General features: G+C 37.0%; 4 protein-coding genes across 5 annotated transcripts; 3 read left to right on the forward strand and 1 right to left on the reverse strand.

The window, feature by feature from the left end:
- The first annotated feature begins 15056 nt into the window (after positions 1–15056).
- On the forward strand, positions 15057–23002 carry TAF2 (TBP-associated factor 2). 2 transcript variants are annotated; one of them, XM_079000332.1, is made up of 24 exons: positions 15057–15286; positions 15702–16226; positions 16309–16375; positions 16873–17072; positions 17170–17323; positions 17407–17491; positions 17571–17662; positions 17755–17880; positions 18296–18349; positions 18448–18516; positions 18582–18679; positions 18773–19114; positions 19253–19343; positions 19441–19563; positions 19780–19836; positions 19949–20028; positions 20133–20175; positions 20396–20482; positions 20560–20649; positions 20734–20792; positions 20884–20974; positions 21058–21223; positions 21315–21504; positions 21584–23002. In XM_079000332.1, exons 1-24 carry the CDS (start codon positions 15171–15173, stop codon positions 22740–22742), a joined length of 4164 nt encoding a protein of 1387 aa, XP_078856458.1. In that variant the 5' UTR covers positions 15057–15170; the 3' UTR covers positions 22743–23002. The 2 variants fall into 2 exon arrangements, with proteins under 2 accessions (XP_078856458.1, XP_078856459.1); XM_079000333.1 differs by having other exon boundaries at positions 19256–19343.
- Positions 23003–25383: 2381 nt separating this feature from the next.
- Positions 25384–30291, forward strand: MSH2 (MUTS homolog 2). Its single transcript, XM_079000334.1, has 13 exons — positions 25384–25620; positions 25764–25813; positions 25907–25939; positions 26406–27479; positions 27567–28121; positions 28193–28303; positions 28394–28483; positions 28577–28648; positions 28734–28844; positions 29117–29243; positions 29342–29526; positions 29610–29762; positions 29842–30291. The coding sequence occupies exons 1-13, from the start codon at positions 25572–25574 to the stop codon at positions 30040–30042; spliced, it is 2811 nt and encodes a 936-aa protein (XP_078856460.1). The 5' UTR covers positions 25384–25571; the 3' UTR covers positions 30043–30291.
- A 1811-nt stretch (positions 30292–32102) lies between these two features.
- LOC145052509 (uncharacterized) lies at positions 32103–35804 on the forward strand. Its single transcript, XM_079000335.1, has 14 exons — positions 32103–32532; positions 32822–32912; positions 33074–33158; positions 33253–33337; positions 33444–33513; positions 33641–33710; positions 33814–33859; positions 33940–34186; positions 34248–34453; positions 34536–34610; positions 34703–34772; positions 35074–35154; positions 35228–35307; positions 35413–35804. The coding sequence occupies exons 1-14, from the start codon at positions 32399–32401 to the stop codon at positions 35489–35491; spliced, it is 1419 nt and encodes a 472-aa protein (XP_078856461.1). The 5' UTR covers positions 32103–32398; the 3' UTR covers positions 35492–35804.
- A 3569-nt stretch (positions 35805–39373) lies between these two features.
- LOC145052510 (Zinc-finger domain of monoamine-oxidase A repressor R1 protein) lies at positions 39374–43519 on the reverse strand. The gene is made up of 13 exons (XM_079000336.1): positions 43133–43519; positions 42926–43026; positions 42713–42799; positions 42168–42324; positions 42011–42070; positions 41750–41908; positions 41386–41525; positions 41121–41285; positions 40926–41007; positions 40688–40841; positions 40457–40570; positions 40287–40383; positions 39374–39651 (listed from the first exon to the last, which is right to left on the reverse strand). The coding sequence occupies exons 1-13, from the start codon at positions 43415–43417 to the stop codon at positions 39636–39638; spliced, it is 1617 nt and encodes a 538-aa protein (XP_078856462.1). The 5' UTR covers positions 43418–43519; the 3' UTR covers positions 39374–39635.
- Positions 43520–72089: the final 28570 nt, after the last annotated feature.

Below are 72089 nucleotides of genomic sequence, written 5' to 3' on the forward strand. Positions count from 1 at the left end.
ATAATAAGAAATACTTCATATTTATACATATAGGTCACACCTAAGGTGTGTTACATTGCATAACTTGTTCGGGAAAATTTGATCCTCCTAGAGATCTCCGATTACGGATACAACAGGGAAAACAAGGGAAATAAGGGAAAGACTTTTATCCGAAATCCTAATCTATAGCAAAATTGTTGGGCATCGAACAAGCTCTACTTGCGACGTTTGGAGCTAGATTCGGCATCCGACCGTTTGACTCCCATCAATCGCCTCTCAAGATCTGCTTATTGTTCCTTCATCTCTCTTATATCTGCCAGAGCCGTTATCATTTGGTTCTGAAGTGTCCCCGTGTAGATTTGGGTATTCTCATGTAGTCCTTCCAAACGGCGGATGTCAGCGGCGTTACCTTGGGTAGTAGCATTGACCTCGCGAACTCTGGTTGCTTGCCTGTCCGTCTCGTAGTTCTGGGTAGCTATAGCGTTCACAAGAACAGGAAGTGCTCGATCAGCTGAGCTTCCCCCACTGACATTGTAAAAATCTCGGCACATGCCGAAAGGAGGGCGTACACCTTGTTGGCGACTCCAGTAGTAGAGGTGACTTCCCCACATGGGAATGGGTCCTGGTTGATATGGTCTGATTTCGGGAGGATGAGGGATGGGAGGGTCGTACACTTCTGGCTCGGAGTCTGTCCCGCTAGAAATCTCCTCGATCTCTTTGTCGACTTCGAATTCCTCTCCGACTTCGACTTTGAATTCTCCCTCGATAACCCCTTCGGGTTCTTCCTCGACCTCTTCTTCGATTTCCTCTGGGTCTTCCTCCGTGTCTTCTTCTACCCAACCGCCGTTGCCTTGGTTTGGGTAGTAGGGATCTCCTGGTAAATGGAATCCGGCCATTTGTCTGTACTAGGATAGATGTATGAGGACTTTATAAGGAAAGAAATTTCTATCTAACGATTTATTATTTTTAACTATAATTTTTATTGTACAACTATTTCTAATAATACTCCTATAATATTTCAACTTGGCGAAACTAAAATAATTTGTATTTGGTAAGTTCTTGGCTTGTTGTCCACTATGACCATTCCTCGACGTACGTTGGTCAAATCCAGGATAAATATAGTTAATCAGGCTATATTCATTCTCGACCTGATTACATACCCCGAGGCTCAATCGTAGTGTCGTAACTTGCCTTAATACTTTTTAGTAAAACTTGTTATGATACGAGATTAATGCATGCTTTTAAAAATGTATATCTTTAAAAGAAAGTATTTTGTTCATGAAAATGCTTCTTCAGAGGGTTTTTGGTCCCCTTTGTATTTATAGTTTGTATATCGTATGTGGTTCGATATACTTAGTTCACTATAAACAATGCTCTGATACCAATCTGTCACACCCCCAAATCAGAATGGCGGAAACATTCGGGGGTGGATGACTTCACGTAGTATCACAACCATTGAATATTGTAAAGAAAGTAACACAACCATCACATATATAATGAAAACGTTTGTTGTTGCGTTATACATATTAGCAAAAGAATATTACAATGAGATGATAAATGTTCAATAATAAAACATCCTTAGTGTTCCCTTCGCCAAAAGCTGGTGGTTACCTGTATTACTGATTCCCTGAGAAATACAAGTGGTTTCGAAAAAGTGTCAACAATTAAGTTGGTGAGTTCATAAGCGTTTTGTATTGAAAAAGTATGTCCTTTTTGATAGTAAACCGATGAACGAGGTTTTCTGAAAATCCAATATTTTCTGTAAATGATTTGAAAAGTTTCCCGTGTTGGAGTGCGTTTGTGTTTTCCATACTTGAATAATAGTGATAAAATTTGTGTTAACGATAAAATGGAAAACTGAAATGTATATATGAATCTCGTAAATCAAACTTGTTTTTACACTTTTATGTGAGTTTTATAACCATGCTATTGACATTGATGGCCTGTAACAACGTTCTTCAGGTGTTGGAACTGTTATGACATTTGTCACCCCAGGCCTGCCGGCCTAGCTGTAGCTAACAGCTTAGGTGTGGGATTGTCAATCCCGTATAGATCTATACACAACTATCACGCTCCCCCTACAAGGGATTATGGTATATAATACAGGACTTAATAATGCATACATCGAACGTACGTGAAGCTGTCTCACATTACTTGGTATAAACAGATTTACGATAATAAAGGCTGTACTTCTTTTGAAAGCGTTTCATTTGTTGAGATGTATAAGTAAAATGTATGAATCACTTGAATACTATACTCATTATAGTTTGTCAAAAGTATGTTCCCATTTGGTGATAACAACTTGGTAATATAATATCCCTTTAAACATAAAGTTATTTTTGTATCAAAACTCTATAAGAACGATATTATAAAAATGATACTTTGATTTGTAATGTACTTGTATTCCCCCCATAAAACGTGAAAAGAATTGAAAAGTAGGGGTATGAACTCACTCGTTTCGAAGAGAGAGGCTAGGGTTGAGCAGAACTTCGTCCGCGGATGGTTGCGTCGTCGGGCTCTTCGGGGATCTCTGCAGCGTAAATCTTTCGTCGGGGCTCGAGTGCGGAAACCGAGGTGAGGGAATGGTCTCTGGTGCTTGGAAGGGTGTGAGAGTGACTGAAGAATTGAGAAAGGTGTGCAAAGACTCGAGCTCATGCCTTCTATTTATAGGGATGGAAACCCTCGTACGCGGCGCGTACTTCCGAAGTACGTTGGGCGTACTCGGTACGCGGGGCGTTCTTGGTTACGCGGGGCGTAGAATGGCGTCATGGCTTACGACTCGGGTCTAGCTAAACGTAGCTTGGGCGGGCCGATGGGACTCGACTCTGGGTCTAGTACGCGGGGCGTACTCCCAGAGTACGCGGGGCGTAATCCCTGCTTCCGACTTCTAAATTCCGTAACTTTCGCGTACGAGCTCCGTTTTTCGCGTTCTTTTTATCCACGCGTAGGTGAGATTATGCTCTACAACTTTCATTTAGACTTCGTCGGCTAGTTTTGACTTTATTTTTAATGATATATTTTTAATAGGCCGGGCCTCCTAAAGTTCGTTAAAAATTCATAGGTTCTTTATTCGACGTCGGTTTTCGTTTGTCTTTTTATTGTTTTATTACTACTGAGGAGATCTTCAACTTTCGTTTAGGTTGCGTTAGCTAAATAACACTCGATCTTCAATCCGAGTTTTTAGCCCTCTACTACCGTTACGAAACTTTGAAAATTCGTAACTTCTTCATACGAGGTCCAATTTGGGCGATCTTTTTATGCACGTTCACCTTTCAACGAGATCTACGACTTTTGTTTAGATACTTAAGGCTTAAAAATGCATTTTATTGAGATTCTACTTTTTACGTCAAATAATGTTTTAACGTCGCGTCGTAAATATACAAGTGGTTATAATTTCTTCAATATAACCCGGTTTTGAGCGTTCTTTATGTTTTTGGAAACCTTGGCATGATATCTAATATTCGATGCATCCCAACTTAGATACTTGAACACTTTATTTTCGAGGTTAATTTCGTTGTACTTAGCTTTCGAGCGTTACAATGCTTTTGGAAAATATAGGGTTGTCACAGATATTCGGGACGAGGTCCAATGATAGAGGGCGGGTGCCCAAGGAATGGTTTATGTGATAGTTAATATTTGTTGTCTGTGTGATACTTGTATGTGCCTGGTAGGGAGATGAGTATGGGCGAGGTCCCGTATCTCACCAATAGCAGAGTGTGGATGGTGTTCCACATCTCAGTAGCAGCAGATCAGGGGCGAGGCCCAAGTTAAGGAAGGAGTGAGGGTGGGCTGGACCCGTACCTCACCATCAGTAGGAGTATGGACGGGGTTCCATGACTCATCAGTAGCAGGACAAGGGCGGGGCCCAGAGATAGGCGAGGCCTTAGGACAAGATACGTTAGTATGTGTTTAACTTATGTGATGTGATGTGATATGTTTATGTGCTATTATATGTTAGTGGGCGAGGCCCTATGACAGGCGAGGCCTAAGTAAACAGATTTGTATCCGAGCGGGGCTCGAAGCCAGGCGGGGCCTGGAGCGGCGGTTCCGTTGTAACGGGCGAGGCCCGAGGTAGGCGAGCGAGGCCCAGGATAGCGGGCGTGGCCCAGTATGTGCAGTATGTGGTTATGCATGGTATGTGGTAGGGTGGGGAACTCACTAAGCTTCGTGCTTACGGTTTTCAGTTTTGGTTTCAGGTACTTCCGGTAGCGGAGGGAAGAGCTCGGGGTGATCGCATGTCACACACCATAGTTTAGACAGCCTGGGAATGTTTACTCTGATAACAAACATGTATTTTGGAAACTAATGCTCTGTTTATGTTTTGAAATGATGAATTTGCTTAAAGTAATGTTTTATTAAAAGAAATTTTTAGTCTTGAATTTTGGGATGTTACAAGTTGGTATCAGAGCCTTGGTTTGAGGGATTCGGACATGCTCTCGAGCGTGTCTGAACTCAAACTGAGGGATTTGTATAGAAGTTTTCAAAATGAAAAGACAGTTTTGTAAAAGAGAGTTTTGGGAAAGAAAACAGTTTTAGAAAAAGCAAAAATAATTCAGAAAGGAAAGAACTTTGAAAAGAGAAAAAGGGTGTGGTGCATGCAATCAACCGAGCTCAAGTAAGTACCCCAAAATACCCATACAAGTTTATGTTATGATTATCAGTTGATAGAACAACATGCTAGATTAGGACTGAGGATCTATGAATGATGCCTTATGTGCCTATTATATGTGTTTTGAGCTGCATGATAGTGCTAATTAGACAATAGTAGGATAACCTGTTTAGGTTATGCCTGAGTTTATGAGTTTGTGTTACATGCTAGTTCAAATTCTTGCTATTTGGATATGATTGCTTGAGTATGTTGTGGTTAGATTTTCCCCTTGTCCGAATGTTGATTGCTTTGTGCATTGTGGGATTTTGAGTGATGGGAGTTAGCCATTAGGTGGATACGTCACGTCACATGTGATCAGGGTTGAATAATCTCAGAGTGTTGGATTTGGCCCTATTGCGCAGCTCTTGTTTGAGTCCAACCGTTGTAGGGACGAGTCTTTTACTTTAAGGATTATCCGAGCCTCGTCACATGTGATGGTATCCAGGTGATGGCTAACTGGCATCACAAGGAGACCTTCAGCAGCTGAGGACTGGTTGAGTTGAGTCAGAGGTTTCCCTAGGGTAAGCCTAGGATGAGATAGTGCTGGGAGCAGTAGTAGTGGATAAGGGACATGGTGGAGTCAAAGCAATTCCTGAGGAAAGTACGGATAGATGTGGAAGGTAATATGGGCCCGTACTACTGAAAGCAGAGGATCCGTACTCGATTCGGGAAAGGCCAAGACAAGACCGGGAACCTAGTAGGGAGTGTGTTTGGTCTCGCAGCAGTGATGAGTTTTCTGATAGTGGATGTATTATATTTTCAGTATGGTGACATTGCGAGAGAGACCAGTGGGCGGATCAGGCGCCGGAGAGGGATCAGGCTCGGGTTTAGGGGCCGAGCAGCTCGAGGAGCGAATGAGGGAGTTGATATCCGTCGAGGTTACGCGTAGTATTTTGAATCAGACTCCTGTGATCTTTGGCACGGTCAAGGAGGGTATATTGGAGATTTTGGATGAGTGGCTGGGAGCCTTCCGTACTGAGATGATGGCTTTGATGGGAGTGCGTACCTTGACATTTCGGGAGTTCAGGGCTTGCGGGGCACCAGATTATCATGGGGCTAGGGACCCCATCGCTAGCAGCAGATGGTTGGCTGATGTTGCCAACGCATTCCGTACTAGTCGGTGTCCTGAGGGGGACAAGGTCAGACTCGCTTCCTGTCTTCTGAAGGACAGAGTGAGGGATTGGTGGGAGGAGATTGGTTATGCTTTGGGGGATGATGTTGCGTTGGACGCGATGACTTGGAACGATTTCTCGGCCAGGTTCAGGGCGGAGTTTTCGCCGATTATTGAGGTGCAGCAGTTGGCACGGGAGTTTCAGGATTTGACACAGATCACTGAGACTGTGGCGGAGATCACCGCCAAGTTCAGGGAGAGGGCTCTTCTTGTACCACAGTATGTCGCAGATGAGGAGATGAAGAAGGCCCGATACCATGAGATGTTGAGGGATGACATCAGGGAGTTCGTGAGCAGATCCAGCTGTAAGACGCTGGAAGATATGATTTCTCGGGCCAGGGAGAGGGAAATTGATTTGGAGCAGATCCGGAAGAGGAAGCCGAATGAGGTTCAGTTGGCCGCGAGTTCAGGCAAAAGGCCCAAAGGATCGGATTCGAGATCGAGGGATTATCAGGACCGCAGCCGATGCGGGAAGTGTGGCAGGGCGCACGGGGGTGCGTGCAGGAGTGGTAGCGGCGGTGAGTCTGGCTGTTTCAAGTGTGGTTGGACTGGTCATTTCAGCAGGGATTGTACTGTTACCACCCCACAGGGATCAGACCTGTTATGCTTTCACTGCAACCAGCGGGGCCACAAGAAGGCCCAGTGCCCCAGTTTGTTTTCAGCAGGACGGGTGATGGCACTTGCCCCTACAACTTTGAGGATCACAGATGGCCGTCAGGGCCGTGCAGAGGCGCCTGCGGTAGGAGGCAGAGCTCTTCAGATGACTACCTTAGAGGCGCGATCAGCACCGGACGTTGCAGGTATGCGATTTCTGTTTTCAGTTCTTTTATTTGTGCATGATTATACTGTTATGGTTCTGCATCATTATCGGTATGAGTATTGTATTTTTGAGCGGTTGATTGTGATCGAGTTATATGCCATCTACATACCTTGGATATCCGAATGGTAGTGAGGGGATGTGCCCTATTGGAGAGGGTTGCATAGGATGCAGTAACTGTAGCATGCTTGGGAGGGACTTGGTAGGTCTCGCTAGATCGGAGTTTTGTAGTGTTAGAGATGGATTGGTTAGATCCCTAACTATGGTAAGATTGGGTTCCTCAGCATATTGATTATGGAATGGTAGCAAGGATTGGGATTTCTTTTTGAGTATTGAGCAACAAGGGGTAAGCAGGATCAAAGTGGGGGAGAATCCTCCGAGTGTGCAAAGGTAGGAGCGCACAAATCCAGAATGAGTGTGCGACCTCCGAGAAGGAAAAGAAGTAGTTCAACATTTGATGGATTGAGGATTTCAGGGTTGGGAGTTTGAGAAACTCCCCATCAGCTAGTGCGTGTGATGGTAATGGCTAGTACGTGGTTAGGAATTCAGGTTGTGGATCGCCTGTAGGACTCGAGGGAGTTGGAATGAGGATCTTGAGAGCTAATGGCACGTGGGTTCCTTCGTATTAGCAGTCAGTGGTGGAAGTGTTGTAAGACTACGGGGCAGCCGTAGCATTCACTAGCAGTCAGCAAATGATGGTGATGTAAGATTACGGGTAAGCCGTATCATTCCTTAGTAGCTTCGTTAGCGGAGTTGGGGCGAGGCCCTTATCTCCTAGTGATCTGATAGGGATCAGGAATGGGTAGTGGATGAGAATGATAGGGAGTTTGCCTGTATAGCCCTAGAAAGGTGAGACCTTGGGAGAGGCCACTCCAGGATATAGTTGGGTGAGACCCATGGGCGAGGCCCGTATGAGATTAGCAGTGTAGATGAGACCTGAGAGCAGGGTTGCTCAGTAGTATGGTTGGGTGAGACCCGTGGGCGAGGCCCGAGCGAGAGTGATTAGACTAGTGGGACTAGAAGGGTAGAGGCGGGTGGGACCCGTGGGCGAGGCCCGTGAGTTTTAGCAGCGCAGGTGGGACATGGTAGGGACCTTAGTGTCAAGTTAGGGGATCGGGGATCCCAGGATTGTAGTGCCTGAGTGGCAGAATAGATTGAGCAGTTATAGGTGGTCGAAGTTTCTTCGGAAGTCGCTGGGAGCGACTAGTGGTGGTGTTGGGACTAGCTACCGGTGGGAGCCGGTAATCCAGACATTGATAGGTTGGTAGGGACCAGGGTGGTCTCAGTTCACCCGGAAGGCAGACAAGGGATAGCAAAATTTTCAGTCAGTAGTACTGCGGGTAAGCAGTGTATGGTGGAATTCAGTTAGTTGAATCGAGGGGTGCTTGGCACCAAGTTTTGGCAGAGAGGAGTGTCAGTGGTTACTGACGGTAATGACCCGTACTGGATTTAGCGGGTATAATGGATTGTTGAAGATAGGATCTTCACAGTGGCAGGGGAGATAGTTGTTTTGGGGCATCGCCTTGGGAAGGCAAGGGAATCGCGTGATGAAAGAAGGGGTGAATCCCTATGGGTTCAGTTGCAGTACTCGGAGAGTACAATAAGGTTTTCGGCTGAGTAAGTTATGTTTCCAGAATGATCAGGGTCAGAGTTGACCCGAAATGATTATCCGCAAGGAGTGATGCTAGTCAGAATGACCGGGTGGAAGACCAGCGAAGGTAGGCAGCTGGTGTTGAAATAATTGGTGGGGTATTGGAGGCAGACCGCAGGCAGTGGGCCATGGCAAACTTCGAGGACGAAGTTTAGTTTAAGTGGGGGAGAGCTGTAACACCCAAAGTTTTGAAGGCCAAGAAAGGAAAGAAAACCCTAAGTTTAGGAGGGACTCGGAAAGTCCGAGCGGGATCCGGGTCGAGGTGTAAGTGACCAACTCGACGAGTCGGCCAAGTGGACTCGGCGAGTCTGGTCTGTGCAAGGAAAACCCTAAATTCGGGACTTGGATCCTATTTAAGCGCCTCATTCTCTCCCATAGGGTTCCTTTACTGCCTCTTTCACCCAGAACATTAAACCCTAGCCGCCATATCCTCTTTTTGAGCCATTTGTTGCCTTGGAAGGTGCATTAAAGCTTGGAGAAGGAATAAGGAACTTGGAGGAGCAAGAAGGGACTATAGATCTGGGATTGTGAGTTCATTATGAGCATTTGGAGGTAATAAACTAGTTCCTGGACCCTTTTTCACCTAGATTTATGTGTGGTTGTTGGGGCTTTTTAGCCATAATGTTATTATTTTGAGTTAGCAGCCAGATCTGAAGTTGCTACTTCATATCTAAGCATATTATGGTCTTGAGAAGCATAAAGTAGCAGCCCTTGAGTTGATTATGGAGCCTCCTTGCCTTAAACCCTGGTTTATGGTGTATTTTGCCTAGATCTCCTTCTCTACACGTAAAGTTTGCAACTTTACGTGAGGAATAGGCTTGGGAAGGGTAGATCTACAGATTTGAGTCCCTGCATGACTCAAAAGTCCTCTGCATGTATGAAGGACCGGATGGACTCGGCGAGTCCTTTGAGTGGACTCGGTGAGTAGCTTGAAGATGAGGAGGAACTCGATGAGTGGGATGAACAGCTCGTCGAGTCGGATGAAGTTGGGCATGAACTCGGCGAGTTGGAAGAACAACTCGGCGAGTTGGATGAAGATTGCATTGTACTCGGCGAGTTTGTTCTTGGACTCGGTGAGTCAGGTCGCAGAACCCCAAACCCTTCGAGTTGAGACTCGAATCAGTGAGTCGAATGGAGACTCGGAGAGTTGGACAGGTCAGGACTCGGAAATCGGTAGACTCGGCGAGTCATGGACTGACTCGGCGAGTAGAGTCGCGAATGGAAGGACTCTGAACTTATGAACTCGGCGAGTCAGTAGGGTGACTCGACGAGTAGTGTTGACCTGGAAGGTTGACTTTGACCAGGAATTTGACTTTGACGAGAGTTGACTTGGTTGTCTTTCGGGGGTCAGTTAGACTCAGTGGTGCATTGTTATTGGTAGCTCGGGGAGCGGGTGGAGCCAGAGTTCAGAGAGTTGCCAGGCAGCGGCTAGTGGGATCATCAGCAAGTTCAGCCAGTGCAGGTGAGTTTCCCTTTATGTGAATGGGTCTAAGGCCACAATGCCGACCCATGTAGTTATGAGTAGAAGATCCGGGGGTTAGCCCTATGGATGGCAAAAAACCCCATACCCAACGGGGAACCCAAAACCCGCACCCGTTTTGACTGGGGAATCCCCAAGTTGACCGGGGATGGGGACGGGGACGAGGAATCCCCAAATAAAATAAGTGGGGATGTGGATGGGGATGCGGATACCCTTAATCCCCGACCCTGGACGGCTGGACCCGCCCTCGACATATATTCATATATAAAAATAATACAGAACATATATTTATAGTACAGTTTATAATACATAAAATTTGATCTAAGTAACCTAACTCATTAGTAATTACTTGGTTGAAATTATATTTTTACTTTTTCTTTTATCTACTTTAAACTCGTGTATATTTCTTTTTCCTCTTTGGTTGATCTATTTTACCTAAAATATCAATTTGATAATTTTTTTCTACTTGATTTTTTATGTATGTATTTAAATTTGGTAGAAAATTTATTTATATTTTTTATGCAATTTATGAGTACTTATATATTTTATAAAATCTTTAAACTTATGATGGTAAAATTGAAATTTAGAGTTTTTTCTTACGTAAAAGTTTGCATGTTAAAAGAGAAATAGAAATACCCGTTTCCCCGTTGGGGATCCCCAGTCCCCGTTGGGGGTGGGGATGGGGGTTTATTCATATTCCCCGATAGGGATGAGGATGGAGATGGGGACTGGATTGAGGATTCGGGGATGGGGATGGGGATTGGGGTCCCTGTGTTCCCCGCCCCCGTTGCCATCTCTAGTTAGCCCTAGGCACAATATGCTAGTATGATATTCGGGACGAGGTCCAATGATAGAGTGCGGGTGCCCAAGGAATGGTTTATGTGATAGTTAATACTTGTTGTCTGAGTGATACTTGTATGTGCCTGGTAGGGAGGTGAGTGTGAGCGAGGTCCCGTGTCTCACCAATAGCAGAGTGTGGATGGTGTTCCATATCTCAGTAGCAGCAGATCAGGGGCGAGGCCCAAGTTTAGGGAAGGAGTGAGGGTGGGTTGGGCCCGTACCTCACCATCAGTAGGAGTATGGACGGGGCTCCATGACTCATCAATAGCAGGACAAGGGCGGGGCCCAGAGATAGGCGAGGCCTTATGACAAGATCCGTTAGTATGTGTTTAGCTTATGTGATGTGATGTGATATGTTTATGTGCTATTATATGTTAGTGGGCGAGGCCCTATGACAGGCGAGGCCTAAGTAAACAGATCTGTATCCAAGCGGGGCTCGAAGCCAGGCGGGGCCTGGAGCGGCGGGGCCGTTGTAGCGGGCGAGGCCCAGGATAGCGGGCGTGGCCCAGTATGTGCAGTATGTGGTTATGCATGGTATGTGGTAGGGTGGGGAACTCAGTAAGCTTCGTGCTTACGGTTTTCAGTTTTGGTTTCAGGTACTTCCGGTAGCGGAGGGAAGAGCTCGGGGTGATCGCATGGCACACACCATAGTTTAGACAGCCTGGGAATGTTTACTCTGATAACGAACATGTATTTTGGAAACTAATGTCCTTTTTTAGTTTTTGAAATGATGAATTTGCTTAAAGTAATGTTTTATTAAAAGAAATTTTTAGTCTTGAATTTTGGGACGTTACAATATAATCATAATATAAAACTTGAAACTATGATAATTATCATTGAAATTGGATTAGCATAATATTACCACATCAAAAACAGATTTTACAAGTCTAAAACAGTTTAGGGTAACAATTATAGTCCAATTCCAGCAACAAAAACTCGAAAATCTGCACACAGGGCCTCCTACTCGTCGAGTGCATGTACCTACTCGACGAGTAGGATGAAGATTCACTAGGACTCGTCGAGTCCCCCCATGGACTCTACGAGTTTGTTGAACAGTTAGCAAAATTTCGACCTTTTCAAGCAGTTTGCATCAAGTATAATGAAAACAAGCCTAGGCATTTTTAGTATATATGAGAAACAAGAAGCTTAATTCTGAAGAGTAGGGCTTTACCCGTTAAGATGGACCAAACAGATAGAGGAACTCGTCAAGTCCATAGAGGAACTCGACGAGTTGAGGCTAGTTGTCCTGATTCTTAATATGGTAGAACTCGACGAGTTGACTCGCTTAATCGTGACTATGAGTAGCCAAGGAACTCGGCGAGTCAGGGGGATGACTCGACGGGTTGGATCGCGATTTCAGGGTTTTGATTTATAGAACTTGGCGAGTTGATGGATTAACTCGACGAGTTGATTCAACCCAGAACATTGACTTTGACCAAAATGTTGACTTTGACCAGGGGGTAAAATGTCATTTTACCCTAAGAAGGATTATCAGTTTTTGACTAAGTGTTATTGTGATAATGATAGTCGGGAGTCGGTGGAGCAGCCGTCAGATATTCCTCACACGAGACTTCACAGTTAGCTTACGAGGTGAGTTTCCTTCAGCAGGAACGAGTCGAAGGCAATAATGTTGGCACATGTAGAGTATGTGTGATGATTAGTAGCTAAGTGTGGGCGGGGCCCGTATCTTAGACTTGCTTATGATTAGTAGCTAAGTATGGGCAGGGCCTGTATCTTAGACTCGTTTATGATTAGTAGCTAAGTGTGGACAGGGCCCGTATCTTAACATTATCTGAGTATGATTATGAACTGGTAGATTATGGTATACTTGTTGTCTGCGTGATACTTGTATGTATGTTTAGACAGCAGGGTGTGGGTGGGGGGCCGTATCCCCCACATAGAGGAGCGTGGGCGAGGCATGTACCTCCTAGCCAACTGAGTATGGGTGAGGCCCATATGGTCGTATCTCATAGATAGCTGAGTGTGGGCGAGGCCCATATCTCATAGTCAGCCGAGTGTGGGCGGGGGCCCGTATCTCCTTGAGTGTGGGCAAGGCCTGTATCTCCTAGTTGCATGTTATATGTTACGTGTATGGTATGTGGTAGTTTGGGGAGACTCACTAAGCTTCATGCTTACAATTTTCAGTTTTGGTTTCAGGTACTTCCGCTAGTAAATGGAAGAGCTCGAGATGACTGCATGGCACACACCACAACGTTTTAGCCTGGGAGGATTTACTATGATGTTTTGATATATGATTTTTGATATATCGACAGTTGTTATAATATTTTTGAGACACATGGTTTATGATTTTATTATGATAAATGATACTTATGGTTTTTATTAATGATTAAAAATGAAATTTTTAGACTGTATTTTTGGGATGTTGCATTGGTGGTGTAAGGTTGAAGGGATTAGCTTTAGATCCGGAATTCTCAGTGTTCTTGCAGCCATTTGGAGGTATAAAGTCTATAAGTTTAGTGGCATTTTTGGCCCATCTTGGGACCATTCCTTGGATTGCTCATTGTATGAGGTTATAACTTCAGATCTGGGAGCTTTGTGGCCTCCTTGGGCCTAAAGTTCCAAGCTTTAACTGGATCTAGACCTCCTTCATGTACTAAGTCCCCTAATAAAGCTTTAATGGAGTGTTCTAGCCCTTTTGATGCCATGAATGGACGTAGAGTTAGCAACTTTACGTGATATCTCAACCATAGGGGACCAAATATATAATTTGGGGCTTTAGATTCGACAGGAAGGGGCTAAATATGTTAAGACGTGAAAACTCGATGAGTTTCCCTGACAACTCGACGAGTTGGAGTTGGGTCGGGTTTTCCTACTTTCTGGATACTGAGTGGACTCAACGAGTGGGTGAGATGACTTGACGAGTTGGCTAGGGATTTCCTGGTTTTCTGAACATTGAAGAACCCGACGAGTTGCTGTGGTAACTTGGCGAGTTGTCTCGTGCTTTTCATGATCTTCTGAGATATGAAGGAACTCGACGAGTCAGTATATGCACTCGACGAGCTGGGTCAACATGGACTATTGGCTTTGACTTTGACCATGGTTAACCAAGTTTGACTTCTGAGTGTATTTTGGTAATTTGGGGTTTTAATGGAATTAGTCATATGGTGGTTATAGGCAGTTGAGTTTGGATTCAATTTTATCGGTTCAGCACTACTTGTAAGGTGAGTTTTCCTCGCTATGCTAACAGGGTCGAAGGCACTAAGGCTGAACCTTTTGGATTGTTATCATGGTTATCGCATGATGCTATGTCTAGTGATCTGTTAGATATGTATCCTGGTATATATGATGGTGCTATGTTTAGTGATCTGTTAGATCTGCATCATGGTATGTAGGATGATGCTATGATTAGTTATCTGTTAGGTATGTATAACTGTTTATACATGCTAGCTAGCGTTTGATATTTATGTGTTGAATGTGTGTTTGCTGGTGGGTTGAGGCGGTCCTGCTTTGTGCTATAGGCCAACAGACCCAAGGCAACCCGGATAGACTGAAAGCCCATCAGGGAGTACCAGTCAGGCCGAAGGCCCGAAGAACGGTCCAGACAGGCTGAAGGCCCAGTAGGGTGGTCCAGACATGTTGAAGGTTCTGAGAGTGAGACAAATAGACTGAAGGCCGGTGAGGCGGTCCAGTCATACTGAAGACTTTATATGCATGTTGTTCGTTATGATATGGTTCTGGTTTGGATGACATTGGTATTTTGGGGGAACTCACTAAGCTTCGGGCTTACAATTTGGATTTTGTTTCAGGTACTTCAAATGATCGCGGGAAGGCGAAGGCTTGATCATGCACCTCCTCACATTTTATGATTTTGATTTATGTGATTATCTGATATGAAACTATTTTGAATACATTTTGTAATAACTATTGGCTTTTGGATCTTTGAAAAATTTTTAAATTTTTATGAATTTTATGGATCTTACATTTGCGTACTTGGTCCCTAACTTATTTTTTTTTAATTCGTAAGGTCCCTACTGTTTGTTTTTGTTACTCGCTTGGTTCATATCTTACCTAAAAAGATTATTATTTAAATAAGGAAAATGGTGGGGTAGGTAAGGTAAAATGAGGGGGTAGCGTTGGGGTGTGTTTATTTAAATAAGTTAAAAAATCAAGGGAAAAATAGTATTTTTAGGTAAGACAGAGACCAAACGCATAACAAAATCAAACAATAGGAACCTTCTAAGTTAAAAAAATAATTTAATGACCAAACACGCATATTATCCAAAACCATAGGGACCATTCGTGTAATTTACTCTAAAAGAAACGTCTGACCAAAGTAATAGAGTGAGGTCGGGCACACTATACTCCCATCTAATAATTCGAGGATCGCGATTAGAAACTTTTGTAGACTGTCCGATTAGCGGGACCAAGAGATGAACGGCCGTGATTCAATCATCAAAGCTAGGGCTCAATCTCGAAGGCTGATCTGATAACGAGGGACATCTTTCTTCTCAAAATTCCCATCTCTATAAATCCTCCATCTCTCCCTCCACCCATCCTCTTTCCCCATTTGAAGCGTTTTCCTGTGTGGTTTTAGGTGCATGTACACTCGGTACATGTAGGAACATGGCGAAACCTCGCAAGCAAAAGAATGAAGAACAGAAAGCTGAGAATTCGGAAGCTGTAGTAAAACATCAGAAACTATGCCTCTCAATAGACATCGAGAAACGTCGAATCTACGGGTCAGTATGTGTTTATATACTTCGTTATCCTGGAATTGTTGGAACACTCGGAATTGAGTGAAAGTCCTAAATTATAGTAGCACGACTTTATACATGACAAGAAACTTCTTTCTTTTGTTTTTTTCTCTCGCAATTGGCCGGATCAAACACACTACTTCGGGTGATGAAAGAGTTGCTTTGGAATGATTGCACTTAGAAAGCTCTATTCTGAAATTAGGGTTAGGTTGCTCAATGAACACGAAGTTTACTCATTGCTCATTATTCTACCTGCGCGATTTTCGTGTGTCCTTATTTAATAGCAATAAAATGTACTTTAATGATAGAACAAGTTACAGGCCATAAAGTATCTGTTCACAGATGTGCAATGCCGAATTTGATACAGAAATTTATAATTCTTCTGTTTGTGTTTGGTCAGGTATACCGAGCTTGAAGTAGTTGTACCAGAGAATGGTATTGTAGGTTTACATGCTGATAATTTGATGATCGAGAATGTGCTGGTGGATGGAGGCCCAGCAAGGTTTGAAATATTTCCTCACTACCAGCAAATGGACAGTGATGACAGATGGTGTTCCGTTTCTTCAGCTAACTCTGCTGCTGATGCTGCGGGTTCAGTTTATGTTTCATGTCTTGAAAGAGAATTAGTCCCTAATTTGTTGATTATGTGCTCTAATGAGGTTGTCAAACCAGTACCAGAGCAGCCAGAACAGATTGTGCATGAGAATGGGACACAAACAGAAACAGAAATACAAACAGAAACACAAACACAAACACAAACATCTGGTGAATCCAAGCAGAATGTGAAACTGATCCATATTGACTATTGGGTAGAGAAGATAGAAACAGGAATACATATTGAAAAAGATATTATGCACACAAATAATCAGATAAGGCGCGCCCGGTGTTGGTTCCCTTGTATGGATGATAGTTCACAGCGTTGCTGGTAAGCATACATTGTTATTTGACTCAATTTGTTTGCATATTGTTGTATTAAATTCATTTTGATGTATATTTTTTTGTTACAGCTTTGACTTGGAGTTCACTGTGGCTAACAACCTAGTTGCTGTCAGCACTGGAACCTTGATGTATCAGGTGAGAAGCAGTTAAAGTAGCTTCATTGCAAGGTCTAACAAATGGCTTTAATGGTTTTTTGTGTAACTTGTTAGTTTTTTTTTTAGTTTAAACATCTTTATAGACTCTTGTATCTGGAGGGAATTCTTGTGACTTTGTCATGTGGCAGTGGCTGGATGTAATTAACATTAATAATAGTGTTCACACATGTCTGTGAATTTCTTTTTGGCATACATGCTGAATAGATCTCATTACCCCTTCTATATGTGTGTAGGCATGTGTTTTTGAGTTCCCTTCTCATGAGTTGTGGATTTTAGTTGACAGTGTGAGGTTTTATTTGATAACTATTGCCTAAAGATGAGGCTTCCTTGGTTCCTACCATATTAAATGACCAAACTGGCATTTAGGTCAGAGACATGCGAGAAATGTATATTGTAAACCTAACTACTGTAATCCAACTACTTGAATGCCTCTCCTTATGTGCACTTTATATGCTTAAAATTTGTTTCTTGATGCAGGTTTTAAGCAAGGATGATCCACCACGAAAAACATACGTCTATAAAATAAATATACCTGTGGCAGCTCAATGGATATCTCTGGCTGTTGCTCCATTTGAAATCTTTCCTGATCGCCATAATAATCTTATCACACACATCTGTTTGCCAGCTCACTTGTCAAAGCTTCGGAACACAGTAGGATTTCTCCATAGTGCATACAGGTTTGCTTGTTTTTTTTTTTAAAAAAAATTGCAATGTAAGCTTCACTTTGATTGGACTTTCTTCTGTTTTGTAATTTCCTGTTTAATTCTGTAACAGCCATTATGAACATTACCTTTCCACCAAATTTCCATTTGGGTCGTACACACAAGTTTTTATAGATCCAGAGATGGCAGTATCTTCATTAAGCTTGGGTGCATCAATGAGTATCTTCAGTTCACAAATTCTTTATGAAGAGAAGATCATAGATCAGGTATGTAATGTTTTTAATGGCTGAACTTATAATCCAATGCAAATTTATGTTGCTTACTTTAATCTTTAATGGTAATGGAACAGACAATAGATACAAGAATAAAACTTGCATATGGGCTTGCAAGGCAATGGTTTGGAGTGTATATCACTGCAGAAGCACCAAATGATGGTAACATACTATACTTATGGCTTTCCATAATTAAAATAAAGTAATGTAATACTGATTTAGTTTCCATTTTTGTTGTTAGAATGGTTGTTAGATGGGCTTGCAGGGTTCTTGACAGACTCATATATTAAGCAATTTCTTGGAAACAATGAAGCACGGTATAGACGCTATAAGGTATGTCTTTTTTTGTCGTTTTGTTTTATTTTGATATAATTGTATAATATTGGTCTTGATTAAGATTGTTTGATTCATTTGAATGATTTCAGGCAAATTGTGCTGTCTGCAAAGCAGATGATAGTGCTGCAACTGCTTTAAGTTCCTCTGATGCTTCGAAAGCTTTGTATGGAACACAATGCATTGGTTTTTATGGAAAAATTCGCGCTTGGAAATCTGTAAGTTGATCTTATGAATCTAAGGGGCTGTTGCTTATTGACTTAATGGATTTGATGAGTTATGCACTGAACATGGGCATCTATGTTTCTTTAAATATAGCTGTCTTAATGTATCCAAACAATAACCATCTTCTTTTATCCTCCCAACTCCTCATGTTAGAATTGATGAATATTGCAAAATTTGTTTTTGGGATGTAAGGGTAAAATGGTGATTTGGTCTCATTCAATCTAGAAAAGAAACAGATCTTAAGCATACAACACTTCATCCAGACAGAAATCATTGTCCATTTAGCACTTTACCCATATATGGCTTTTAATTTGGAAAAAAGATAAACAGCTCCTAACACCTTGTTTTTTTAATTTCCAATTTAAAAAATTGATAGTGTTACCTTTGACAACTACTTCTTTTGTACAGGTTGCAGTTCTCCAAATGTTAGAAAAACAGATGGGGCCGGAGTCATTTTGTAAAGTAAGATGGTTAGCTTAAATTAATAAAGTATCTTCATTCCACTGTATTATTATTATTTCCTAATTTCTTTTTTTTTTTCGTCTTGTTGGCAACGGCAGGTTTTGAAGAATCTGGTTGCACCTCCTAAAGATACAAGTCGTCCTTTGAGAAGTCTGAGCACAAAAGAGGTGATTGCTTTGACATGAAAGAAATATTATAAATCGATAGTAATTTAAAAATTTTTAAAATGCAGTTTCGGCACCTAGCTAATGAAGTTGGAAATCTTGAACGTCCATTTCTGAGAGAATTTTTTCCCCGTTGGGTGGGTTCTAGCGGTTGTCCTGTTCTAAAGTATGAATTTAAAAAAAAAAAAGTCTACAAATATTTTTCTAGAAAATCTGCCATCTTTATGGTGATAACATTATTTGTGTCTTTAAATTTAAGGATGGGGTTTTCATATAACAAAAGGAAAAACCTGGTGGAATTAGCAGCATTGCGTGGATGCACATCAACACCAGAGTCGAGTAATTCGAAAGTCGAGTCTGTGAAGCGAGAAGGTGATGCTGGATGGCCTGGAATGATGAGTATACGTGTCCATGAACTTGATGGAATGTATGATCATCCAGTTTTACCAATGGCAGGAGAAACATGGCAGTTATTGGAAATACAATGCCATTCCAAACTTGCTTCCAAACGTTTCCAAAAACCTAAAAGAGGTTCAAAGCAGCATGATGGTTCTGATGATAATGTAGATACAGTTGCCTCTGCTGCAGATATGCGTTCAAAGTAAGTATTATGCCATGTCCATTTATATATATATATATATATATATATATATATATATATATATATATATATATATATTTCTTTCTTAAACTATATCTTTCTGCTTTTTTATACGACTATCACTTTGTGATTTATTAGCAGCAATGATTCCCCCTTGCAATGGCTGAGGGCAGATCCTGAAATGGAGTATCTTGCTGAGATTCATTTCAATCAACCTGTACAGATGTGGGTATGTATGTTCTTGTATCTTGTATTCTTTTATTTTTATTTTTATATATTTCTATATCTGAATGTTTTTGAGAATCTATACATAAATGTAAAACCAGATAAATCAATTGGAGAAGGATAAAGATGTTGTGGCTCAAGCACAATCAATCACAGCCCTAGAGTTGTTCCCTCGCCTTCTTTCAATTGTCAATGCTTTAAGTAATCTCCTCTGTGATTCTCAGGTACTCTTTCCCTCTTGTGCACCAAATATCAACATACTTTTTGTTTATTTCTTCTACCTGTCCATTGAAAAAATCTACCCAGTTATAGAATTTTCAAAGTAAGAAATTCTTTTAAAGTACAGTTTTATAGCTGGGCAGATTGTTCAAAGTACAATGCTTTAGTTTTCAGTAAGAAAATTATTAAAGTGGAACTGTGACATTTTCTACCTTGTTAAGGCCTTTTGGCGTGTTCGGATTGAGGCGGCTTTTGCTTTAGCTAGCACAGCATCTGAGGTATTACTATTATACTCGTTTGTATAAGTGACTGAAATACCCTTTCTGAGGTTATTACTAGATTTTCTTTACATTGGTCATTGATGCATCATTTACTTTATTGTTCTTCTAGGAAACTGATTGGGCTGGTTTACTGCATCTAATTAAATTTTATAAAAGTCGAAGATATGATGAGAAAATTGGACTCCCAAAGTAAGTGTTGCATCCTTTATCTGTTTTAAGACATCAAAACAATGTCCAAAGTTTTAATGACTGAAATGCCCTTTCCTAAAGATTAATTTTCTTTTCATGCTCAGGCCAAATGACTTTCATGATTTTGCAGAGTATTTTGTACTCGAGGTAATGCAATGAGGTAGGATGTGTATTGTCAACAATGTCCAAAGTTTTTTTAAAAACACAATATGCTTTCATAATCATATTGATACAAGCAACATATTGAAATAACATTTCAGTTTTTATACAATTGTATCTGTATGTACCATTTTATACAATATTATTAATCTAGGCGAAATCATTTATTGAATTTGTTTAATTTTTGTGGATTGTGATGTCTTGACAGGCTATTCCACATGCTGTAGCTTTGGTTAGAGCAGCAGATAAGAAGAGCCCTCGTGAAGCTGTAGATTTCATTTTACAACTTTTAAAAGTAAATGTTTCTTCCACTATTCCACTTCCACACACATTATATGTTTATTTATATCTTCACTGTCTTTGTTTTTTTAGTACAATGAGAACAATGGGAATCCGTATTCCGATGTTTTCTGGCTTGCTGCGTTAGTCCAATCAGTCGGTGAACTTGAATTTGGACAACAGGTTTGTTGGCATCTCTTTAAATCACATATATTATAAAATTTTTTATGAAAATATTTTGATAATTAAGTTTTTATCTTTTGGCAGAGTGTTTCTTCCCTATCATCTCTTGTAAAACGCATTGACCGGCTATTGCAGTTTGACAGGTGAATTATCATTCCCGTTCCCATTCCGATTCCGATTCTGTTGTGATGATTTTATTCATTAACCCATATTCCATTGGATGGATTCCGCTAGGCTGATGCCGAGCTACAATGGAATCTTGACAGTTAGCTGCATTCGAGCGCTTACACAAATCACATTAAAGCTTTCAGAATTCATCCCTCTTGTAACAACCACATTCCCTTCACTCATCCTAACTGCCTCATGATTCATGAACTCGCTTTTTTTTTTTTTTAATTTTTTTTTCAGGGTAGTATCATCGACTTGATTAAACCCTTCTGCTCTCATAAAACACAATGGCAAGTCCGGATTGAAGCATTCCGTGCACTTCTTGACCTCGAGTATCACCTCAAAGGAATTGATGCAGCATTGACTTTATTCATTAGATATTTAGACGGGGAACCTTCACTAAGAGGTTTTTCTTTTTTTCTTTTTTAAATCAACTTTCCACCTTTTAGTAATACCACATTACGTTTTTAGATTTTAATAATCTTTTTTTTTCACAGGGCAAGTAAAGCTAGCAATACATGCTATGCGGTTGTGCCAGATCAGCGGCGATTCCGATTCCGATGACGACCACGGAGTCGTCCGTGAAACCCTCGTGGCATTACTCCGTCTTCTCGAGAGTCCATCAGCATTCAATAACGTGACACTCCGCCATTACCTATTCTGCATCTTACAAGTCCTCGCTGGAAGGTTCTAGAAACATCAACATCCTTCCTTTTCAACAAACTTTTTATTTTTTTTCCTTAAGATTATAAATTTTATATTTCAGACCACCAACACTTTGTGGAGTTCCAAGAGACGAAACATTAATCAAAGGCCACACGGAAATTTGCAATGAACTAAAAAACTTCTTTGCTGCCATTGTTAATCAATCCAAGCCTCCTCCAGAACATTCTTTAGATACTCTTACACCTCCTGATGATGGTTTCGTTTCCGTACCCGAAACAACTGCCGAACCAATTCCCGATAACGATGGAATCCCGCCACTGGAATTCGCAATTCCGGATCCACCAAAAGAAGAGAAGTACAATTCCCTCGTTGCTGAAAACGTGGTAATTCTTGATTCTTCTGAACCTGTTAAAGAACCAGATACGGTTTCAAATAGTCAAGAAAGAAAGAAACCGGTGCTAAAAATCAAAATGAAGCAATCTTCGGCTTCCAGTAGAGCCGAAGAAACCGATAATGTTCTTCCGGAGAGATCTCAAGGCGGCCATAATGGCGGTGATCTTGGGACGAGTAGCTCCGTGTCCGTGTCGGTTGAAGCACCACCGCCACAACAAACACAACGAAACTCCAACGAGGGTACAAATGTAATTAACCAAAACCTTGAGGACGTTAATTCATGCCATGATGTCGGGTCACGTGTCACCGCCAGTATCGGTAGTGCAAAACTAGCGGTTGATGGTGAGGGTGATGCGCTTTTGAAAGAACTACAGTGTACGGCTGATTCGAGTAAAGTTCAATTGAATGATGTGGATATGGACATAGAAATGGAGAAGGAAAATCCTAGTAAATTTATTAGTCTTCGAGTGCTGAATGAAACCGATGACGTGTCGTTGATGGGACCCGTTTTGGGTAGTAAAGAGAAGAAGGAGAAGAAAAAGAAAGATAAGGAAAAGGAAAAGGAAAAGAAAAGAAAAAAGAAAGATCATAAAGATGATCCCGAGTATTTGGAGAAGAAGAGACTGAAGAAAGAAAAGAAAAGAAAGGAGAAAGAATTGGCTAAATTGATGGTTATTACGTCTTCTTCGATAGAGCTGAAAAATAAAGAAAAAGTTAGAGGAGAGGAGGTGGGGCCCGTGGGACAGCTGACAAATGTTGCGACCTCATTGGAGGATGCGGGGAAGCGGATTGAAAAAACAGGAGGTACGACTTCAACGCATAAACTTAAAATTAAAATTAAAAACCGAACATTGAGTAGACCTTGAGTATGAGTAAGTAGTAGTGGTAGTAGATGTATTCTTTGTAGAATTGAAGTGTTGTTTTGTAGGAGTGTATACCATGTTTATTGAGAGGGAAAAAAAAGTGGAAAAGAACGGAAAAGTAAAGAAAGAGATAGCAACAAGTAATGTGTTTCTTCTCCATTATACTGTATGTTGTATTGTGTTTGGCACATGAGACAATATTTGCAATTTATTGTCTCGTATGCCAAAACATGTTTGGATGGTTGATTGGTATTTTTGACTTATCTTCTTGCATACATATCATCATAAAAGCAATTGAAAGTTATTTAACTACTCATCATCATGTGTTATTCATTTTCTTGTTAAAAAACTTACCATTAAGAAGAGCCACTCCACTCCCAATATAATACAATGAAATGATTTTTTAGTATAGTGTGCTTTATTCATCTTGCCACAACAATAAGATAAGAAAATGATCACATAACTTTACTATATAGTATCCATCCCAATATCTACCTAACCACTTTATGAGAATCTTTATCGCCAATGTTTTCCATCTTCTTCATCCAAAGCCTTAAAAATATATCCAAATTTAACGACCCAAAAACCAATTCAAGATTGAAATCCAAATAAGATTGTCCATCCAATCTATAATCAAATGCATATGAGATGTTTATACTGCTCAATTTCCAAAACCCTCAAGATGATGACGATCATCAGATTTACCAACGACTACCGCTCCCATCTCTCAAGGTCAAAAATGTTCTTGTAAAGCCTAAAGACCCAAAACAGCTAGGGTATTATCGATAAAGAAAAAAGTATTTGCAATAAAAGTATAATGAAACGATAATGTGAAATAATTGGCTAGCCCTACCTCATAAAAAGGCCCCAACCAAAAAAAAAAGATAAATAAAAATCCAATATAAATATATATTAACATTTTCCCTCAAACTCATAATGTAAAATTTCCGACTTCTCTGGCGATATTTAATATGTAGAAATGTAATATAACAATGGGAATGAATGTGCTAGCATATGGACACTCATGAGCCATATACTATATGGCTATCTTTCATAGTTTCGAGAGCTTTTATCTTTGTTTTTATATTTGTAGATGATGATGACACAATTTCACTATAAATTTTAGAGAAGAGCCATCATTTTTTACAAAATTAATAGATTGCAATATCATATATAATCAACACTTTGTAGATAAGAAACAACTAATACAAGCTCTTTAAATATGAAAAATCTCACTTTGGTTTTAGTTTCTTTATCATCATTTTGTTATTATTTTTTCCCATCATTTGGGCTTACAACTCATAGTGAAATAAACTTTATTACGACTATCATGTTTGTTTCACCGATTCATTTTCTCATTATTCAACTCCTCAAAATCATCGGTAACCCAAGTGATATAACTAGTCATCCTTATCATGTTAGCTTTTCTTCGTTGCAAATATTGTGTATCAAGTTTACCCAGGTGATAGGACTAGCCAACCTTAACAGACGAACATCTTGGAATAGACCATTGTGTTCTCTTTGGAGATGAAAAGTCATCGGAATCGAGAAAATCTTAATTATAGAACATAAAATGTATTTTTGAACATTATATGCAATATATTAATCCAACGTGTACAAAAATAAAAGGGTAAATTCCATAAAAGTTACTAAGTTTACATAAAAAATTGAATTTGACATAACGTTATCTTTTGTTTTAAATTGGATGCCTGCATTTCCAATTTGTTACAATTCTAACAACTTGATTGGTCAATCCAGTTGTCTGCTGACATAGTATGACGACATGACAATTTTGGTGATATGGCGTGCCGACGTGTCAAAAATAAAAAAAAAGTCACAAAAAATACTAAATTTTCATTTTTTTCAATTTTGACATTAAGTTTATTATTTTATTTTTCAATTTTGATACTCAATTTTTTGTTACAGATTGATGATCATTTTTTTTTTCAAAATTTGATGACGTGACACCTTTTTTTTTCTTCCAAATTTTGATGACCATCGGACCCTCATGTTCCCGAAAGCACATTAACTTATCTGACTGTGCACTCCACACTTCTTAATTTTTTTTTTTAAATTTGAAAATGATCAACACAATCGAAAAAGTGATGTTCGATTGGAACAAAAAAACGAAGTCTCAAAATTAAAAATAAAAATAAAAATAAAACTTAGTGTTAAAATTGAAAAAAAAGTTTATTCAATTTTGAAACGTTAGCGTGTCATGTTATCAAAATGACACATTATCGTGCAATGTTTGCAGGCAACCATGTTGACCGGTCGAATGACCATAATTGTAACAAATTGTAAGCACAATGGTCAATTTGAGACAAAAAATAACACAATGTAAAAATTGAATTTTCGTATAAACTTAATGACTTTTACGAAATTTATCCGAAATAAAATGACTGAATATGATACAAAAAAATCTTTAATTGTCGATGATATTATTTGAACATGTTATATAATTTATTAATCAAACATATCTGTATCTATATACAAAATATAATTAACCATATACAATTACAAAATTTGATTGAAAGTCATATATCATTTTTCAAATTCCGAAGATATTTCAAGAAATACTTGGGGGACTCATGTTGTAATTTAGTCTAAAATTTATCAGCAAGGTGACAGGTGGGCGGGCAATCGCATCAAAAGCGCGCGTCTCTCCGAGCCATCGCAACTTCTTTTTCCCGCCCAAACCCCCCAAAACCCTTACATTTCTTCCAAACCCTAACCTCAAAATTTGTGTTGTTGCGATTCTCTACATCCTCATAAGCCCTAGCTTAGTTCTTCCAATTTGATATCGTTTTTTTTACTCGCGAAAAATCGAGCATGGATGGGGATTTGCAAGAACACAACAAGCTTCCTGAGCTAAAATTAGGTAAAAACATTATATCTCAGTCTCTATATACTCATTCGATTCAAAAGATATTAAACGTAAAATATGGTATGATAGGTAATGGTTGTTTACCTTAAGAACCGGATTGACGTTTTGTTGTCTTCTGCGTATTTGGCTTTTTGTAGATGCTAAACAAGCTCAAGGGTTTCTCACGTTCTTCAAGAAATTACCTAATGTACGTGTTTCTAACTCCTATTATCTTATTTTTCTTAGAAGCTGTATAATACAGTTGATATAATTTTGTCTAAAACCTAATTTTATTGTGCAGGACGAGAAGGCCGTTCGCATTTTTGATCGACGGGTCAGTCCTCTCTCTCATCCTCAAACCCTGTTCTAGAGTTTATTGAGGTGAAGGAAGGAGAAGAGAAAGAAAGGGAAGGAAAAGGAATAGAGTGAATCCTCCATTTCCTTTCCTTCTCATTCATCTCACTTTTTGGGGGATAGATTAAGGGAAAAACTGCTCCACTTTCCTTCTATTTCCTTTTGTTCTCTCCTGAAATGAAACTCGATATCACACTTAATTGTCTTTCCTTTCCTTCCCCTTTTGAACAAAAAACACAATTTTCATCATATTTTATCTCTACTTATCATCTACTTCCTTCATTTGGTATTGTGGGTTTGATGAAGATGATGATTTTTTATATCTATAATCTACTTACACACAAATGGGAAAAAGTTTATATTCATTTGCCTCATTGGGTAACACTTATGTTTTTGTTTTTCTGTTCAAGTTCATTTCTAATGTAAATAAGGTTAAATCTTTACAGGATTATTTCACAGCACATGGTGAAAATGCTTCATTCATTGCAAAAACATATTACCATACAACAACAGCTCTAAGACAAATTGGCAATGGATCCGATGCAGTGTCTAGTGTATCTGTAAGCAAAAACATGTTTGAAACAATCGTCCGTGACCTTCTTCTAGAAAGAACAGATCATAGTCTTGAACTATACGAAGGCAGTGGCTCAAACTGGAGATTAACAAAAAGGGGGACACCTGGCAATCTTGGCAGCTTTGAAGACATCCTTTTTGCAAACAATGATATGCAAGATTCTCCTGTGATTGTTGCTTTACTTCCAAACTTTCGTGAAAATGGCTGCACTGTTGGTTTGGGTTATGTTGATCTTTCCAAAAGGGTACTTGGAATAACCGAATTTCTTGATGATTCCCACTTCACAAATGTTGAATCTTGTCTAGTTTCTCTTGGTTGTAAGGAATGTCTTTTACCTACCGAAATCTCCAAGTCAAATGACTGTAAACCCTTATATGATGTCATGTCAAAATGTGGTGTGATGGTAACTGAAAGAAAGAAAGCTGAGTTCAAATCAAGAGATGTGGGACAGGATCTTGGTAGACTGGTCAAAGGTTCTAATGAACCAGTTCGTGATCTTGTTTCCTCTTTTGAATTTGCACCTATGGCTTTAGGCGTGTTGCTATCGTACACCGAGTTACTCTCTGATGAAAACAACTATGGAAACTATCAAATAACTCAATACAATCTTGACAACTACATGAGATTAGATTCTGCAGCTATGAGGGCATTGAATGTAATGGAAAGTAAGACGGATGCCAACAAGAATTTTAGTCTTTTTGGTCTTATGAACAGAACATGTACAGCTGGCTTAGGTAGAAGGTTACTTCATTTATGGCTAAAACAACCTTTGTTAGATGTCACAGAGATTAATAAAAGACTAGATTTGGTTCAAGCTTTTGTGGAAGATACTGGTTTTCGTCAGGTTTTAAGGCAACATCTGAAAAGAATAGCTGATATTGAGCGATTAATACGGATTATTCAGAAAAAAAGAGCTGGTTTGTTGCATGTTGTCAAGCTTTATCAGGTGATTAGTTTTTGGGTTTTAATTTCTTTATAAAATTTCTTGTTGGGTGAATAACGATTGTATGTTTAACTGTTCTTTATTATGCAGTCAAGCATCAGAGTTCCATACATCAAAAGTGCAATGGAAGGGTACAATGGTGAATTTGCATCACTGATAAAGGAAAGATACATGGATCGCCTTAATTTTTGGACTAATGATGAACACCTAAGCAAGTTCATTGGTCTTGTGGAAGTTTCAGTTGATCTTGATCAACTTGAAAATGGAGAATACATGATTTCACCTGGTTATGACTCTCAATTATCAGCACTAAAAGATGAACAAGAATCACTAGAACAACAAATACACAATTTGCATAGAAAAACAGCTGATGATCTTGATCTGGCTCTTGACAAGGGTTTAAAGCTGGATAAAGGCACACAATTTGGTCATGTTTTTAGAATCACAAAAAAGGAAGAACCAAAAGTGAGAAAGAAGCTTGCTGCCCAATTTGTTGTTCTTGAAACCCGAAAAGATGGTGTAAAATTTACAAATACTAAATTAAAAAAATTAGGAGATGAATACCAAAAGATTCTTGAAGAATATAAAAGCTGTCAGAAGGAACTGGTAACCCGTGTTGTTGAAACAGCAGCTACTTTCTCTGAGGTATCTACACTTTACTGTATCATCTTCCTTCTATAATGGGCAAAATGGTCATTAACAAATCTTTTATACAGGTGTTTGAGGGTTTGGCTATGTTACTTGCTGAGCTGGATGTCTTGCTTAGTTTTGCTGATCTGGCAGCTAGCAGCCCCACCCCTTATACCAGACCAGAAATCACACCTTCGGTAACAATTTTACACTTTTCTCTTTTCTTTTCTCTTTATGTGGTAAAGTTTTCTAAAGATATGTTTTAATTACGATTTTGCCCTTGACAGGATACAGGCGATATTATATTAGAAAACAGCAGACACCCTTGTGTAGAAGCTCAAGATTGGGTGAATTTTATTCCAAATGACTGCAAACTTGTAAGATCTCTTGCAATTTAGAGAGACCATATTTCTGGTTTAAAAAAAAAAGTTGGACCGATTTATTATTTAATTTTTTTTGTAAATTACTAGGTTAGGGGAGAGAGTTGGTTTCAGATTATAACGGGACCCAACATGGGTGGAAAATCCACATTTATACGGCAGGTATGGGTTGATTGAATTTAGTTTTTATTATTTGGTTGGAGATATATATTTTTTTAATTTTTTTTTTTGTAATTGTTTTTACAAGGTTGGTGTGAACATTCTTATGGCACAAGTGGGTTGTTTTGTTCCCTGTGATAAAGCTTCCATTTCCATCCGTGATTGTATTTTTGCTCGTGTTGGTGCTGGTGACTGTCAGGTAAATTACCTTTTTTACAAAATTTAATTTGATAGAAATTGAGAGGAAAAGAAAATTAAAGCAAATAGGTAAAGGATTTGTACAACATCTTAATGCATCAACTTAAAATTTTGGCTTAACCCATTAAGTCATTATGTCCGGATTAAATAAAAAAGAAACAAACATATATAGTTGTCTTGTCCTGATTTAGTTCTTAACCCATTATGCCCATTAAGTAAAAAATAAAACACTCCTGAATCTTGAAAATATTTTGTTTATTCTGTGCTACACAGTTGCGTGGAGTTTCTACCTTTATGCAAGAAATGCTGGAAACAGCTTCAATTTTGAAAGGTGCAACTGACAAATCGCTAATTATTATTGATGAACTGGGTCGTGGAACTTCAACTTATGATGGATTTGGTTAGTTTTTTTTTTTTTTTTTTTTTTTTTTTTTTAAAGAGTTGTATGCATAAATTTGTGAAAGATTGATTTATTATATATATTAATATTAATTTCAGGTTTAGCTTGGGCTATATGTGAGCACTTGGTTGAAGTGATAAAAGCACCTACTCTATTTGCTACTCACTTTCATGAGTTGACCGCATTAGCTCATGAAAATTCTGGTCAAACTTCCGGCATAGCAAATTACCATGTTAGTGCACACATCGACTCATTGAGCCGAAAACTAACAATGCTTTACAAGGTTAGCTTAATACTTTTAACACTTTTCTATAAAAAAAATACATTTTTCAAAATTAAAACTATAATATTATTTTCCTTTTTCAGGTTGAGCCAGGAGCTTGTGATCAAAGTTTTGGTATCCATGTGGCAGAGTTTGCAAATTTTCCTCAAAGTGTCGTATCTCTTGCCAGAGAAAAAGCTGCTGAGCTGGAGGATTTTTCGCCCCTTTCTATTGTATCAGATGAACCTGAACATATGGTAATTACAGTTTTAGTCCCCGAGTATAGCTGATTTGTGCAATTGCCTTTTAATTATTTGATTTTTTTTTTTTGTGTAGGTTGGATGTAAGCGTAAGAAACCATCAGAAGAAGATGACGTGGCGATAGGTGTTCCACGGGCCTGCCAGTTTTTGAAGGAATTCTCGGAATTGCCCCTTGACAAAATGGAGTTAAAGGAGGCTTTGCAAGAAGTGAAAAGGTTAAAGAATGAGATGCTGAATGATGCAGGCGACTGTAAATGGCTCAAACAATTCCTTTAGTTATGCTTATGTTATGCCTACCTTCATTCCTCTTCATTTTGGTAATTACCACTTTTGCCCTCGATATCCGGTGTTTTTCTATGGGCACCTTACCATTACATTATTGGGATATGCTATGTTGGTCAAATTCGTTTTGTTTGGAGTAGTTTTGTTAAGAGGAGGGGTGTCTTTGTTAGTTAATAGTTTCAGATGGACTAATTATGTGGTTTTCAACAAGTATATATAATAGTTGAAGCAATCCTACGTTTCTATGGAGCATCCACAATAGTTGGAAACTTTTTCTTGCTATATTATTTGAAAAACTATATTATTATAATAATAATATAGTTATTCGAATACAAAATTTTAGGAGGTTGTATGTATTAAAAATACATTGTTTTTATATCTTTCAATTTATGTGACATTTCTTTATTCAACCAAAATTTTTCTTATAGTCGTTTACATAATCTAAATTAAATCGAGTTGTATTTTTTTTCTTTTGGTAAAACATAACCTAGTGACTCTGTTACTTCTCAACTTAAATCTTTGGGTGAATTAATAAGTTGGTTTATGTGGTGTTTGTTCTTGTTATTAAATAAATAATAATAATAATTTAAGTTCACAGTTACTTGTATAACATTTTGGAAAACTTATTTGATTCAAGTCTTGTTATGAATGGTTGGCAAGACGCAATATTAAACCTGATGTTAATAAACAAATAAGGTTGTTAGAAATAATCTACTCATTCGAAAAGATACTGTCTTAAAGTTATGAAATATAATCTTATACTTCTATACTAATTTTATTTTGTTTATAGGTATATCTTATTCGGTTAATGCATGTACTATCTGTACAAGTACACTCATTGCACTTTAGATGTCACTTGCTCAAGTACTCATTGTGTCCATCTTAAAGATGAAATGAAACAAACATGTTAAATGCAAAATAGTAAGAATTTCATGCTCTAATAGACATAAATAATAGAGGTGGGTATAAATAATGTTATAACTTTATTCAAAACCCTCTCTTTCCCAAACTTTGTATTTCGAAATTCTGTATTTAAAACCTTGTATTTAAAAACCATTATACATAGCTTTTTGTTTGAAATGTATTTTTGTTATAAAAGTTGCTTCACAACCCTGTAGAATTTCAAGCGAGGTTAAAATTTGAAATTTATGGTTAATTTTGCTAGTTATCAAAAATATCAAATGCATAAATATAGTGTTTATGATTATCTATAATAAATTTATGTTTTTGTCTAATAAATAAATCAAGGATAATCACCAAAATGACACAATGATCAACTTTTTATAGATAGATGTAACAAAATAGATGTAGCAAAAGCCAGAACAATGCTCATGTATGCAAATAACAAATTTCTAATTTAATAATTTTGATACCCCTACTTAATGTTATAAGATTTTCTCAAACCAAAACCAACTTTGAAATTTTGTATAACTTCAAAACTTGAAAAAGAAAATATATGAAGACCGTTTTTTATTCGAATGTTGACACAATGGACATAAGTTCTTATCATATCTATATAATGTTTTTTTGAAGTATACAAAAAATACATTTTCAAGTTCTAAACTCATAAACAATGAAAAATGTGTTCGACACTCCAAGGAAAGAGTCCTAAAAAAACATGTATCCATACTTATTGTAGAAATCGATTGCGTACGTTTATTCTCAAAAGAAATTATTCGAACATTTATTCTCAAAATAATTTGACACACCGACACTTATTGCAGAATCGGAGATCAAGTCCAATGAATGATCAAGCCATCGACTGCAATATAATCATAATACAGAAATGGTCAAAATATAAGATAAAATTACGGTCCATTTATAATAAATAACAAAATTATAGAAACTAAAACAACATTACAGAAATTATAGCGAGAATATACAACTAATAAACCCACTTAAATAACTTTCAATTTAAAAGTCAATGAGGATAATTTTGAATTCATGAGTCAATTGATGATATATTTATTAATTATTTACCATAATAAAAAACTACAAATAAAAACAAGGGGCGTTACGTAGCGTTGGCGTGAAGGCAGCTCCGGTTTTGTGCTAATAAAATTATAATTATTTTAAGATAATTCAGAGAAAGAAATAATGCCAAAACTTTGTTTCTAGTGAAGATATACTTTGTTTTTTTGATTTCAATTTCCAAATTTCGATCATTCAAGCCAATAATAAACATTGCAGAAGAATCTTTATTAATGGCACCCACTCGATAAAGAAGTTTCTATTTTCCTTCGGTTGAACCCTAACGAGTAATCAATCACTCTTCAATTTGGGAATTTTTTAGGGCTACGGTGTTGGAATTCACTCGTCCTGTGCGCAAGCTCTATATTTAGGGTTTCGTATGATTGTAAGGAAAGATATGAGCTGGCGAAGAGTAGCAAACTCCTTACAGGCTTTTTCTGCTCATACTGCACTCTTTTGCTTCACGCTTTTGCTCGTTCTTAAACTCGATCATCTTGTATCCTACTCCTGGTGGTCAGTTTCGATTTCCTTTTGCTTTATGTTTTTGTGCATGGATTTTATTATGTTTGATGTTATGATGTTTGAATTATTGGAAATGTTATTGGGGTTTTTGTATACTTATGTTTGCTTCGAGATTTGGCTCCTTTTTCGAGATTATCCTCTCTAAACATGTTTACCCAAAGTTCGTATGCGAGTTGAGATTGAAAGATAGGGTTTTGGTTCTTAAAACCGAAGGTTTTTCAATACTGTATGCATGAATTGCAGAATCAAAGCATAATGGATGATTTATTGTTGTATGCAGGGTCATTTTCTTCCCGCTTTTTCTATTTCATGCTGTCGTTGCCAGAGGAAGATTCTCATTACCTGCACCATCAGTTCCCCATGGCCGTGATGTATGATCTCTTTCTTTTTCTTCTTTTCCATCATCATTTTTCTTTCACTATAATAAGCAAGACTATAATGTATGAAAAACCTGTATAAACCTTATGAACTGTGTCATTTCCAAATCTTACATTATGCATCAGGGAATACTTTTCCTTTCTCTTTTGTGCAGTGGGCACCATGCCATGCAGTTGTTGCCACACCTTTGCTTATTGCATTTGAACTGCTTCTTTGCATCTATCTTGAAAATAGCCATGGTATGACAACAACATATTAACTGTTAACATAATAATCTCATGTATATTGTGTTCAGTCAAGGTTCTGATTCCACACTAATTTTGTTTTGTGCAGTTACTAAGCCTCCACCTGTAAGCCTGCAGATTGTCTTCCTTCCTCTTTTGGCATTTGAAGTAACCATTCTTGTTGACAATTTCAGGTGTTTTTTTTTTTTTTTTTTTTTTTGAAAAACTGTCTATTCTCTTTACAGCTGGATTCTGCTAATTTGCAATGTATATAACTGATAATCTATCTATGATATACAGAATGTGCAAGGCCTTATTACCTGGAGATGATGAAAGTGTGAGCGATGATGCAATATGGGAGACACTTCCTGTAAGTTCATTTGATAAAGAATGCATATTCATATCATTATATGTATATATATACCTTCACTTTTGTTCTCATATTTAACCAAAAGACACCATTGTCCTTAAGAAAGTTAAATATTTTCTTTTTTCAGCATTTCTGGGTTGCTATATCCATGGTTTTCTTCATTGCTGCCACTGTATTCACCCTCCTGAAGTTATGTGGTAATATTTTTTGTTCTAATCTATATATATATATATTAGGGAATCCATTTATGAATCAAAGATCACGATGTTGGTTTTTTAATTACTTGTATTCATTTAACAGGTTTTGTAGATGCATTAGGCTGGTGGGACCTGCTCATAAATTTCGGGTATATTTCTTACGACAGATTTTTTCCATGTTTATTTTAAAGGATATTCTAAGTTTTTGCAATTTGTTGTTATATTTCAGAATTGCAGAATGCTTTTCCTTTCTTGTTTGTACAAAATGGTCAAATCCAGTGATTCATAGAAACATGCATGCATCTGAAGCCAGCTCATCATCGAATGCTATTAGATATCTTGATTGGAATAGTGGGTTAGTGGTTTCTTCAGAGGATACCTCTGAAGACAGCATGTGTAGTCTACAAGATGTTGGTGGACACATCATGAAAATTCCAATAATTGCTTTCCAAATCCTCCTTTGTATGCATTTGGAGGTAATTATTCTTTAAAAGTTTTCCCCTCTTCAACCCATTTGTAACTAACACAATGTTTCAGGGAAAACCTGCTGCTGCTAGATCTTTGTCTCTTCCTGTGATCTTCTCTCCTCTATTTTTATTACAAGGAGTAGGAGTCCTACTTTCTGGATCAAGGTTAGGGGAGAAAATCGTCATTTTACTACGCCAAGGAAGTGGGACTGGAACATATTTTACATATTCTGCCCGTGCCCGTGACTGCTTTGGCTTTTTGCACCGTGGATCCAGGTATACATACAATCTGATGATTGGTTAAGATTTTCTCACCTTTTAATTTTACGGATTTACCCTTGGTGACTTGTTCGTGTAGGCTGCTTGGTTGGTGGTCTATAGATGAAGGAAGCCGAGAAGAACAGGCACGGCTTTACCATGATGGAGCTTCAGGGTAAGATCGTAATTACACAAAAAAAAAAAAAAATCAGAATTCCATTCCAATGAACAAAAAGTTGTTTGTTTTGGGTGTTTGTATTTGTGCAGTTACAACACTTTTTGTGGTTATCCACCTGAAATAGTTAAAAAAATGCCAAAGAAGGATCTTGCTGAGGAGGTAAGCATATCATATCCATATTTTCAGTTTTGGTACTAAATTTTTTTTTTCTAACAACTTTGGTCCTTATTTGAAGTTGTTATAACTTATAACGTTTTTGTTTTTGGTCCTGTGTTCCAAGTAAAATGAGTATTTTTGTGATAAAAAGTTGCAATAAACAGCAGCTATATCCGGGGACCAGAAACAAAAACAACTCCAAATAAGGACCAAAGTTGTTAAAAAAAACTTTTTGGGACCAAAAATTGTATAAATTAAAAATAATAAATCTGACTAGTGTGTAATTATTATTTTCTTCTTCCAGGTTTGGAGACTTCAAGCAGCTCTGGGTGAGCAAACAGAAATCACAAAATTTAGCCAACAGGAATATGAAAGACTTCAAAATGTAAAATTCTAAATTCTTATAAATTACTATTCTGTTTATAAATCTGATTAAATAAATGGATTATTATTATCAGGAAAAAGTGCTATGTCGGGTTTGCTTTGAAGGAGAAATAAGCACGGTACTCCTCCCCTGTAGGCATCGCATCCTTTGCAGGTACAAAAAGTTTGAGTTTTTGTCAAATCACACCAAACACAGTACAGTCTGTTCTGTTCTGTCATGTCCTGTCTAATTGTAAGGAAATTTGATTTTTTTTGGCAGTACGTGTTGTGAAAAGTGCAAGAAATGTCCGATATGTCGTGTGAGTATCGAGGAGCGGCTACCTGTATATGATGTATAGTTTTTTATTTTAAGTCAAAGCTCGGAGTTGACTGGACCCATGAAGCCGTGCAGTAATTAGTCACATCACGCAATGGATTGTCTGGTTGGAGCTTCAGCTTTGCATTTTACAGACATACAAAAACAAAAATTGTGCTTTCTTCATATAATAACTTATCATATACTTTTTGGTTTGTTTTTTTTTTTTTTTTTTTGGTGGGTAGAATGTAAATATGTGAAGAGGGTATTTACATCTAACAGCTCAATTTCAGAAGTCTGTCAAAGGTGTATGTGGATTTGGATTGCAACTTAATTTAGTGTTCTGCTCAATTTCATCTTCGTTTGCCCTTAGTGAAAATCTCATTTACGTAATCAAATTGTGATTGTAATTTTTTTGACCAATTTCTTACTATAATATAAATAAGTTGGTAGGCTATATTTGTAATTATGTTTAAATTAAAAAATATACATTAAAACTTGTATGCAAATATATATAAGAAAGCTAGTGGTGATGTCTAATGTGTTTCGGTGGTCTTATATTTTCAACAATGCTCTTTTATATAGAGACTGTATGTTATTTTGCTATTATATTGAGTCCGTTTCTTTTAAATATGGACAATTTCTATAATGTTGCCATTATACACAGATCATTTCTCTATGTTTTTACACAAGGAACCATTAAATAGGGACCAAAACTATAACCAACACAAATTATAAATTACAGGAACCAAAACTACAGTTGTTGAAATTAAAAATTATAGGTACTAAAAATATGATTAATACAAACTAAAAACCACAGGGACCGAAAGTAAATATCTTACTTTAAAAAATTAAACCTACAGAGACTAAAAATGTAATTAGCATAAATCAAAAAGTATAAAGAATAAAATTGCAATTACCTTATTTAGGTATATATGATATGCCCTATAAAGAGTTGAGGACGTCAAAATTGTTGCAAAGGTTTTATTAGGCCACAATGGCTATGAAAGGGTTGCCTTTTGACCCAAATTTAAGTAGAACAATCGTCGCGAGAGGTACAAAATGCGCTTGAGGCTATTTCAATATGCATTTAATTTATAAAGGAAAATGAATAAAAGAAATTAATAAATAACACTGTGATCTCCATGATCAATCCACCAAAAGAAAATATTGACAACGACCAAGTGTTACCACATTATTGGTGTTAATTTTTTTTTAACCAACTATACTTTTTTTAAGCAGCAAGAGAGAAATATATTAAAATAACAAACACTTAGCTAGAAGCTAAGGTGCAAAGTGCAATATATAGAAAGGTCCAGATGAAATTACATATTAGAAATAAAGTGAAAAAAATGGTGAAATACTCCAATCCATCCAACTTCCACACCCAAGCTTACTTCTATGTTTACACCCCATATAGGAGATGAATATAACATTATCTGTCACCTTTGTATGATGGATTTTCAATTCCTTAAATAATCTGCCATTTATTTCCATATGTTCTAGTGTAAACAATACACAATGGAGTTGAAGATTGTTCTTTCCCTTGGACAATTCCCCCAGGACGCTCCAAATTCAATGAACTCCCTAAAATTAGAAAAATGTTGCGTGTTGATCCCACACCATGAAGATCCATTCACGAACTCTTTTTACAAAATCGCATTTTACTAGTAGATGGTCGGCCGTTTTAGATTCATTGTTGCAGATCCGACACAGTTATCAGCTAGTGATGTGGCTACATGAATTCTAGACAATAAAACCCTCTATATGATGCATCTAACTTTTAATGACACCATTTTCTCCCAAAAGATTACTGGACCATGGTAGTGGTTGATTTTCGCATCTATGAATCACCTCATAGTGTTGACATTATATAGTGCCCATCCGGGTTTAACATAAACTTAAAACCAAAAGAAGATTGTGGAGGAATGTCCATCAAACCAATACTTGGGTATAACCGCCATAACTCATTTAGAGTTATTGCATCATTTGGATATTGATTCCAATTCCCTGTGAAACCGTTGGCCGATATCCAATCCTCAAGCCTGCAACATTTAACCTTCTCCCTATGGTATATAGCTAGGAATCGGTCTTGAAAAGGAGAGTTTCCACACCAGATATCATTCCAAAACAGAATATTCAAGCCGCGTCCGGGAATCAGCCTGAATAACGTGTTCCAATCTATATTAATCTCTTCCATGTGACGAATCGCCTTGTGTATGTTGACCACATGTCAGTTAATGTTTTCCTTGCAATGTATGTGGCAAGTTTTTTTTATAGGGATGAGCAAAGGAACCGACCGGCTGAAACCGGCTTGAACCGAACCCGGCCCGGGAACCGAAGTCGGCCAAAATTAAGAATCGAACCGGACCATCGGTTCTACCAGTTCCCGGTTCTTACCGTGTCTTCAATGTTGGAACCGGTCATCGAGAAATAGCAACAAACAGTTCCAGTTTTTGCCGGTTCTACAGGTTCCGGTTCCTACCGGTTCCCGGTTTCAAAAATACACAAGAATATCATCCCGGTCCCGGCCCGAATGGTTTTATCCTGTACCGATTCCGGCCGGTTCCCTGGTCCATATGTTCATCCCTACTTTTTTAGATTATGAATGGTAATGATTGCTCTCCTCCACAACTGTCCCTCGTTTTGTAACCACCACCACCATTTGGTGAGCAGAGCTATGTTCTGGGCTTTTAGAGAGCCAACTCCGAGGCCTCCGTCCTTTTTTTCTGCAACTACCTTGGATCAGTTCACCCAATGTATCTTGTTTTTTTCTTAAATCCCACCCCATAAAAATCTACGCCTTATTTTTTCAAGGAGATGGAAAATGCCATGTGGTACATTGAACAAAGACATATAATAAGTTGGAAGGCTATTTAAAACCGATTTTATTAAGGTGAGGCGCCTGCCAAATGAAAGAGCTTTGGTCTTCCAAGTTGATAATTTGGACTTAAACTTATCAACAATAGGCTGCCAGTTTTTCTTTAATGACATATTTGTGCCGACTAGGATCTCCGGTTAGGTAAATGGGAAACCTCCTTCCAAACATCCCAAGACTCTTGCCATTCGAAGACATTTCAAACATCCTAAGACTCTTGCCATTCGAAGACATTTCTATGTCAAGATTTGATGAAATTTACTTTGAGACAAGATGAAAATATTTAATCAGATGAAATATGAAAATATTTAAGTATACTAAACTATAAATTTCATTTTATTTTTTACAAATAAGAAATACATACATATCAAAATTTATGATTTTTTTCTTTTTATGAATATAGACAAATAAATTGATATACTTATTTATAAAAACGGTTTTATTAAAAACCAAAATTATGTATATCTTAAATATCAAAGTATGGCTTATATTCAAAATATCATATCTCCATAAACTTTTGAAGTATCATCTTTCTCCAATTATTTTTAATATTTTTAGACATTTTATAATTACTATAAAAACTTATTTTTATCAATTAATTTACTATTATGCATCTCTTATAAAATCTATGTTAAAAAATCATCTATACCCTTCATAACATTTCAAAATATCACATTTACCTAAATTGTTATTTTGATTGGTTCTAGTAAGTTTTAAGCCATAGAGAAAATTAATTAAAAAGGAAAATACTGATTCAGATTTTCGTTTATAATTCTCTTGATCAAAAAACTGATTTTGTTAAAAATAATGTTTTTTATTGCATAAACTTTAAAACACTAATATGATGTTCTTGTCTAAAACTAAAAAATAAATGATATTCGATTAACAAGAATTTTAACGTGATTATAAGCAACTTGTGCAAATTATAGGCTATAGAATTTTGGATCAAAGATTACAATCTAATTAATCATTGTAACTTCGTTAGCAATTATTCCAGCAAATCCAATTGATACTTCAATCAAAACCCCAACCCAAAAGATGACAAAATAAAGTACAAAAAGATATAAAACATAGACGAAAACATCATATAACATACAAAAACTCGACTATCCTCCAGAAACTAGAGAGCCTAAAATGTTCATATGATGCATGACTACTACAATTTTATAAAAACAGATGCTGCATTTATATCCAAACATCCACTTTGTAACAAGTTTTTTCATTAAAAAAAAGAAGGCAAACATAAGTAATATTCATTGTTATATTTGGTGTAGAATGGGCGCACGACAACACGAAGAATAACTTCCAATCATTCTCTAAAGTTTCTGTAACCAGAAAACAAAAGACAGTTTTGGTAAGTTTTAAGCTTAATTGTTCTTCATAACCTTCAAAAAGGAAACACAAAAATGGATCTTTTTTGTGCAACTTATGTTGCAATCAAGATTTCTGATCTGGGATTTTGAAAACAAGCAAAAGGGTATATGATTGGGTTACTTTCTTGATAACCTTGCAAAAAAACTCAAAAAAAAAAGGATCTTTTTATAAGCAATTTTAAAGAGTTCTGATCTGGGATTTTGAGAAAAAGCAAAAGGGTATGATTGTGTTGTTTTCTTGAATACCTTGCAAAAAAACACAAAAAGTGGATCTTTTTATGCAAAATTCAATTAGTAATCAAGATTTCTGATCTGGGATTTTGAAAACAAACCAAAGGGAATTATTTGAGTTATTTTCTTGATAAACCTTTGCAAGAAGACAAAAATTAGATCCTTTTGTGCATTTTAAGTAGTAATCAAGATCTCTTATATCTGGAAAGCAAGAAGGAAAGATTTGAGTTATTTTCTACATAAATAAAACACACAAAATGGATCTTTTTTATGCAATTTAAGTAGTAATCAAGATTTTGATCTGGTATTTTAAAAGCAAGCAAAAGGGTACAGCTATGTTATTATCAAACAATTACCTAAATGGAGAAATATACTTGTCAACCAATGCCTTGTCTTGATCATTATAAAAGAACCATTTTTCATCAGAAATAATTGCATCTCCACAACAAGAATCTGCAAATTTTGTTATATAAATAAGTAAATAAACACACATGTTCGAATTTACCTCATAAAATCACAAACTAACCTTGAAGCAAGATGCCAATTTTATCAGAATAACCCTTCAATCTCCAAAGTTTGCATCCATTTCTGTCCAAAAGTTCAGGTTCCAATCTAACTATATACGATTCACGAGGCACCTCTTTGTGTGTACAAAATCACAAAACAAATCAACAAAAAGTACAAGTTCTAAAGCACATGATAAGATTACTATATATGGAAAGGTACAAACTTTAAAGCAAGGAAAGATCCTACCAACCTCTCAAATCCAAAGAATTAGCAAGGGTTTGAGCAGTTTCAGCCTTGATCTTTAAAAGAAGATCTTTTTGTTCAGAAATGGAAAGTGGGACACCATTACTTGAAAGTATAGTTTTTGCCACCTCATCTTGTATCTTTTTCTTCATGTTTTTCTCCTATCAAGACCACAAACCATTAACAAAACAAAAATATTATATAAAATAAAAAAACAGATTCCCGGTTTTTAGAATGTGAATTACCTTCTCACGATTAGCACTCAACTTCTCTTTTGCTTTCTTCTTCTCCACCACATTTTGTTCTTCAATCCACAATCTCATCTTTCTATAACCAAATAATAAAACCATTCAGATATAATATAACAACAACAATACACAAATCCCATAACAAAACCAATCAGATATAATCAAGAATAAAGAAATGGGAAATGACTTAACGCAGTGCAAAGGGCTTCATCACATAAAAAGTTCAAAAGCCGGAGCTTTTTTGAAAAGTTTAATTCGTTGTAATCATTAAAACACTCCACAAGACTCTTTTGTGACAGAATCTGGGATTCAGTAATACACTCTTTAAAATCCTCCTCCCATGATTTTCCTGAATATCTGCATAAAATTAGAGAGCATCGTTTAACTTTAATAATGCCATCAACTATCAACTAACTAACTAACTTTACATTTAATTGAAGTAATAAAAAAAACGTACTTTATTCCCGAATCTTCTTCTATTAAAGAGAGCAATCTAATATGGAACTGAACAATTAACGCTTCATGTGTTTTATGTGCATCCGCGCATGTCAATTCGCGAAGTATAATTTCAGGTTGCCCTTTCTTTACCTCAAAAACCTAATATCACAAAGAAGTTATACACATTTTGAGCATAAAAGTTTCCTAATTTGATCCAAGATTACTTAAAGTTTGAAGCTTTTTTATGTAAGAATATTAATTAACATCTACAAAAACAAACATTGGCGTTACGATCTCTTTTCAACCTTGAAATATTACCTAAAACATCAAAGTTCCCGACTTTTGTAATACATATGGTAGGTTCTTGATTTTATCAAACTTACCTCTCCAAAAGTTTCACAGAATTCTAATAACTGCAAAGCATGTCCAATGTCTCCTGAAGGCATGTCAATGCCTGCTAGATTGGTTAACTCGGTGCCTTGTGGTAGTTGAATCTCCACTTTATGACCTTCATTCATGTCCTCAATCGCGTCTTTTTCATCCTAGCAACATTTAACAAGGATTATAAGAAGCATTTGAGCTTTTTAAACCACTTTCATGTTCATTTTTAACCTACTGTAACATTTTATAAAGTTTAAACTTACCTCACTTTCGAGATCAACTTCTTCTTTCATCACTTTTGTTTCCAGTTCATCTTTTGGTTCCTATATGTTCATTTCAGGCAATTCGCATGAGGCTTCCAAAATCTTGTTTCCTTGTGTGTGTGTGTGTGTGTGGGGGGGGGGGGGGGGGGGAATGTACCTTATTATCAGAAACCTTTTGCCTTTTTCGTGAGCCACCATCAGCTCTTTTCACCAGTGTGGAGCCTTTAATGTTTAAAAGATTGGAAACCGATGAATACCCGTTTTTTTTAGCAGTATGAGCAAGCGTCCCAGTTGGAATACGACCACTCTTCTTCCTAAAACATCCTCATTTTCACTATATTATCGCTCTCATAAAAAGGTTTACAGTTACAGGTATGTAAAAGAGGAACCCTAAATAGCATTATCTTTCAAGAATATCGTAATCCCTTCCCCAAAAGATGTGTTATGGTTTGACGTGTAAGGTTAAAAGGGTACTTGTTGATTGCAAAATTGGAATGAATGTTATTGCCAAAATAATACAAACAATATGTTATCCGTGGTACTTGTTTGTTTGGAAAAGGTATTGAAAAGTTCATAGGTTATTCAATTTATAAATTGAAAAGTACCAAATCTGGTAAAGTCAAATTTGAAGCTTTTTTTAGGGGAATCAGATCTTGAAAACGGAGATATGTAGCAATATATCAGATCGACAACAGCACTTACATGCAAAAACTGCAATTACAAATTCCTCTACATCTGGGGCATTTCCAATCAGCCGATGCCGCAGCTTCTTCCGCATTCTCTCCATATCTGATTCAACGGAAAAAAATCAACAAAATCCAAACCCTAAATCCCCTCAATCTCTCAGATCCATAAACGTAAACACGGTAAATAAACTGATCGATCAACAAGTAGGTCAAATTAAACAAAGATCACCTGTTTAGAAGACATGCTTGACATACATTAAGTGGGCATTGCTTCTTGTTATCGCCCTGGTTGGTGCAGGTCACCGAAAAGTCCATGGTTTTCTGTCGACACTGACCACAAAACACATATTTTAATCTCTAGATTGCCAAGAAAACATGGATCTTTTTGTGGAAAAACAGTCAAACACACACATTGCATGGAGCCATGGAGTGGTACCTGGTGACAAGTTTTTCCATTTTTGGAATCGTAGATTCTGTTACCAACGACGCGAACACCTGGAGATTTTGTGCGTTTGGGAGTTGAGGAAGAAGAAGAAGGATTGAGTTGATTTTTTTTGGGTGTTTGGGGGCGAGTTGACTCATCCTGAATCGACTTCGGCTTCGGCTTCGGCTTCGGCTTCGATTTCCTTTTCGTCTTAGTTTTGGTGGTGGTGGTGGTAGTGTTTAAGTCGATTTGAGTGGTTGTGGATTTAGAGGAAGCGGAAGTACGATTTGCAGCCATGGATGTGACTGATCGAAGCTTTGAACTATCCGACCTCCACTATGACGCCGTGAGATTGTGAGACTCTTGTCTGGACTGGAGGCGAAATTTTCTCTGGTGTATGGGTGACCCCACCATATAAATACACAACATACTCATTAATTTTTATTTTATATCACATATTCTATAAATAACCATGTAAATATAACATATTCAATAGTTTTTCCAACATTTCATTATCTTATACAAGTAGAAAGTAGAAAATGATGACTAAGTTTTATATTTGTTTTGACTTTTGCATATATATCTTAAATGTTAAATCCTTTTTACAAGTTTAAACTTCTGTTGCATTTATATTTATATGAAAAATCCTAAAATATAATTTGACAATGATATTATATCATTACATAAATCAATATAATAACGTTTAACACATGTGAAATCTATAAAAAAGATATTTTGTTTTCTTTTCTTTTGAATCGAAACAAAAAGAAAAACAGCGGTTTTCTATCCGAACGTTTAATTTATATTTTCATTATTAACCGTCAAACAAATTATATTTTAAGGATAATCTTAAATTTATATAGTTAATATGATTTTTTTTAACAATAAACTCTCGATTTATATAGTTAATATGATTTTTTTTAACAATAAACTCTCGATATACTTATAATTGTATTCTAATGTGGACAATTATGTGGTAAGTCGATAGACACTTTGTCATCCTCCTTACATGAAATGGAAAATGTCATTACAGTAATTATATTCTAACCTTATTTACTATTAAGCTTTAATTATTTTTTAAGAATAAATTTCAAAAGATTTGTAGTTGTATTCGATTTTTGAAAAAGTGCTCGGTTATATGGTTTCTTTCTGGCACTGTTGTAAAAATCTTGAGTAGGTCCCGATTAATCCCTAGGCGCTACTCGACTGATTAGAGAGCGCCTAACGATTAATCCTTGCATTAGTGGCGAGTTTAGAATAGAAAATCACCTGGTTCACTAACAAGGTTCAACCGGGTTGATTCAAGAGAAAATCGGGTTCATCTGGAGCGGCTCAACTAGAAAAATACATAGTTCAAATTGTATAAAAACTAGTGGTGAAAAAACATAATCCAAAGTGTTCCTTAAAAACCCAACTTAAACTTGCAGTAATGTCGGTATCAGACATCAACAAGCTTTATTGCGTGGAAGAGTAAAAAATGAATCGTGTATTTATAATGGAAAACCTCTTATCGTTTTCTTTTTGGAGTTGATGCGGAACTCCTTCATGCCATCAAATATTATATGTCTTTTACTGTCAATAGTTTATACTTCTTTTTTCCTTCTTTTTTTTGTCCAACACTATAAAATAGATCTTAATATCCATCTTTTTTCATTTTCTTTTTTGCCAAATACTAAATGGTAGGTCTTTCATATTTTATAAGATAGGTGATAATATTTTTGGTATATATTTTGTTGTATATTTGAAAATTCAGGTGAGTCAAAGTACCCACCTTACCATAATGTAAAATCGCCACTGTTTTGCATACATAATGATTGAAATATTATAAAACGATGAAATTTTAACATTTTGAAGAAGTTTTATTTCAATGAAAACTATTTGAGACATGGTTAGTGTTGTATTAATCATATTAACATATTATGTTATTATATTAGTGGTATTTACGAACTTTGATATGATATTAGTCGTATTTAATTTTTTTAAAATTCAACAAATTAACAATTAATGGTAACCGATTAATCTCCGTCTAACCGAGTAATCCCTTGATCTCAATCCACCGACTAGCTAACATCGAATGTTTTTTACAACTTTGCTTTCTGGTAACATCACCGACATGGAGTCAAGGCGGATAGGTTACATACTTAGTTAGCGGTATAAGTTACATGCTTAGTTAGCGGTAAGGGACTTAAATATGAAAGAATATCAAATTTAGCTCTAATATTTCTCCTGAAATCAATTATTTCGTCTTTTTTTCAACCACACCAAGTGTATGTAACTTTCATGAATCAGATTTGCAAGGTGTTAGAGTTAAGTGTGATTATAAAATAAATGTTATATTTGGAGTTATTGGACACCAGAAAGTTAAGCACTATATTTGAAGTTCCTGGTCACCAAAAAAATTAAGCATGTGGATTTATAGGTTGTCATAATTTCATGGTCAAACTAATGATTTTTTTCTATTTTCCATCTCTAGCTTATGATTTAGGTTATAAAAATAAGAAATCTTTATAAATATTGTAATTTTCTTAATGGTAAGTTTTTTTCTTAGATTGACCTATCTACGGTTGCCACCAAGTGGTATAAAAACAAAATATTGAAAATACACATTCTTGTAAATCATGGATCAATCTTAAAAGCTCAAGAGGATAATTTCCTAAAATAAAATACAATTACAAGTCTTTTGGCTTTTACTTAATCAAGGTTGGAATATAGTATCTTAAAAGCTCAAGAGGATAATTTCCTAAAATAAAATACAATTACAAGTCTTTTGGCTTTTACTTAATCATAACTGAGGTTGGAATATAGTTGGAATATAGTGACTTGAATGAAAATTTATCTTGACATATATTAAAGAACATTGAGTAATCATGTAATTACCTTAATTCGAATGCAATTGCATCGTTTTGGGTTTTATTGTTAAAAAAAGTCATGATTTAATTGTAAATAATAGGGCTGGAAAATATGTACCACGGAGAACCAACCAACATGTTACCAACCGAACCAATAAAATTGGTAGCCAACATGTTTGGTAGTCAATATGTTTGGCCGGTAATACCATGTCAATTAAGTAGTCTTGGTACGGTAACGGTACAAAATTTTGAATACCATGGTTGTACCATACCAACCAATATATATATATATATATATATATATATATATATATATATATATATATATATATATATATATATCTTACATTTTCAAGTTTTAAATAGAAGTAACAACTAACAAGTAATAGTCGGAGTTAGTAATATAATTCTATTGATATTGATTCTTTTTTGAACGAAACATTATAGTAAAAGAAATTACTAACACAAGGTTAAGGAAGGTACATGACACTAAAATGATTTACTAAAACAAACAACGACCACAACTTCAACTCACGTTCATATTTGGAAAACTTTCTAACCATTAAGTGATGATTATAATGTGAAGTCTTATATAGATTATAGTCTCAAACTCTTGAAGTATAGATATTATTTAAATATTTTGGTATATACCAATACCAATATGTACCAACCAAATTTGTTGGTAGCCAACTAAATTGGTACCAAGTATCATTGGTACGGTATTGGTAGGTAAAACTTTATGCCAATTATAATTGGTACGGTACACGGTTTAAAGGAAAAAAACTTGGTACCGTACCAATTCCACCCCTAGTAAATAAGGTTACGATGTAAGAAATTTATTGAAGATTTTTCCTTATATAAAAAAAACTTTAGTATAACTTTTGTAAACTACATAAGCTAAATACGATGATGGTTAATATATATACAGGGTCGGCCCTACGGGCAGGGCAAGCTGGGCGATCGCCCCGGGCCTCGCTAATTCTCGGGGCCCCTACAAATTACGATTTTTATCCAACCTTTTCTTCAAATTATTAACTATGATTTTGTTGTTGCACTCCCCTTGACCATTAGCTTGGGGCCGAACATGAGTGGACATTATCATTTTGATCCCCTAGCTTGTGCAAAAGTCTCTTGTTCTTTTGCTAATAAATTGGGATCCATTGTCGCATATGATTTCAGTCGGGATCCTGAACCTGGTCAAAATATTACGTTTAATAAATGATACTACCTCTTTGTCTCTTACCTTGACGAAAGCTTCAACTTCGATCCATTTGGAGAAGTAATCAGTCATCACCAACATGAATAATTTTCCTCCTGAGCTATTGGCAATTTTCCTATAGTATCCATCCCCCGTTTCATAAATGGCCATGGGGAGATAATTAGATGTAGAGGTTCTGTCGGTTGATGTAGGATATTGTTGTGTCTTTGCCAAGCATCACACTTTTGATCATGTAGAAAGGAGTCTTTCTTCATGGTTGGCCAGTAGTATCATGTTCTTAGTATTTTGGAGCATAAGGATCTGCCCCCGGTATGATTGTCACAATCTCCTTCGTGTATATCTTTTAAGACTTCTGCAGCTTCAGGATCTTCCAAGCATCTTAGGTATGGTCCTGCCATAGATTTTTTGTAAAGTTTACCTCGGATTAACACGAATGTTGAGACTCTCGTCCTGAATGCTCTTTCACTTTGTTCTCCTATCTGGATTGTGCCATTTTAGAGATACTTCATAATGGGTTAGGTCCATGATCGCGGACTTCTTTGAGGATCCTGTTCGTCAGGATCCCTAGGGTTAGGATCTTCAATAGCTTCTACGTTTGTTGGATGCTTAGGATCTTTTAATTTGTCGGAGAGGGTTTTGTTGGATTAATGTCTAAGTCCATAACTATAATTGGTAAGACTTGACCCAACTCGGCATGGTCCATTTGGGTTGCATGGCATCATGCATTTGGATAGACTATAATGAGAGAAATAACACTTAAGGTTTGTTAATATATTATAAGTTCTAATATATTAATAAGATTATTTAATTAGTATTGATCAAGAATTAATCTAGGATTAATTAAGTGATCAAAAGAAGACTAATTAAATATATGGGTTGATTGTGTAAATCATCCATACTTGTATAGTGGGCTAATGCTTTATGGATTGTCAAGTTGGGCTAAAACCCATAAGATGCTTCATGGTGTATTTGAACCCATGGATCCAAGGAAATGGAAAACCATGACAATTAGGTTTACCCTAATTGTCACTAACTATATAAGCATCTTATTGTTGACAAAATTGGCCACTATGTGTGAGAAATAAGGGCTAACTGATTTTATGAAGTGTTCCATTTATCTCAAGTCATTTCATGTGCATTTGGTGTTGTGTGAACCATTTGAGGTGTCACACTTGGGGCACTAGACACTCAAGCTTCATGAAGACATTCTACATCAAAAAGGTATGTAATTCTAACTTGATATATTCATATGAATCAATGTTATTATGCTAGTTAGGATGAATACCTTGGAAAGTTCATATTTGCATGTATATTAGAGAAAACATAGATACAAGGTATTTAGGGTTGCATGTACACTTAGGAGTGTTAGAATGCTCAAAACCCAACAGTGGTATCAGAGCCTAGGCTTTCTTTCTCTTATACTTGATGCAAATAGATTTTTTCGAAGCTAAGAATCTGTCATGGCCTAAAACTCGATGAGTTCTGGTAGAAAACTCGACGAGTTCATGTATTAGAGCATGAACTCAACGAGTTCCATGAAGAACTCGACGAGTTTGGCCTCCAGACAACATATCTTCGGGTTTTTTGGCTGGAATTGGACTAGGAACATTACCATAAGTTGTTTTTGAGCTTATAAACTTGTTTTTGATGTGGTAATGTTCATGCTAATCCAATTTCAAAGATAATTGTCAATAGATTCATGTTTTGTATTAGTTTAAAAGTTATGCTAATTACATGAAAAAGTTTGATGTGAGTTATCTTTGTTCATATGAGTTGCTTAGATTAATAGATAAGTTAATTGATTATGTGTTTTCAATCCATTTTAATCTAAGAGATAATTCTAAAATGTGGTTGTGTAACTTGTCCTCAAGTTACATGAAAGGTCATATTCAAGTTTCTTAAAACTCATAAAAGATTGGCAAAGGTTACAAAATGAAGAGTCTTGTTCTCATTAAATGGTTTTATGACTCCATAACTTGTCCTCAAGTTATGGAGGTTCAAGAGTCACTTCATTAAGTAATAAAATGTGTAAACTTAATTAATTCCATAAGTTACAAAATAAAGGAAAAGTTACATTCTTTTATTAGTTTAAAGTCTTCCATAACTTGTCCTCAAGTTATGGAACTTGAAGAGTCTTTTAATTAAAATTACTTTAAACACATAAGATATGGAATTAATTAGTTTTGAATAGTTTCAAAACTTGCCCTCAAGTTTTGGAATTTGAAAAGTTTTCACTTATGAATACTTTAATTCCAAGTTAGCCCTTAGAATTTTAAAAGTTAAAATTAAACCCTTATACTTTATAATATTATAAGTTAATAATATTTATATATATGTATAAGAGTAAAGTCAGTCTTACCGTTAGTATGCCTCATTCACGAAGCCGGTCTATAAGGGGGGTATAAGGTTACTGCCTATAAAATGGAAGTTTAATGAGTGTCCACTCTCACCCACCGCTTCCTTGACCGGTGGAGGGTCGTTAGCCGTACGGGTAGGACAAGGACTAAAATTATCCCTTCATTAAAAGTATTAATGATAAACACTAAGTAACTAAACCTTTTATAAATACCCAATCTTAGTTACTGATGTGCACAAAAGTACCCACTAATTTTAATATTTATAACCTAACAAACTTAGACTATCTATGCACTTATAGGCAGTGTACCTAGTCAGATTACAGTATAGCTTAGGTAAGTCGGGTGTCGATCACAGGGAACGGTGGATTAATTTAATATATTTGGTTATAGGTTATATGTCACACGAAAAGAATAAAGAAATAAATATCAAACTAACAATTAATTAACAACTCTCGATAAACTAACAGGAAAGCACATCTCTTCAGGTACTTTGGTTTAGATAAATTACACCTTAAAAACATAGACAATTGCATACACAAATTCATTTATTCATGTTCACCGATTCCTAAAATGATTAGATTCATGTTCACTATAACTAATCCTTTAGCAAACAAGTCAATTTAAACAGTGATCAGTTGATTAAACTAACATGCTTCCTAGTATTCAGTTCGTATCAAGCAAGACTTGTAAATATAGTTAATCAATGTAGACATTTAATTAACCTCTTGTTGATGGTCATCAAACAAGGCTCACACATTAACTTACTTATTCTCAAATTAATCCTAGTTTCACATTCGTTATTTCTAGTCTTATAATCTCGATGGTCATCAAAAATCATAAGAGACAAGCAAATCAAGCGGATGTTCAAGCAACTCAATTCACTTAACAATTAACAGAAAATAATCATCATTAACACATGAGGATCTTTAAACAAGCTTGGAAAGATAAATTAAACACAAATAAACTATTTAATATAGCAATTAGTCTAATAATCAAAGCTTCATTCAATCATAAACACAAAGTAAAAGGTTTTTACACCCAAATCAGAAACTAAATACAGAAAAGTACCACAATGGAATGCTAAACATGGTCACGTTAGCAATCCATATGATAACCGACATGTATCCGCTCTCCAATCCTTCCGATCTCCGCTCCCGTTAGCTTAACGGCCTTCTGGCCGCCTTCTAGACCCTCAAAACGGCTTAACATAAGTTAATTGTCGACTAAATTAGGTTAGAAGTCGAATCCCCCTTCCTGGTTAGCTAAAAATCGACATTTATAGTCTTTGTGGCCGACCTAAGTACGCTGGGCGTACTTAGGATTACGCAGCGCGTACTCAAGATAATCACGCGATCAAGTCTATCCGGTGCAAAGGTGTACGCGGCGCGTACATTTTCATTACGCGGGGCGTACTCGCTACCTCAACATTCTTTTCTTTCTTTTAGCTTCTAAGCCCGGTTTCCGCTTCAGTCTTTTCTTTTGTGCTTTATCGACAACAAATAGCTGCAAAACATAATTCAAAGTATTATGAGTACTTTTTAGTTCTAAAGTAGAATAAATAAGGCCAAAATATTAAGATAAAGTGTATAAAAATATATATAAAAATACACATATCAAAATACCCCACACTTAGCCTTTGCTTGCCCCCAAGCAAATTTGCTTTTATTTTACCAATATCGCACTAAACAATCCATTTAAAACTCAGCCATTATGCCAAGACCTCAACGCGTACATTTGTGTCTAATATTTTCCTAAAGTACCCCCCCCCATATTTTAAATACTCACAATCTTCATAAACACTCGCCCACTTTTTCCGAACAATGCTCATTTTATGCAACCCTCCGAATCCATCCGCAGAAAACCTCCTAACCTCAAGGTATTTTTAGTTGAGCAACCTAAGCATACATAATCTAGAATTACAATTTTCCGATACCACTATGGAGCTTTCTTTGAATTCTTCATTTCTCTGACATTTGATCTTTGATTTCTTTGAATTCAACACCTTATTTGAATTGATTCTGGTATCTTCAACTTTTTGGATTTCTTCAGAATTTTGATCTTTTGATCTTCACTTTATTTGCTCCAAAATTCTTCAAACTTTTTTCATAATTCTCTCTCTTTTTTTTTTTTCACATGTAACTCACTTTTTTTTTTTTCACTCAAATCCCTACATGCTTAAGCAGAGGCGCTCAACCTCAACCTTTATTGGTTAATGATAATAATTTTCCTGGATACATTTCAGGTTTAGGCTGCTAAACATATTGCATCCCTCAAACCAAGCGGGGTTATGTTTTTGTTCCATGATTTCACTAAAATAAGGGAGGCCACAAATGCACTATAACGTGTATTGGCTCAACTAAACATTTGAGTTCTCATCGGATCATCTCATACAATATTAGCAAAATTTAAATTATCACTAGATTTTCTAAATTAAACTATTATTTCAAGTTTTTAAAAAATTTAAATTTCCTAAATCTAGCAATTTCCTGTTTTTTCTTAATTTTAATTTACTTTTACCGACCCCTACCCCACACTTATTTCATACAATGCCCTCATTGTATGCTAAAACAAATTAAGAACATAAAAAGGGAGAAAAAGGAACAGACTCCCCTGGGTAGTTGTGGCGAGATCGAATGGGGCTGCTACAAGCTGCTCTGAATATCGCCGAAAGACTGAAAACTGGAACTGCTGCTTCTGAATTTGCCGAAAATAAAATCAAGACCGCCATCTTCGAAAATGTGGTGCAAAATATTGCAAATAAATGCAATGTATAATAACCATGACGTGGGAAAGTGTCGACCACGCCGTCTCATCAAGAATGACATCCTCTACTCGCGATGAAAAATCCCCCATAACATAGGAAAGTGTCAACCATGTCGTGGCAGCCGGGACGATACTTCCTCCTCGCGTCGAAATAAAACTCTATAGCATGGGAACTGCTCATCCATATTATAAGAGTCAAAACATCGTAACAATGCCAATCTTCAAAACGATCGCTCACGAAATAAATATGCACCCCACACTTATGACAAATCGTGGGTCGCGACTATAATCTTCAACTCTCATACCGCTCTCTCTAGCAACAGTCGGACCTAGCTGCTGAACTTACTGCCAGCTTCCTAAGGGCGAAAATTCTGCAGAAATCTAAACAACCAAAGAGCATCAATATGGAAAACAAAATTAAAACAAATAAATCAAAGTTTAATTACATACCAAATACTAAAAACTAAAAATAACACAAAACAAAAAAAACAAAATAAAAAAAAAAGATCACTCGTCATCTCCGTCATCATGTGGCTGTGTCCCAGAAGTACCGGCCCCATCAAATCGTGACTGGAATGGTGGTGGAAAGGGAACCGAATACTGAAACCCCTGGTGGGCAAAGAATGCGTTCAACACATTTCCATACCACTGCTGTTGCATGTCCACATGTGCAACATACTCACTAAGACGGTCAATGCCCTGAGCTAGGTAGCGCATATCAATCTCTCGCTCAGGTCCCTGCTGCGCTCCCCGAGGAGCAGGTCGACGCCGCTGGACCCGTCTTGGCTGTGGCTCGGCAGCACCCTCCTCTTCTGCCTCATCATCTGCTCGAACCCTCAAAACACCATCTCCACCCCGCTCTAATACACGCATCGACTCCAATAGCTGAAGACTCATCGGCCTCATGTCGTGAAACACCATCGATCTCGTGATCTCACGTGTCATCAACTGGTATGATCGAGCTAACCGTGTGATAAAATGCCCTCCGCAAATCGGGCTATCTCCCATAAGTCCCCTGGCCCTCCGTCCCAAGTATGCAGCTAAAGCAACTGGAAGGTTCAGGTGCCTCCCTGGAGTAACTAGTGCCCATAGGAAATACAGGTCCGTCGAAGGCACTCTCTCACTATTCTTGTGATGCGTGAGAGACATAGAAATCAACCGGTGCAACATTCGGTAAGTAGTGGACCGAATCATCCCCCCTCGAGCGGTAGATGGTGTATAAACTCCTCCCGTAATCTCGGCCCAAAATGTGTTCTCATTATAGTCCTCCGGCCAGTCCGTGAGACAGTCAGCAAGGAATGTCGGGAAGTGGACACTCCTCGTCTCGTCGGCTGTGTAAATACCCACCCGAGTAGCAAGCTCTATCACGCTGCATTCCCGGCTCACTCCTCCCAGTCTGAAAGCAAAGGTTGTCCTGTCATCGAGTGCCTTCCTAGGATCATAGGAAACTGTAGCGTAGAACTCCAGCAAAAACTCCCGATATACAGGCTCCTGGATCCTGAACAAACGCGCCCATCCCTGACACACAAACAATTCCACACCACTCGCGTCCGAGTGTGTGTATTGCAAAAATTCCTGGATCAATGCAGCAAGTCCAGTCCTGGTAGCCAACTCCCAGTCGAATGAGGGTGCAATATCAATCTCCTTGGTGAGAAGCAAGCTTAAGTTGGTGACATAAAGCGCCCGGGTAGCATCGTTCAGCGTTTGCGGAAATTGTAAAAAGCGATGATCGGTTACATCCTCGGGTGGGTTGGTTCTTTGTGTCCTTCGAGCCATAATTTGCACATATTAACACACACACATATCCAAACAAAATATCACAGCATTAATAATTTTTAAACAAAAAAAATGGAACTGGATAGGGGCAGTACGCTGGGCGTACATCCAGCGTACGCTGGGCGTACGTCCAGGTTCACAAGTATGTGTCCTGGTTCGCTTGCTTGTGCTAAAATCATAAACCATATCACAATTTTTCAAATAAACACAGCATGGCATATATATGAGATATATCGAGCATAAGGTTTGTGTGGTCCAATCACAGTAGAAAAAAATTGGGACCACCCCTTAAAAATCAATTCCCATTATCTGGTGTCTAGTGACAATACTCGACAGGGAATCATGTGTAGCAGTCAAGAACTCGAAGTCAGCAGGTTACGCATGGTGTCGTCCCTGAGGTCAAATAGATGGGTGTGGGACGGGATTAAGACGAAATTAGGTCCGAGGGTTTAGTGTATTAACCGAAACCGGTCCATTCAAGCCCTAATCCATACATACATTTGCGAAATCGGTCCGAATCCAAGAAACATATAAACCCTAGAATTCAAACAAAGGCCAAATGCAACTTATTCCTTCGATTGAAACACAAATACATGACACTGAGTAATCGAAAAGCTTACTTGTGTGTTGAATTTGACAAGAAAAGAAGCAAAATCGTATATCTTGGAATGAAATCGCCGTCACAGTTCGTGTTTGAGAGAAGAGTTGTGAACAGAATAAAGAAGAAGTCAACGGGTCAAGAGATATACCTGGTCGCCGTGTTACGCGGGGCGTACCTCAACCCCTTGAAATGTTCATCCGCGATCAGATGTTGAATTACGCTGGGCGTAATATAACTTACGCGGGGCGTAAGTGTAATTGAAAATTTCCTTTTTCTTTAATTTAACTTCCTTTTCTTTTTGATTATTTAATCTTGGGACTTAAAACTTATTTATTTTTTCCTTTTTAATTTCTTTAGCTAATGATGACTTCACGATGAGTGAAAAAAAAAATAAAAAATAAAAATAAAAATATATGAGACGTCATAACCACTTATCTTTGTCGAGATCAAACAATAATGGTTGATCAAAAAAAACTTTTGCATGCAAGAATTGGTTTGCGAAAACACCCACTTTCGGGACCCGTTAGAATATTTCCTTTGTTTTCCTTGCACCTTTAACTAAAAGCGGAACAAGAAGTGACCTAACTAGTCAAGAGCAGCAAGAGCTCGGTCTTCCACTTAACCACCACAATACGCCTTACTATACTACGCCTCATGGATTGAGTTGGACAAATCAACAAAGTAGCAGGCTAAGCAGGTCAAGAATTCCCTAATCGCTTTCATTCCCGAAACCCATGCAAAAAGTAACGTCAAGCAATGTGTACAATCCCAAATTCCTGCAAAATAAAAACAAGAACCTTCCCGACAAGTGAAATGATATCATCGTAAATCAACTAAAAATAAAAACTAAAAATAAAAACTAACTAAAAACAAATAACGCATAATCAAATAAAATAAATTAATGACAAGCCGTTCCCCGGCAACGGCGCCAAAAACTTGATGTGCACAAAAGTACCCACTAATTTTAATATTTATAACCTAACAAACTTAGACTATCTATGCACTTATAGGCAGTGTACCTAGTCAGATTACAATATAGCTTAGGTAAGTCGGGTGTCGATCACAGGGAACGGTGGATTAATTTAATATATTTGGTTATAGGTTATATGTCACACGAAAAGAATAAAGAAATAAATATCAAACTAACAATTAATTAACAACTCTCGATAAACTAACAGGAAAGCACATCTCTTCAGGTACTTTGGTTTAGATAAATTACACCTTAAAAACATAGACAATTGCATACACAAATTCATTTATTCATGTTCACCGATTCCTAAAATGATTAGATTCATGTTCACTATAACTAATCCTTTAGCAAACAAGTCAATTTAAACAGTGATCAGTTGATTAAACTAACATGCTTCCTAGTATTCAGTTCGTATCAAGCAAGACTTGTAAATATAGTTAATCAATGTAGACATTTAATTAACCTCTTGTTGATGGTCATCAAACAAGGCTCACACATTAACTTACTTATTCTCAAATTAATCCTAGTTTCACATTCGTTATTTCTAGTCTTATAATCTCGATGGTCATCAAAAATCATAAGAGACAAGCAAATCAAGCGGATGTTCAAGCAACTCAATTCACTTAACAATTAACAGAAAATAATCATCATTAACACATGAGGATCTTTAAACAAGCTTGGCAAGATAAATTAAACACAAATAAACTATTTAATATAGCAATTAGTCTAATAATCAAAGCTTCATTCAATCATAAACACAAAGTAAAAGGTTTTTACACCCAAATCAGAAACTAAATACAGAAAAGTACCACAATGGAATGCTAAACATGGTCACGTTAGCAATCCATATGATAACCGACATGTATTCGCTCTCCAATCCTTCCGATCTCCGCTCCCGTTAGCTTAACGGCCTTCCGGCCGCCTTCTAGACCCTCAAAACGGCTTAACAGAAGTTAATTGTCGACTAAATTAGGTTAGAAGTCGAATCCCCCTTCCTGGTTAGCTAAAAATCGACATTTATAGTCTTTGTGGCCGACCTAAGTATGCTGGGCGTACTTAGGATTACGCAGCGCGTACTCAAGATAATCACGCGATCAAGTCTATCCGGTGCAAAGGTGTACGCGGTGCGTACCATTTCATTACGCGGAGCGTACTCGCTACCTCAGCATTCTTTTCTTTCTTTTAGCTTCTAAGCCCGGTTTCCGCTTCAGTCTTTTCTTTTGTGCTTTATCGACAACAAATAGCTGCAAAACATAATTCAAAGTATTATGAGTACTTTTTAGTTCTAAAGTAGAATAAATAAGGCCAAAATATTAAGATAAAGTGTATAAAAATATATATAAAAATACACATATCAGTTACTTAGGAAAAAGTGAATAAGGTGCTAATCCATGAAATTACACTTTGCACTTTGTTTAAGTCGGTTATTGGAGCGTGTGTGGTTAACCGGCACACTAACTCGTATTTAACAAGGTAGGCAAAGGGTAACTTAATGTTTATCATAGTATCGATGGAGTGTGTGTGGTTAACCGGCACATCGATTGAGGGGTAAACACTTAAGGGTACCAAGTAATTTGCATGGTTACTTCACACCTTGTTTTGTGATCCTCGGCATCCCAGTCACAAAACCTGAAGGGCACACCCGAGATTGAAACATGCCATTGAAAAGTTCAATGAATCTCAAAAGAATCTAGGAGTTTCAAAACCAGTTAAAACCTAATAATACATTTCGTTTATCTTGGTGGAAATTGGTGAATCGTCATTCACCCACCTTCAAATATTTTATAGCTTGGATTACGGAATCCCTCTTCCAAGTTATAAAAGTATTGTGTTGGGTCCTAGCATTAATATTTCATATTAGGTGTTATATTAAGGACTTTAAATCAACTATCTTGAATATCTCCCAAAAGATGTCTGGTTTAGACATTTATGATCTTCCCAAATCTCTTGAAACAAGCTTTCCTAAATGAAGATGACGTCCCATGGAAATCATACTTCTTTCACCTCCTCCAATTAATCTCCCTAACCCACAAGTTCTTGAAAAGTTTAAGGTCACTCAAGCCCTATTGGCAAGCAAAGGTCTATGTGTGGTCACATCTTGGAGATGTAGTCACATATTGACAAGCCGGGAGAGTTGGGTGTCAAAGTCTTGAGAAAGTTGGTGGTTCAATCACTTTCTAAGTCACATAGTGAGTTCCTTTGGGACTCCTATGAAACAGACTATGACAAGACCCTTAATGATCGTATCTATTTGCTAAGATCAACTTCCTAAAACTTGTGGACATTGACAATAATGACATTGGATATCCAGTAAAGCTCTCTCTTCCCAATGGAAAGGGATCGGCCATAGTCAACTTGGTTGACCAAATGGTAAAGAGAAAGGCTAATTCTGTGATAGTCCCATGTTCCATTACCAAAGCGTCCATATGTTAAATTGCCAAAGGAAGGGGCATTGGTTGCAAAGCTGCCAATTTACCTAAGGGTGTTAAAGTCAATAAGTTTGACTCTACTTTAGGTAAAGTCCACTATCTAACTCTGCTAAGTTTCTACTCTGAGATTCTTGATACATGATGTGACTGGGTCACATGGTGATGTTTTAAGAATCAAAGAAATGTGAAGGAACTTAAAGAAAGAATATGTTGAATCTGATCGCGTAGATGGATTTCTATCGTATAGTTTGAAGATCGGATTCTTGAGCTACTTCTTAGGAGTTATGAGATATTGCTTAGGAATAGATAACAACAAATTTTCATATGGATTGTAAGGATAAGTTTTTCCGCAAAGTTTTAAAATAAAAGGAAATTTTTGATTTTATTTATGTTATGTATCCTTACAATGGTGTTTGTGGAAAATTGTTGCTTATAAGATTCCACTGAGAGCAATATTGGAAAGTGAATTTGATTCTCTCATTTGTGGTAATGTCTAAATTTACCAAATAAGGAAAGATTATCGTCACCCAAGTTTCAGTTGGATAGAAACTTGGAATCATGCAAGTTGTATAGCATGATGAATGAGAATTTTCAAGCATTGGAAAAAATTAAGACTAACTACTTGTTCACATGGATGTGTGAGTCAAGTAATGGACTAAGGGATCGAGTACACATTCTTGTGCACTGATTAAGTCCACCAAAAAACATCGATAATACTATTCGTCATGATTTACTTAAGTTCAGTAAATATGGTTATATTTACAAGTTTAAGTATAATTCTGAAACATTGGAAAAGTTTCATTATAAGGCAGAACAAATAAGAAGAGTCAAATTAGGCAGAAAGATAAAAGTTTCTCAAATCTGAAAAGATGGGAGAGTACTTTAGTATCATGTTTTGTGATCATCTTGATGATTAAGAAACCATATCATAATTGGTCTTCTAAGGACATCTTAGTGCATTCTTATGGTTAAGAAGAGGAGTCATGAATTGTTGAAGTGGTTAAATCAAGAAGATGATTCATACTTCGTTCCAAAAACAATTCTTAGAGTCATACTCTAAGATTATAAATTGAGTGACATGTCTTAAAGAAGGTCTAGAACACTAAATGTAAGAGTAAAAGTTTTCTACTCTTGTACATTTGAAATTGGTAAGTTGTGATGTTTTTGGATAAAACAAAGACCAACTAAGACCAATTGTGTGAAGTATTTGTCTTGATAAAGAATCCAAACTATCTATTAAATATTTGGCAAGATAGTCTTATATGTCAAGAGGACAGTGGGAGTCTTAAAGATCCTGAAAAGTATTTCAAGATATAATCAAGAATAAAAAAAACCTGTAGTTTAACACTAGCACACGACGTGAGGTTTATAACCTATCGTGTTGAAATATTTCTATTTATGTGCCCATTCCAGTTAAAGTTGGCTTTGCATGTGAGTTCTTAGAGTTCTCAATTGGTTGCATAACAACTTGGAAGCAATGACAGGCCCTTGAGCTGCCAGGTGGCAAGAAATTAAGATTGAGTTCAGTCCATATGTGTTTGGATTTGTCATTATCCTTTTCTTGTGACTATGGTTTTGACAATTCACATGGATAAGAACACATGCACCAGAAAATCTAAGGGTCATAAGGTTTCTCTCTGATTCATGAAAATGATGGTGAGGAAACACTTCCACCAAGTAGACTTTAAGCAGATGGCAAAAGGTCTTAACAATTGAGACTATGATTACGACATCCCTTTTCATAGTTCTGAAATTTTTTAGACACACATGCATGCTATCTAAGGATAGGTGTATGATTTTGATAAAGTTTTATCAAAGCATCTCGTATCAGAAATCTGAACTTTGGTATGAAAGTCAATACATTATTGATTTCTAGAAGTCCAGTTGATTTCTGAGTACATGTCAAAGCTAGTGGGAGCATAAGTATTATGATAATAATCATCATGTTAGTGGGAGCATGATAATTATGATAAAGGTTGCAAGTTAGCAATGTTAATTATAGAAAAAAAAGGTTTCAATTGGGAAAAAGTTGTTTTGCTATAACTAAGGGAGAGGAAATTATACTTCATCTCAAATCTATAAGCTTAGATCGTGAGATTTTAATCAAATTTAGTCAAGTATATATATAAATGTTATGTTGGAATGACTCAACATAAGAAAATTCTATATATGGGTCCATTATTTGCGTTCTAAAATTCGATTATGATTACGGCATCCCTTTTCATAATCTGAATTATGAGAACTTGGCAAATTGAAATGGAAATATTATAGCAAAAGACTACTTTAGTCTTTATGTGAGACATCATGAATCGTGTCCCATATGCTTCGGATATAGGATCGATTACATGTGCTATATTCATCATTTCTAAAAGTTTCCAAATGCCTGGGCATTTAGAAGGGAAAAGGTCTAGAACTGGATATGACTAAAAGGATTAAGCAATCGTCAAGGACAATCTAAGGTTTACCAAAGATTGGTTGCTCAGGGATAGTTGGAAGTATGGTGTTAATTTTGGAAGGACCATATTGACATATTCTGCAAAGAGGCAACTCTTGTTCAAAAGTGATAGTCAAAATGGGAATATGGGAAGGTGGAAGTTATATGTGTAGGATTAGGAAACTTAATGCAAGAAGAATGTTCAAAGGCAATGAATTTTGAATATGAGACTTCAGTTCCATGGAGTTGATCTCCATTGGAATACTCTGTAATGTTTGTTGACAATTCTTTGTGACTTTGTGCATAATCGTTACAAGAGGACCAATGCATATAAGTTTAAAATCTAACAGATTTCGATAAATGATAAGGATTTGGAATTCTTACATTTACAATAAGGATTTGGGAGTGTGAAATTAGAATCATGGTTCGATTGGTTTATTTCACAATGTAAAGATCATAGACAAACATAGTGTGCATACTTGGTGTATGGCATGACTAGTGTTTAGAAAACATAGTGTACATGCTCGGAGCATGGGACAACTAGTGTTGTAATTCAAGAATAAAGTTGATAGCTGAAACAGTATGCAATGAATAATGTGTAATCATATGGTGATAAATAAAAGGTGTTTTATTTATATTCATAAGTTCTGAGACCATATTGGATTCAATTATTCTTGTGTTTCATTTTGCATGTTTTCACTTCCAGAATAACTAGGTCGTTCTTCCTGAACGACTAAGTTATTCAAACATCCACAATCGGTCATATGTTAGAAGTAGATATGAATCAAGTCTGTCATGGGTTGGGCTTGTAGAGGTCAAAGATTGTCACAACTGGCATTTTGCTAGGAAATTCTACTCTCATTCAATCATTCACCTAGTGTAATAACTTGTACTCTAAGTGAATACCATACTCTATTCTCAATCAAATACATCACATATGTTCAAATAAGGGTTGGAAACCCTAGGAATCCCAACTCAAGTTCATTATGGACTAGGGTTTTCTTATTGGGTCTAATGGACGTATAAATCTCCAACTTCACCATCTTGGGCCTAGGAACCCTAAATGGACTTTAGTTGGATCCACCTTCATGAAACTTAACATTTAGGGCCATAATGGGCCTAAAATAAATTTGTTTACCTTTAAGGGGCCTATTAGGCCATGACAACTCCAATTAACCCTAATGGACCATTAAACCCATCCATTTATGCCATTTGGGCCGTGAACACACTTAAGGGTCCAATGGGCCGAAATTTTTTTATTGGGCTTCATAACTTCGAACCAAGTGAAGAAAGGAGCCCAAAACCATTCTATCATCTTGTCAAGCCCATTCTCGGCCCAACTTATAAAAAAATGAATAAATGTAACTAATTAATACAAAGACACCTCATTATGGACTATAGGATTTATAGGCACATTACCCACCATGCTACCACACTTCTACATAATCTCCTTCTTTCCCTCTTCTTCATACTCTCGGCTACCACCACCATCATTTAACTTTCAAAGATCTCTTCCATTTTACTCTCAAACTCAAGGAAAGTCACTCACCTTTTCCCTTCAAATTTCCGAGTAATACAAGTGTGAATCAAGAGGATCATTGCAAGTTTTTCTCTAACTTGGTAAGTTATTGTCAAACACAAGTATCTTCTTTCATCTTAACATGAACAACTCCTTCTCACATGGTTTTATCCCATGATCACACCTTAGAAGCTTCATAAACTCGAGATCCATAACAAAGGTGTGCTAAGACCCAAAAATCTCTTCATTTCTTCATCAAAATCCGAAACCTTCAAACAAGGTGAGTTTCATACCCCTCTCTTTTTGGTTTTTATGTGTATTATGGGGGAGAATACAAGAAAATGTGTAGATCTATGTGTATGTGTATGTTATGTATGATTTTATGCATGTATGTGTGTTTTTATGATGAACATGTAACCAAAAAGGGGTGATACTCGAGATCTATGACATGAGAAAGGAAAAAAACATGATCTAAGTTATTTTACACTAAACAAGTCAAGAATAATAACTTATAAGATTATGATGAACATATTTCCAACATAAAACCCATCTTTGGGCTTAAATTGTCAAAAATACAAAACTTTGGTTAAAAATTGCCAAGTCACGGTTTCTTAAGGGCCAAAAGAGTCAAAAAAGTTTCCATAATTGTTTTTCTGAATATTAAAATTTTCAAAGGACTTGAAATGTAAATTTTTAGCTTAATGGGCTAATTTTGGGCCTTTTAGCCCAATAAGCCCAAAATTGCGAAAAATGACAACTAAAGGGGCTGAAATGAAACTTTCTTCAAAACATGGGATAAAAAGGGTAATAAAACTATTTCAAGGGTCAAAATGCTTTTTGTTTCCAAAAAGGATAAAAAATGTAAAGTTTTTGGATTTCGGGCCAAAACTGTAAAAATTGTGAAAAGTTGGGTTTTAACTGAAATTACTATTCTAAAAGGACTAAAACATTTAACAAAATAAATTTTGAGTTAAAACCATCATTTCAGCAAATTTATGATACAAAGGTGTCAAGAAAATGTTTTAAGGGCAAAAAATGTCTTTTCTTTTATATAAAGGACTAAATTTGTTATTTTTAAAAAAAGAAAGGTGTGAAAAGGGTCAAACTTCTACTTTTAAACAAATCGTTTCATTGAGTCAAAATACAAAAACCACGACTGCCGAAAAATCAAAAGACGAATACACGTTTAACTCCAAATATCGTTACAAACGTATCGATCGGTCTCGAATCGATACCATTACAACAACCGTAAAATCGAACCCTCCAATAGATATGCGAAACCTAAGATGAGTAATTATTCAAACTTTGGGCTTAGGAGTTTCAAATCATGCTTGTTGGACCTTGCAAGTCCATTAACATGATATTTGGGCCCAAAGGGATAACGCTTATATGTTACTGGGCCTCCTATGACCTAATTCTTTATAAAAGGACTTTCAATAGCTTTTATGTGCTATTGGGCCCTAGTGGCCAATTAGTATTGCTAGTAAGGTCAAAGTAATCAAATGCAAGTTGGACCATCGTGTCTTTCGCATCCCCGACGGCCTAAAGTAAACTCACAGAAGTAGCAAGATTTGTACTCCTCTTTTCCTCGTTTGCTAGGCTTATGAGTAATCAGCATAAACAGATTCAAGGTGATAATCGAGAGTAATCAAGGTGGTTGGATTAAGTGAGTTATAACGGGCGACACCTCTAAGGATCGTTCGTAAACTGTAGTTATAAACTAGTCATTACTAATGCATGATTATAACAACTCACAAACCTTAATTAATCCAACACCACCCGAGTAATCATGGAAGAGTAATCAAAATCATTCATTGTGGTGGTATAACAATTTGAGAAATCACTGCATTTTATGTATTTGGAAAACATCGGGTTTTCCGAGGAAGTTCAACATTTTCACTTGTACGATTAATACTAAAGTTCTTCAATTATACATGTTTTGAAATCATCATGCATATGGTACAGATCTTCACACTTTTTTTTATAAACAGTGGCTTTTTCAGAAAATATCGGATTTTCTGTTGGTTTCAAAGTTATACAAATCATTTTCATAAACATGCTTATGAACTCACCAACATTTTTATGTTGACCGTTTTTCAAAATAACTTGTATTCTCAGGAAACCGTTGAAGCAGGATGAACGAAACAAATTAATGGATATTGTGTTATATTTTGTTTCATCATACTCTTGCTATTTTGGCATGTAATATTCAAATACAATACTCGATGTAAACAATGAATGTTGTTATATTACATGTGTGATGATGATGATGTGATGTTTCAATTATAGATGATGATGTGATGTTTCAATTATATTAACTATAATGATATTTCAAGATGAAGTCATGCACAAGCCCCCGTACGTTTCCGCCGTCTGGTTCGGGGGTGTGACAGATTGGTATCAGAGCATTGTTTATAGTGAACTAGCATATATAATCATACATGATATGCAACTACAAATACAATGGGACTAAACAACCCTGAACATAATAATTAAAATACATACCTTTGTGTGCATTTTAGAATAATAACACTATAAGAACAGTAAAAGTCTTTGGAGGATTTGAACATCGCTATTAAACTCAGGAAGTTATGTAGTCGTTTTGGGGGTGAATGTAGCCTGATCAACTATATTCATTCAAAATACGACCAACATGTGTTTGGGAGTAATCGTGATGGACAATGAATCAAAAACTTACCATTTAATTATCCAAAGAGCTTATAGAACCAAACCTAAGCAAAATTAAATTACTATAGGAGTAATTGGTATGCTATTTGTTTCTAGTGTTTATACCCCTTCGTGCAATACACTATAGACGAGTATTATTAGCCAGGAAATCCCTATCTCGCTAGTCATGGAATAGCAGGGTGGCTCGACCCAGAAGAAGACCCAGAAGGAGACTCAGAGGAAGAACCAAAGGAGGAACATGAATTAGAACTTGCAGATGGACCCACTGAGTCAATAGTGGACCTCGAAGAGGAAGAGCCCAAGGGCAATGATGATGATGACTCGGATGCAGAATCCGATGTCATCAATCCTCCATGTAGGGCTAGAGTACCGACTTATTGTGTGGGCACCGGTGGCCCCATGCCCCCTTAGGCACACGATATTTGGAGATAGAGTCACCAGAAGGGGATACAACTACACTACGGTAGGAACTGAGGTCTCTTCGATCTTAGTCATAAAGGACCAGCTGACCGGGCCCTCCCAGTCATGGTCCGGTGCACCTGAGGTATTGATAACCAAGCTTAGGACACCCCAAATTGAACAGAACAAATGTGGTTTGCTATTGAGAGAGATGAGCGACAAGCACATGAAGTGAACGGAGACTCCCGAGTGAGACGATTAGTTTGGGAGGTACGATTACGAGATACCGAGCAACAAGTAGCTCGTCTCCGAGGTGCATCCACTTCATCAGCACCACCACCAGACACTTTCCGCCACAATTAGGATCAAACTTTTCTTTTTCCCCCTACTATCTGATATGACTCTCTTTCGTGTACTAATGAAATGATTATGTGCTATCATTATTTCAAATTATTGCATAAATTCAATCACACCCTCGAAACAGCTAGATACTTAAGGATCTCGAAACCAAAACAACCCATATACTCTAAGGATAGACGTAACAATCGTGCCAAATCTGTGATTACCTACTACCGCGAATACATCATAGGGATGTAGATGGAAGCAGTGAGAATTATACAACAAGATGCAAAATTTATAAAGTACAACCAGGAATGACGATTATTACTTACGATCTAGCTTATCAACATGCAGCAGGAAAATGCCACCCCGCAGGAATAACAAGCACACCCGCGAGACACCGCTCCTGCAGATGGACTCTGCTACATTCCAAGCTGCTGTAACAGCGGCAGTAGCCGCTGCTATGGCACAAATCAATGCAAGCAACACCAATGGAGGCGGAAATAGCATTGACAACTCCAGCCAAGGGAACAAGCATGGGAACCAACAAGTGACAGCTTTTCAAGGCACACTAAACCCCAAGCTTAAGAGTAGGAAGAAAAATCCTGGAAGTAAGAGAAAGGGACAGCCAACTCAAAGGTTCTCAAAGAAGCAACATGTTGTTGTTGTTGTTCATGCAACCATGACCCCTATTACACCAACATCAGCGAGACCATATGCTGGAAGCCTTCCAAAATGCAACCAATGCAATTTCCATCATAACGGAGCCTGTCAGGAGATGCATTGTAAGAAATGCAACCGAAAGAATCACACCACCAAATACTGTAGAACTTATCCATGTCAGAATCGTCAGCCAAATGAAAACAACAACAATCGCAACAACCTTAACAACAACACCAATGATGAGACCAGTCACACCTGCTATGGGTATGGAGGAACCTGTCACTTCTGGCGCAATTGCACCAAGGATGACAATCAAGGAGCAGTAGGATCAGAAATGGTCCTGACCTTGGGTCAAGGCGAAGCTGACCAAGACCCGGCAGTTGTTACTAGTATGTTCCCACTTAACAACTCTTTTGCTTACCTCTTATTCGATAGTGAAGCTGAGTGAAGCTTCGTTAGTAACAAATTCGAGCACTTACTAAAAAAACAATCCCAGAGGAAAAGCTAAGCCTTGACGGTGGAGATGACTAATGGGAAAACCGAATCAACCAAATATATTTATGTAGGGAACACCTTAACACTAAACAACCCTTCATTTCAATAGACTTGATGCCAGTAAATATTAGGAGTTTTGACGTGATAATCGGCATGGATGGGTTAAGCCCCCACCATCCTGATGCTATGTGTCGCGAGAAGGCCGTTTGCCTTCACCTTCCCAATCACAAAACTCTAATAATCCATGGTGATAAACATGGCACCAAATCCCCGTCCTATCTCGTGCATCAAGGCACAAAAGTGCCTGCACCAGAAGAACTACGTTTTCCTCACTCATGTTGTGGACAAGACCAAAGAAGAGGTAAGCATACACGGTATTCCAGTAGCATGTGATTTTCCGGATGTGTTTCCTGAAGAACTTTCGGGAATATCCCAGAGAGATAGGTCGAAATTTCGAATCGACCTCATACCGGGAACCACATCAATTGCCAATTCACCCTATAGGTTGACTCCCGCCGAAAATTCACAAGTTATCCAGTCAATTGAGAAGAATTATTGCGCAAAGGATTCATCAGACCAAGCTTCTCACCCTGGAGAGCTCCAATCTTGTTCTGCAAGAAGACAGATCCTTTAGAACGTGCATCGATTTTAGGAAATTGAATAAGCTCACTATCAAAAACCGATACCCACTCCCTCGGACTGACGATCTATTTGGCTAGCTCCAAGGAGCTAGTTACTTCTCTAAAATAGATCTAAGAACCGGTTATCATCAACTTTGAGTCCGAGAAGACGACATTCCGAAAACTTCCTTCCGAACTCGTCGCGACCATTTCAAATTCATTTTGATACCCTTCGGTCTAATGAATGCTCCCACGGTATTCATGGACCCTACGAACCAAGTTATCCCAACCATTCCTAGTCAGCCTTTTTAATTATCTTCATCATTAACATACCCTTCTGCTCTCGAAGCAAGAACAAAACACTGTCAACACCTGCGACCGACCTTGGAAAGCATCAAAGCCGGAGAATACTGCGGAGGAAGCACTGCATGAATGGATAAAGCTCTAGAATTCATAAGACGAAGCTTATTGTTATAAGAGTTGAGTTGGGCACTATTCGGGTGACCGTCGAAAGGATAACCCAATCTGCCCATTTCCTGCTAATATAGAAATCAAACAAGACAGAAAGATTAGTTGGGATCTATATCAAGGAGATCGTGAGACTCCATGAAATATCGGTATCTACTATCTCGGATCGAGATAACGAGATTACTTCAAGACTTTGACAGTCACTTCAAAAGGCTATGAGAATACAACTAGTCATGAGCATTGCTTACCACCCTTAAACCAATAGCCAAATCGAACGGACCATTCAACCACTCGAAGTCATGCTCCAAGTCTGGGTGTTTGAATTCAACAAGTCATGGGATACCCAGTTGCCCTTGATTGAATTCTCATACAATAACAGCTATCGCATGAGCATCAAGGTTGCTCCTTTCGAGGTTTTTTTATGGTCGAAAATGCAAATCACTCGTCAGTACTCTCACGTTACCAGAAAACCATTCGCGAAACGACAGAGAAGATAATCCAAATCAGAACTCGACTTCAAGCATCACGAGCCAGACAGAAGAGTTATGCTGACAAATGACGAAAACCTTTGGAATTCCAAGTCGAAGACCGGGTACTAATGAAAGTTTTTTCATAGAAAGTACTGACGTGACTAGAAAACCATTCGCGAAACGACAGAGAAGATAATCCAAATCAGAACTCGACTTCAAGCATCACGAGCCAGACAGAAGAGTTATGCTGACAAATGACGAAAACCTTTGGAATTCCAAGTCGAAGATCGGGTACTAATGAAAGTTTTTTCATAGAAAGGAATTATTCGCTTTAGGAAACGAGAAAACTAAACCCACGATACATTGGACTGCTCGAGATTCTTTCTCAGATTGGTCCGAAGGCTTACAGGCTGCAGCTGCCTGTAGAGCCCAGCAATGTACACCCCGTGTGCCACGCCTCGAATTGGAAAAAGTGCCTATCAGGCAAAACCCTTAACATTCCTTTAGGAGAGATCAGAGTAAACAAGAATCTCCTGTTCATCGAAGAACCAGTTGAGATAAAGGATAAAGAAGTGGAGCATACGATGCAGAGCCGCATTCCGATTATGAAGGTTCGATGGAACGCTAAGCATGGACCGGAATTCACATGGGAATGCAAAGATCAGATGTAGCAGAAGTACCCTCACCTATTCTCTCATTCATGAACCTATCTTTTGAAAGAATTTCGGGACGAAATTCCCTCTAACGGGGGGATGATGTCACAACTGGCATTTTGCTAGGAAATTCTACTCTCATGCAATCATTCACCTAGTGTAATAACTTGTACTCTAAGTGAATACCATACTCTATTCTCATTCAGATACATCACATATGTTCAAATAAGGGTTGGAAACCCTAGGAATCCCGACTCAAGTTCATTATGGACTAGGGTTTTCTTATTGGGTCTAATGGACGTATAAATCTCCAACTTCACCATCTTGGGCCTAGGAACCCTAAATGGACTTTAGTTGGATCCACCTTCATGAAACTTAACATTTAGGGCCATAATGGGCCTAAAATAAATTTGTTTACCTTTAAGGGGCCTATTAGGCCATGACAACTCTAATTAACCCTAATGGACCATTAAACCCATCCATTTATTCCATTTGGGCCGTGAACACACTTAAGGGCGCAATGGGCCGAAATTTTTTTATTAGGCTTCATAACTTCGAACCAAGTGAAGAAAGGAGCCCAAAACCATTCTATCATCTTGTCAAGCCCATTCTTGGCCCAAATTATAAAAAAAATGAATAAATGTAACTAATTAATACAAAGACACCTCATTATGGACTATAGGATTTCTAGGCACATTACCCACCATGTAACAAGAAATCCCATGCTTCCAAGCTACCACACTTCTACATAATCTCCTTCTTTCCCTCTTCTTCATACTCTTGGCTACCACCACCATCATTTAACTTTCAAAGATCTCTTCCATTTTACTCTCAAACTCAAGGAAATTCACTCTCCTTTTCCCTTCAAATTTCCGAGTAATACAAGTGTGAATCAAGAGGATCATTGCAAGTTTTTCTCTAACTTGGTAAGTTATTGTCAAACACAAGTATCTTCTTTCATCTTAACATGAACAACTCCTTCTCACATGGTTTTATCCCATGATCACACCTTAGAAGCTTCATAAACTCGAGATCCATAACAAAGGTGTGCTAAGACCCAAAAATCTCTTCATTTCTTCATCAAAATCCGAAACCTTCAAACAAGGTGAGTTTCATACCCCTCTCTTTTTGGTTTTTATGTGTTTTATGAGGGAGAATACAAGAAAATGTGTAGATCTATGTGTATGTGTATGTCATGTGTGATTTTATGCATGTATGTGTGTTTTTATGTGTTTTTATGATGAACATGTAACCAAAAAGGGGTGATACTCGAGATCTATGACATGAGAAAGGAAACAAACATGATCTAAGTTATTTTACACTAAACAAGTCAAGAATAATAACTTATAAGATTATGATGAACATATTTCCAACATAAAACCCATCTTTGGGCTTAAATTGTCAAAAATACAAAACTTGGGTTAAAAATTGCCAAGTCACGGTTTCTTAAGGGCCAAAAGAGTCAAAAAAAAGTTTCCATAATTGTTTTTCTGAATATTAAAATTTTCAAAGGACTTGAAATGTAAATTTTTAGCTTAATGGGCTAATTTTGGGCCTTTTAGCCCAATAAGCCCAAAATTGCGAAAAATGACAACTAAAGGGGTTGAAATGAAACTTTCTTCAAAACAGGGGATAAAAAGGGTAATAAAACTATTTCTAGGGTCAAAAATGCTTTTTATTTCCAAAAAGGATAAAAAATGTAAAGTTTTTTGATTTCGGGCCAAAACTGTAAAAATTGTGAAAAGTTGGGTTTTAACCGAAATTACTATTCTAAAAGGACTAAAACATTTAACAAAATAAATTTTGATTTAAAATCATCATTTCAACAAATTTATGATACAAAGGTGTCAAGAAAATGTTTTAAGGGCAAAAAATGTCTTTTCTTTTATATAAAGGACTAAATTTGTTATTTTTATAAAAAGAAAGGTGTGAAAAGGGTCAAACTTCTACTTTTAAACAAATAGTTTCATTGAGTCAAAGTACAAAAACCACGACTGCCGAAAAATCAAAAAACGAATACACGTTTAACTCCAAATATCGTTACAAACGAATCGATCGGTCTCGAATCGATACCATTACAACAACCGTAAAATTGAACCCTCCAATAGATATGTGAAACCTAAGATGAGTAATTATTCAAACTTTGGGCTTAGAAGTTTCAAATCATGCTTGTTGGACCTTGCAAGTCCATTAACATGATATTTGGGCCCAAAGGGATAACGCTTATATGTTACTGGGCCTCCTATGACCCAATTCTTTATAAAAGGACTTTCAATAGCTTTTATGTGCTATTGGGCCCTAGTGGCCAATTAGTATTGCTAGTAAGGTCAAAGTAATCAAATGCAAGTTGGACCATCGTGTCTTTCGCATCCCCGACGGCCTAAAGTAAACTCACGGAAGTAGCAAGATTTGTACTCCTCTTTTCCTCGTTTGCTAGGCTTATGAGTAATCAGCATAAACAGATTCAAGGCGATAATCGAGAGTAATCAAGGTGGTTGGATTAAGTGAGTTATAACGGGCGACACCACTAAGGATCGTTCGTAAACTGTAGTTATAAACTAGTCATTACTAATGCATGATTATAACAACTCACAAACCTTAATTAATCCAATACCACCCGAGTAATCAAGGAAGAGTAATCAAAATCATTCATTGTGGCGGTATAAAATTTGAGAAATCACTGCATTTTATGTATTTGGAAAACATCAGGTTTTCCGAGGAAGTTCAACATTTTCACTTGTATGATTAATACTAAAGTTCTTCAATTATACATGTTTTGAAATCATCATGCATATGGTACGGATCTTCACACTTTTTTTTATAAACAATGGCCTTTTCAGAAAAATATCAGATTTTCTGGTGGTTTCAAAGTTATACAAATCATTTTCACAAACATGCTTATGAACTCACCTCTATTTTTATGTTGACTGTTTTTCAAAATAACTTGTATTCTCAGGAAACCGTTGAAGCAGGATGAAGGAAACAAATTAATGGATATTGTGTTATATTTTTTTTCATCATACTCTTGCTATTTTGGCATGCAATATTCAAATACAATACTCGATGTAAACAATGAATGTTGTTATATTACACGTGTGATGATGATGACGTTATGTTACAATTATATTCATTATAATGATATTTCAAGATGAAGTCACGCACAAGCCCCCGGACGTTTCCGCCGTCTGGTTCGGGGGTGTGACAAAGATGTTGGGTAAGGTGGTGCTACAACACTCATGAGTGCTCATAAGATCTGA

This window comes from Lactuca serriola, chromosome 5 (genome assembly GCF_051521515.1).
Source record: "Lactuca serriola cultivar US96UC23 chromosome 5, Lser_US96UC23_V15, whole genome shotgun sequence".
Classification (NCBI taxonomy): domain Eukaryota; kingdom Viridiplantae; phylum Streptophyta; class Magnoliopsida; order Asterales; family Asteraceae; genus Lactuca; species Lactuca serriola.

Coding starts and splice junctions, on each gene's coding strand:
- TAF2 (XM_079000332.1), top strand. CDS start 15,171: ATGGCGAAACCTCGCAAGCAAAAGAATGAAGAACAGAAAGCTGAGAAT. Junction 20,793..20,883: donor CGGCTATTGCAGTTTGACAG/GTGAATTATCAT, acceptor GGATTCCGCTAG/GCTGATGCCGAGCTACAATG. Junction 20,975..21,057: donor TTTCAGAATTCATCCCTCTT/GTAACAACCACA, acceptor TTTTTTTTTCAG/GGTAGTATCATCGACTTGAT.
- MSH2 (XM_079000334.1), top strand. CDS start 25,572: ATGGATGGGGATTTGCAAGAACACAACAAGCTTCCTGAGCTAAAATTA. Junction 25,621..25,763: donor GCTTCCTGAGCTAAAATTAG/GTAAAAACATTA, acceptor GGCTTTTTGTAG/ATGCTAAACAAGCTCAAGGG. Junction 28,304..28,393: donor GACCAGAAATCACACCTTCG/GTAACAATTTTA, acceptor TGCCCTTGACAG/GATACAGGCGATATTATATT.
- LOC145052510 (XM_079000336.1), bottom strand. CDS start 43,417: ATGGCTGCAAATCGTACTTCCGCTTCCTCTAAATCCACAACCACTCAA. Junction 41,286..41,385: donor GAAGAAGATTCGGGAATAAA/GTACGTTTTTTT, acceptor AATTTTATGCAG/ATATTCAGGAAAATCATGGG. Junction 41,008..41,120: donor GATGAAGCCCTTTGCACTGC/GTTAAGTCATTT, acceptor ATTTGGTTATAG/AAAGATGAGATTGTGGATTG.
- LOC145052509 (XM_079000335.1), top strand. CDS start 32,399: ATGATTGTAAGGAAAGATATGAGCTGGCGAAGAGTAGCAAACTCCTTA. Junction 32,533..32,821: donor CTTGTATCCTACTCCTGGTG/GTCAGTTTCGAT, acceptor TGTTGTATGCAG/GGTCATTTTCTTCCCGCTTT. Junction 34,454..34,535: donor TTTTTGCACCGTGGATCCAG/GTATACATACAA, acceptor TTGTTCGTGTAG/GCTGCTTGGTTGGTGGTCTA.